Source organism: Eubalaena glacialis, chromosome 2 (genome assembly GCF_028564815.1).
Source record: "Eubalaena glacialis isolate mEubGla1 chromosome 2, mEubGla1.1.hap2.+ XY, whole genome shotgun sequence".
NCBI lineage: Eukaryota > Metazoa > Chordata > Mammalia > Artiodactyla > Balaenidae > Eubalaena > Eubalaena glacialis.
This window is the reverse complement of record NC_083717.1, coordinates 168,114,188-168,186,276: the sequence shown is the minus strand read 5'-3', so window position 1 is coordinate 168,186,276 and position 72,089 is coordinate 168,114,188. Positions and strand designations below refer to the sequence as shown.

Here is a 72,089-nt window from a genome sequence, read left to right as displayed (position 1 = left end):
CCGGCTTAGCAATGACAGGGGAAATTTTGTCCTGTGGCCATTATTTGCACCCTAAACCTTGTTCAGCTTCTCTCAAATGCACACTTTTTGCCGCAATGGGGTAATGGTGGGAGTCTCTACCCTATCTATTACCTTGCTACTCAAAGTGTGGTCCATGGACCAGCAGCATCAGCATCACCTGGAGTTTGTTAGAAATACAGAATCTCAGGCCCCACCCAGATATAAGAATCAGAATCTGCACTGTAACAGGATTTCCAGGTGATGAAGAAGCATGGCCATTCCGCAAATGTTTACTGAGAACCTACTCTATAAACGTGCTGGAGTCACAAAAGAAAAAGGGAAGCATATCTCACCATCATAGAACATACAACAACCTAGTAGGGATTTAAGACAAGCCAAATGGCAATTACAATGTCATATTTAAGCTGAGAGCTGAAAAATAAGAAGAGTTAGCCAGTTGAAAGGTACAGGGGGTGAGGGCAGAGGAAAATCAGATTAGGGGTGGAGGAACTCAGAGGCAGGAGAGACCATGGTGTCTCCTGGGAACTGCACATAGTGCAACATGGCTGGAGCACCAAATGCCAACACTGGGAATGTATAATGAGGATGATCCAGAGATTTCCTTCTCTCTGTATTCACCAGCATCATCAACAATATTATTGAGCACCAACTATGTGCTAGGCACTGTGCTAGGTGTTGGGCATATAGGTAATAAATATCATGGTCCCATTAGATATGGGACTCTAGTCCAGGTCAGTTAAATGTTGCAATTACCTAAACAACTGGAGGGAAAAAGGTGCACAGTACACCAGAGGCCTTGCAGGTACAGCTCAAGGATCCCCCAGATGGAACAGTCCAAGGGAGGCTAGACCTGCGTTCACATAGGGTCAGTAGAGTGTGACAAATATTGAGTGGGTAAGAAAAAGGGTCCCAACTAAATCATCCTATAATAAAAGGATGCATGAGGCCCATAGGGCCAGAAGGTGATGCCGAGGTCAACACTGGGCAGGGGACAGGGGGTGTATTCATTTTTTACTGCTGCATAACAAATCACCACAAACTTAGTGGCTCAAAATGAAACCCGTGTATTAGCTGACAGTTCTGTAGGTCAGAAGCCCAGCAGGCTTGGTTGGGCTCTCTGCTTAGGTTCTTGCAAGGCTGAGGTTAAGGTATCAACCAAGCTGGGCTCTTATCTGGAGGCCCTGGGGAGGAACCCACTTCCAAATTCATCCAGGTATTGGCAAAATCCAGTTCCTTGTGGCTGTAGAACTGAGGTCCCAGTTTCCTTGCTGGCTGCCAGCCAGGGTTGACCACTCTCTGCTCCTAGACTCCACCCACATTCTTTCTCAAGTGGCCCCTTATATCTTCAGCACCATCAACAGTGTATCAAATCTCCCTCATGCCCTGAATTTCCAACATCCTCTTCTGCTGCCAGCAGAGAAAACTCTCTGCTCCTAAGGGACCATGTGATTAGATCAGGCCCACCTGGATTATCTCCCTGTCTTAAGGTCAACTGTGCCATATAACATGCCATAATCACAGGAGTCATGTCTCATCATAGGCAGAGATTAGGCTCTCTGTGGGGGGTGGAGGTGGGGTCAGGGACCATTTTAGAAATTCTGTCTACTACAGGAGCTAGGAATCAGATGGAGTTTTGGAATCCTAACTGGCAGGTATTGGTTCCACATGAGGCTTATGGTGAGTGTGGAAGTGGAGTCTGCCTTCTGATGAGCTCCCGGGAGGTGTGCCCTTGCACCATTCTGATTGCACACAGTCAGCGATTGCACACACATAAACCCCATGGTTTATCTGATCTCTTGAAGGATTCTGGTGGTCATGGTTACTTCTGGGGCCAAGCTCCTCCTTCCCCTGAACTAAGTCAGTCTGTGAATCTTCTTGCCATCCCTGTGAAGGGTCTCTGTTCTGTTCCATGACAGCCCAGATCTGGAGCTCAGTCCCATTTCAGTCTTGGCCCAAAAAGCCACTCACTGTGGCCTTGGTGGGAGCAGGAGACCTTACCAAGGTTTGAGACATGCACCCTATCATCCCCCCAAGAGCACTAAGCATTTCTTTCCTTAGAGATCCTTCATGATGATTGGCTCTCTCTCCTCTCTCCAGCTTCCCATCGTGCACTACTTTACCTCTTCCTGCCTCTCAGAAGCCAACCCCATGTCTCCCTTTATCATATGCAGAGCAATTCCATTTTCAACAGCTCCAGGTTTTCTTTTGCACAGCTGATGATTTGGCTAAAGCTTTGGTGTCACCACTTGTAAGGATCTACCAGATTCAGTCCTTAACTCAAGACCACCCTCCTCCCAAGTCTTTTTCTTTCCAGGGCAGTGAAATGGGAGGTGGTTTCACATGCTGTGGGTGGATTTGCCAAGCATAGGGGGAGCACAGGGTTGCAGCACTTCCCCTAGTGGGTTACAGGGAGGGGAAGACCAGAAAGGGAGCCTAGGAGGGTGGAAATCAGGTCCCAACTGAGGGGAATAGTTTTTACTAAAGACGGAGCAGAGAGTGAGAGAGCAAAGCCTGTTTTAGAAAGCGAAGAAGCACAGAACTGGACCTTGAAGGAAGATTAAGATTCAGGTAAGTAGAGAAGAAGAAACTGCTTTCCAAGCAGAGCCCTGTTGACGGGAAAGGCAGGGAGGAGGACGGTTTGGGGCTTGTTGTCAATTACCAGACCTTTTCGACTAGAGTCGAGTCCTGTCTCAGAACATGCTGGGTGTCAAGGCCAACTGATAAAAGGCATAGAACAGGAGGCAATTACCGGACTTCCCTTCCACAGGCGGTGAGTAGCCATTGAGGTTTTCGGCATGGCATGTCAGTTTGTGCTACCAAGGTCACTTTTTATTGACTTAGCCAGTACGTTTGCAAATGTATACTTTCAGATTACACAAAACCCGCCTTTACACACACACACACACACACACACACAGAGACACCTCCAATTCACAAAAGAGCAACTGTTTATTAACAACCTACATTGATCTTGGTTTTTTTCCTTTGGCTCAGTGATTCCTTAGTTCACTGGGAATCAGCAACAGAGCTGCCACTGACAGGTAATGTATTAGGTGAGATTAATTGGCTTTCAGCATCCAGTTCCACTTTTTACTGGGTCTTCTTAACAGCGAGAGAGCTATAAACTTTGTTTCTCCGAATCCCTCGTGGCTAGGGTTCTGGAGGATGCACATTAGGCTCCATCCATTAAATACACTCATGAGAGATTTAAATGGCAGAAGAGAGTCAGGGGGCACCTTTCTGATGCTTTGGCTATGTCTGCTGAAGAGCAATGTCAAAGCCATGTGGACATCTACAGCAGCAGCAGTCCAGTGTTCAATTTCCAGATCCATGAGTGTCAAGTGGAACTTGGGGCAGAGGTGGCAGAGATGGTACCTGATCCCTGGATTACAGCCATGGTGGTGAATTCTTAAATCGAGCAGTCTCATTAGTAACCTTCTGGTTATGGAGGAGTCATGGTTCCCCTGGCAGGTCAGTTCTGCAGTGCTCTGGTTTTCATTCCAAGAGGGAACTCAGTCCTCCAACCCTTCAGAAAATTATAAAATTATTAATTTTCTTCTGGTTTAAAATACCTTGAGTGGCTTCTGTTTCTTGCTCTGAACCTTAACTTCTGCAGCAAGAGGATATAAAAGCATAGTTTTTCACTAAATAGACTCTCAAAAAATATTCTTAGGGTTGACGTCCAAACTGTGTTGAATTGAGGGGTCTGGAACTACATGCCTCTTAGCACATGGGCTTTTCTAGGATAAAGTTCCCAAGGGGTGATGCATATACCTCTAATGATACGTATACCTCCCTCTGTGGGAGGATTTTAGATAGTATATGAGTGAACATTTACACAGTTTTAATGGATGCATATTTATTTTAAAATGTTCTAGAAGAAAATGGACAGGTAGCATATCAAACCTGATTTCATGAATCAGTGACTTCATGAATATATTGCTTATGGGAAGGCTAGAGTGGATTGTGAGCACTCCAGCAAAATATGTTACTTAATTTAATGAAAAATAGGAAGGAAATAATAGATAGATGGCACACAGATTTGGCAAAAACCACGGAGATGGTATTCAAGCGACTGAGGTTTGGAAAACCCTTTCCTAGTAGCTCATTCTTGAGTCCCCTCACTGTATGAATGAGGGGAAGCAACTTGAGACCATAAATCCTGTGCTCCAACCTGTACCAGGCCCCTTCCCAAAGATCACCATTCTTTTTCACTCCAGATATGATGGAAAGTCTATATTCCTCTGGAACGTCACAGAGAGAACACCCAGAACCTTCGGGTTATCACACGTCAAGGCTGGATCAGCCCATCAGTGGAACCAAAGGGTGGGGTGGGGAGGAGAGATTGCAGAATGAGCCTGGCTCCAGGAACAGCATGTATTCAGCACAGAGCCGTAAGTTCAGAAATACCAGACTTGGGTGTGTTTGTTATGGAGACTTACTACAGTGAGAGGGAGGGTAAGAACCCAGGATTATTCTCAAAGGGAAAGCTGGCAAAGTCATCTCCCAAGAGTCCCTGTCAAAAGCCACAAACCCCAGACACACTAACAAAATAAGGGGACAGCCAGGAGCCACCCTACTTCTCTGTCCTTGTTTTCATCCCTCAGACCTCAGATACTGCAGATATGTATGACGCTAAATGTAATGAGTACAAATTGCAACTACTCAAAAGCTATACCTTGATAAAGCTTAACTGCAGTAGCAGAGAGATAAGACAAGAAACTGGATTACAGGACATTTAGAAAAAAGGGTCTAATAGGTCAGTGATTTCTAAATGCTGGTCTATAGACCAGTGTCCAGCTGGCTACAGAATAATCACCTAAATGGGGGATGGATGCGTGTTTCAAATATTTTTCCAGCTTTATTGAGATATAATTGACATATAACATTGTGTACGTTGAAGGTGTGCAACATGTTCATTTATATACTTACATATGGCAAAATGATAACCACCATAGGATAGGTGGGTGCTTGAAGATTGTAGATTCCCAGTCACCACCCAGAGAGCATCCTGGTTCAGGTCAGAGTTGGACTCTCGGGATTGGTGTTTTTAACAAGCTGCCCTGACAATTCCAATGTTCAGTCAACTTTTCAAACTGCTTTTTGAGACCTTGTGACTCTTGTCTCATTGCTTCCTTCCATTCCCCATGGGCCCAGCCTGGTTCATTTCTTCCATGTTGGTTGACACTGAAAGCTCGTTAACACATTTCGTGCCTCTCTCTTATCTTAAAACACTTTAGAGCCAAACCAATGACTCCAAAGGACAGGAAAATCATACAGTAAAGAGAAATAGGATTTAGTGTCCAAAAAGAGCTTTCCTTCTTGGGAAAAGTCATCATGTAACCTCTCAAAACTGCACTTTTCCTCATCTTTAAAAATAGGGGTTAATAAATGTGCCCACATTACTGGGTTGTTATAAGGATCAAACAAAACTATTGATTCAAACACCTAGTGACATGCAATCTAAGTTAATCACATTATTTCTGTGCTCAGAAGCACTCAATGGCTACTGGAGCCTACATGTCTTGTCTGGTCTGTCAGGCTGGCATCTCTTCCTTTGGCATCTCTTCCATCTCTCCCTTTCCCTGTTCTGCAGGATTCTGTAGGACAGTCAGTCCCAAAGCCTCTATGGTGAGCACATGACCCAAGCTAAGCCAATCAGACTCTGTCCTGGGAATTTAAACTTTGAGTGGGGATTCAGGGATAAGAGGTTTGAAGTTGAATCATAGATTCATCCTCTGGAGATCCCCTCTCACTTGGTCAGCTCTTCCTTCAATTCTGTAAACTCGCCAATGTCCTTCCAACAGATTGTCCTCTTTTTCATTTCAGCTAACCTAGTCTTCTGAAACTAAAGAGCCCTAAATGATACAGCTCCCCATCATCTACAGAATGAAGCAGGTTAACTTCTCATCCTGTGTTACAGATTCTCCACATTGTGTTTATATCTCACTTAATGGCCCTTCCCTAACTAAGCTTAAGCCCCTGTGTAACAACCCCCTGGGAGCTAGCTATGTGACTGTTGGCATTTTATGGGCAAGAACGAGGTCTAACTCATTTGTGTCCTATGCCAGATGGCTTGACGTATTTCGATCAGATTTAATTGAGAACTAGCTCTGACATTTAAAAGTAAGAAAAGGCATCCTGTGGCTCAGAGCAGAAATACTTCCCAGAGACTAAGATTACAGAGAATCTGGGTATCAACCAAGTTCTGGGGATATTTTTAAAAGTATATACTAAAGGACATATCCTATTCCTTTGGCTAGAAATTAGCTTTGGAAGTTTAAGATAGAGGGCCCAACTGATGCTCAATGAGGCCAAATGCTCCTGGATTTATATATTATAATCCTCTGAGTTATGCCTTTGGGTGTTCAGAAAGGTTATTTGTACCATCAAGACATCCTGATGACCCACGAAACCTTACTCATAAGTGCTCAGTTCTGGGAACTTAAATCAAGAAGTCTATAATTTTTTTTTAAACAAAAAATTCTTAACTGATCTTAACAAAAAATAACTTAACTGGTGGCAAGACTATCAGTAAATTCTCTTTCCCTTCCTTATCTGTCCTGCTCCCTCTGCTAACATTATTAGCTCCAGTCATCAACTAGCCATTGCTATCTGGGGCCACATTCACCAGAGATTTTATATTCCCTGATAGTGGAGAGAGGTAATGATTAAGGTAATTTCTCCTTCAAGAATGATGCAATGAACAAGACAACCTTGGAGTCCAATAAACTGGGGTTTATATCCTACTCTGGCACTTGTTAGTAGTTTAACTTCAAGCAAGTTATTTTCCCTCCCTTAGTCTCAGTTTCTTTATCTGTGGAATGGGGACAATAACACTGTCCCCCATCTCCAAGATTCTGATTCTGTTGGTCCGTGGTGGCTGTGGATCATTGGAATTTTGCTATGAGGATCAAATGTATGAAAAGCCAAGCCCAGTGCCTTGTTCTGAGTCTGTGCTCCGTAAATGTTCCTTTCCCTTCTCCTCCAATGTCCTCTTCCCTAGTAACATCTGTTAATTTCCACTCCAGACCTCTAATCACATTATATACTGGTACATGTACATAAAACCAAGTGATTTTAATATATAAACATATTCTATCTACATATTCATTCATTTGTTCAACAAATAGTTATTGAGAATCCATTTGCGCCAGGCACTGTGATTAAACCAGTTAGACAAGTTCACTTTTCTCATGGGTCCTACTTTCTAGTAGGGGAGTGATGTGACAGGGAGGCGTAGGTGTGGCAGAGGAGTGCCACGTGGACTGGGCAGGTGAGGGAAGACTTCTCTGAAGAGGGGGCCTGTGAGATCCAGAGGACAAGGAGGAGCCAACCTGAACCAGACCAGGGAAGAGCACCCCAGGCAGAGGGCAGAGATGTTGAAGTGGGAAAGGAATAGGATCCGATGTTATGTTTAAAAAGCATGCCTGCTGTGTCTCAGTGGATTACAAGAGGCCAGGATGGAAGCAAGTCCACGTGACTACAACACATCACCCCAGACACGTGGACTCCCAGAGTTAGAAAGGAGGGCAGAGGAGCTCTGGCCCAGAGATGCATATGCAGGAATGCCTGGGGGGGTCACCAGCCTGGGGAACACAGGTCCTCATCCCCACCTGCACAATCAGCTGGGGCATTACTAACAAAATTTCAAGGATCCACAGCCGCCACTACAGGCCAAGAGAATCAGAATCTCAAAGATGGGGCCAGGTTAATGGGATTTTTTTTTTTTTTTTTTTTTAACAAAACTCCCCGGGATATATTCAGAGTTGAGAATCATTGTGGCTGTGTGAACTCTCCAGGGCCCAAGCTCTCTCTGCTCCCTGAGACACCTTTCCAGTGTTGGACGTCCCATTACTATGATGTTCTTTTTCAGAGCGGGCTAAAAATCAGCCCCTGGGTAGCTTCCCTGTACATCCACTCTTGGGGGGCCAGTCAGCAACTCTCTTTCTTCTACCCAACCCCCACCTTCACCCGCATTGTTGCACGCCACACCCACCATCACCCAAGGCAAATTTTGGCATAGGGGAGTGAAGGAAATACGGAAACCTTGGATAGGAAAGAAGAAGTTGTCAGGCTTCTGGGCACCCTCCCTTCCCACCCCTGCAGGGCCCCATCTAACAGGCTCTTGCACCCAGGGACACTGTGTAGGCTGCTCAGAGCCCAGCTTTGTGGCAGCAGTGGCCAACACGTGACCAGGAGGTGAATTGATGACTGTCCTCTCCCACCCAGTCCACACGTGCTACCAGAGAATTTGAGAACTGGAAGGGGCTTTAGCATAAGTAGCTTAATTCTAACTTAACTACGGGTGGGCGGGGGGAGGGAGCCAGACACTAAATATAGTCAGTTTTGTATTTCTGGGGCATTCCTAGAAGCTTGAGAAGGGGGAAGGGAACTTGATCAACTACATTCTGGCAGGCTTGTGTTCTATAATTTACAGTCCTCACAAAAGCTCCATGGAACAGATGCTGTTCTTCTCATTGAGAGATTAGGCAACTGAGGTTCAAAGAGGTAAAGTAACTTGGCCAAGGTCACACGGCAGATCAGTGCCCAGGGCTCAGCCTTCATCTACCACTGTACCATGCTCCCTCTTGGTGCCCTTCTCTAGAATCTTCCTTCAGTAGAGGGATAATCAGCATCACCTTTTCCCCAAGTCACCCCATTTGAGGCCAGGAGCCAGCTCTCCAATTCCTGCTACCCATTGCCCATCACTCTGTGGCCTCTGCCCCCTGGGTGCCCTCTACCAGTGCCCAGCCTCTTCTGGCCTCTCTTTTCTCTTCCTCAACCGTATTTCCAGAGCACGAAGAAACCCTAAAGTATTCAGAAAAAAACCAAACATGGAGGTTGAAAGGTTGTCCATTTTGCTTACATGTTTTGATGCAAGGGCTTAGGGAGGGAACCGCTTTCACTCCTCTTTTGACATGTAGCCCATCGCTTTACCAGCATTGCTATGATTTTGCATGCTGACTCCTCAGCCGTGGGAAATTTCCCAGCTGCTCCAGGCCTCCGATGATCTCTCCTTTAAAGGCTCTGCCCACAGTATTAGCACTTACCTAGGAAATCAGCTTATCCTGTAATGTTCTCTTTCTTTTTTTTAATTTATTTATTTAATTTATTTATTTTTGGCTGCGTTGAGTCTTCGTTGCTGCGCGCTGGCTTTCTCTAGTTGCAGCGAGCGGAGGCTACTCTTTGTTGTGGTGCGCGGTCTTCTCATTGCGGTGGCTTCTCTTGTTGTGGAGCACGGGCTCTAGGCGTGTGAGCTTCAGTAGTTGTGGCATGCAGGCTCAGTAGTTGTGGCTCTTGGGCTCTAGAGCACAGGCTCAGTAGTTGTGGCTCTCGGGCTCTATAGCGCAGGCTCAGTAGTTGCGGCGCACGGGCTTTGTTGCTCCACAGCATGTGGGATCTTCCAGAACCAGGGCTCGAACCCGTGTCCCCTGCATTGGCAGGCGGATTTAACCACTGCGCCATCAGGGAAGCCCCTGTAATGTTCTCTTGTTGTTGCATATGGACATGTTATGAACAACCACTGCCACCAACTCATGTTAAACTGAGGGAGTACGTTCTATACCCCATCTGTGTTCCCCAACATCTGAGTTACTATTGAGTTCTTGTTGACTAACTGATTGGCTGATCTGTATGCCGGGACCACTCAACTGAAACCTGAAAGGTGGCACCACACCTATTCCTAGACCTCAAAAGAGCAGGGACTAGAGAAAGAAGCCGTTCTTTATGCTGTTTTGCTTTCAACGCAGAACTTAGTCCCTGGAGGAAGCCATTCCTATAACCACGATCCTCTCCCACCTGAAGCAAGCCTCCTCCAGCTCCTGGCAGAGCCTCGCCACCTCCCCCAGGAACTCAGGAGCTAACGTCATTAGCTCAGGGGCTCTGCCAGGCCCTTTACGAATCTTATCTTAGTTAAGTCCCACAGCCAACCTAGGCAGCATTATTCCCATTTCACAGCTAAGAAAACTCAGGTTCACAAAGGGTAAGTAACTTGCTCCAAGGTACGTAAGGACAGCTAGTCAAGAGCAGAAAAGGGATCAGAATCCAGGTGTGCTGGGCCACAAAGCATCAGGGCACCTGATGCTCCTGTGTGTGCTTCACCTTGACCAGATTCAAGGCTCTTCAAGGGGGAGACCAGGTTGGGGTTCCCCACAAGCCTTAGCGTAGAGCAGGGGCATAGTGAGTGTTTGCTCAGTAAATTGTCAGAGGAAGTTTACCCTGATTACCTATTGTGTGAGAAACAGTATTGGGGGAACGAGGAAGTGTTTGCGTAGTGATAAGGCCTGTGTGCCTGATGGTAGCCCCAGGCCCTGGGCCAGGGACAAGAAGTGGGCGGGTGGGCAGCAGACTGGAGCCTGGTGAGAGGCGCCTCCCTGACAGCGGCGGAAGGGAGTCCTGGGGGGGAGGCCTGAGACCAAGGATTTAGTGGAGGATGGGAGCAGATTGACTGGCTTTGCTTCCCTGGCATCCAGGCCTACAGGTTTCCACCACCCAAAGGGGCTACAGAGACAGGGAGGGAAGAGGGAGGCATGCTCTCAATGGACACCACGGCCACCTGGGGGTTGAGGGAGTGGCTGTGTGTGAGGCAAGGGATTTGGGTTTGGGAGCCCCTGGGGGCAGATATATGCTTTGAAGGTACTCCCCAGGAAGATGCAGGAGAAATATGGTTTGATTCAACACCTCTGAGGAGAAGACATTTTCTTGGAGGACCCCAGACCAAGGAGGCAAAGCATGGAAAACCATGGTTTGGAGGGATCAGAAAAGGCGGAGCTTGATGTGAGGAAGCTGGTTCCGAGAGACAGCTGGGCCTGATGAGGGCACAGGGCGTGCCTTCAGGGGGACCACAGAAGTAGGGGTGCAGGAGAGCAGAGGGAGTGGGGACCCAAGCGGATGCTGCACATCCTGGCCTCACCGTTCACTGACTGTGGCACTTCGGGCAAGTTACATAACCTGCCTGACCCTCAGTTTGCTTATCCATAAAATGGGAGATAATAGTACCATCTGCCTTATACCATTGTTGAGAGGGTAAAATGAGATAAAATATGTACTGAGCTTAGCACTGTGCCCAGAAAAGAAAAAGATTCAATAAATGTTAGCAGTAGTTGGTGATGGTGAGGTATGTTCCTGGGAGGGAGGGATCTAGGAATACAGTGAAAAAATAAGCCACTGCTAGCCTGTCCTGTTTCATGACAACTTAAATTTACTGAGTGCATACTATGTGCCAGAAACAATTCTCAATGCTGTAAATATTTTATTTCATTTAATCCTCATCACAGGCTTAGGAGATAGACACTACAATTTCCCTCATTTACATGAGGAAGCAGAAGCACAGAGAGTTTGGGTAACTAGACTGAAGTCACACAGTTAGTGGGTAACAGAACTCGGGAATTCTGATTCCAGGACCACACATTTACATCCTGCCTCTCATCTGCTTAAATAAATGTAAGACATCTAGAGATACAGCAGACAACTGGTCATGGAGTACACAGCATGGCATGGGGCTTCACAAACCTCTGCTGTGTCAGAATCTCCCAGGGAGGTGATCTAAAATGCGCACGCTGGGGCGCCATGCCCAGAAAACCTGACTCTGGCAGCAGTGAGAATGGTAGGGCTGGGGCAAGGGAGGACAGAAATTTGTATTTTTAATCAGCTCCGTAGGTGAGTCTGATGCAGGTGGTCTAGAGGTGGGAGGGGAACACACAGACAGTGCAGTGAGTGAAGTGGTGGCTTCACCTTTGCGAGCCTGCGATTTCTCCACTATGTTTTGGGTGCATGCTTATAAGAAGTCAAAGAAAGGCTCTGTTCTCAGTCTCTGGCTTCACATTTTACAAAGGATGAAGTCAACACCTAGATGGCGTAATTTCTAGCCCAAGGTCACCCAGTGAGTGGGTGGCAGGGCAGAGCCAGGACCCCTGTCTAGAGGTCCTTCCCACCTCCTGTGGGAAGCCCAGTTCATGGCTCTCAGTGTGGGCTTGCCAGGAAGCCCTGGTTATTGTAATGCTGGAATGTTGTTACTTTAATTTCACTCCAAAAGAGTCGATACTCTCTAATGATTTTGCTTGGTGGTCAGTCTCTTTGCCCCTGACCAACATGTGGGTAGTGGCTTTTGACCTCTGGCTTAGAGACTCTGATGGTTCCCTTCCACACAGCTGGGTCTTCTGCTTTAGGGATGCAAGTTGAGCTATCTTCGGAAGCCGCTATCTGAAATGCAGAAGTTGGACATCTGTAGAACTGACAGCACTGGCTGTGGTCTGTGAAACACCAAATCTTGGAGAAGTACCTCTTTAGAAAGGTTATTAATACTTCCTTTGCCCACGTGCCACAATGATTTTCTGCAAGAAAGAAAAAAAAAAAAGCCTCCCTCATGTGCCTGCGGAGAGAGCTTCCTCCTCATCTGAAGCCCTGGCTTCCCATTCCTCCCTCTTTGCTAACACTTGAGCTGGCAGAACGTGGCTGGCCCAGGAATGAACCTTGTCCCCAAGCTGGTGTTCCAGATTCTACTCTCCTTACCAGAGGTCTAATTTCGTGTCGTGTTCCAGGAGAAAAGGCAGCAGTGCTTGAGCAGGAGAAACAAGGATGTAAATCAGACTGAGAAATATTTATTGAGTGCATGCTGCTTGGAAGGTGTGGAAAGGTTAGGTATTGAAATAGGAATGGCCACGGGTTAGGTGGAGCATTAGTTTTCAACTCTGGATGCATGTTGGATCACAGGGAAGTTTTAAAAAATCCAAATGCTCAGGTTGCACCCATACCATTTACATCAGAATGTCTGGGGGGTGTAGTGGAAGTAGTCAGGCATCAGTATTTAATAAAGATCCCCAGATGGTCCAGTGTGCAGCAAAGTTAGGGAACCACTGAAATATGCTATTGCCCTGGACAAGACCCAGATATTCTGTTTTCAGTGGTCTGCATTGGGTCCTAGGTGGGTCCTAGGCACTGGCAGGCTTTAAAAAGCTGCCAGGTGACTTCAGTGTGCAAAGTTGATTCAAGTAAATAATAAAGGGAAAGGCATGTGGGCATTATCAAGATGCCCACAGCTGGTGGTCTTTTCCTATCTATATGGTCTGTATCGCTCACAAGATGGAGCTTTTGTGGAGGGAGAATGAGTTTTGGTGGATTTCAGAGACAGCTGGTGATGGTAGACACCAGATGCTGACCACTTAGTAGCCTATCAAGGAAAACGCGTTGGAGAGAAAACAAAACTTCCTTAGAACCAGGAGTGAAGGCCAAAAACGGTGTAATCCTCTGCTCTATGTCACCAAGCTTTAAGGTCTCAAAACAGTTTTAAAGTAATCCCAAGTGCTCTTAGGATCTGCATGTGTACAGGCTTCAGGTACGGCTGTTTCCAGGGGTTTGGGGGTAGATGCCATTTGGCTCTCTATTAATCCTCCTTTGGAGTGCCTCAACTCTGGGGCTACTTCCACAAAGCACTGAGCAATTTCCCCATTTCTTTCTTTCCTTCTCAATACTTTTATTTCTTCTCAGAAGCATAAGTGGCTACAGACATAAGGTAAACATGGGGTCCCTGCAGTTCCCATCTTACCTCCCTGACCCTACCTCCTTCCCCCACTAGAGTCTCATCTTCACAGCTCTTCTTTTTTTGTCCCTAGGTTCTTCCACTCCAACTGGTCCAGTGGATTTCTTTTCATCTCATTCTTGTCTTGGGATTCTGCCTTCCTGGCCTCCAGGACTTCATCTCTCTGCCCTGGGCTCTGGGGCTGGTATTCTCCATAAGCAAACAGTGCTGATGGCGCAGAGGCGACACCTCCCTTCTACTCCTGTTCTTTTCAGCTCTGGTTTGCTCTCAAGACATGTGGGTAGTGGTGACAGTTCATGTCATGGTTCTTATGTTTTCTGAAACTTCTTCTTTGGGGACATATTTTTTATCTTTTGCTTACATCATTTCTAAAGTTCTTCCTAGTAATTTTTTGTTAAATCCAGACTTAGTGTTCTCAGCTCATATATATCACTAGAAGAACTTTGATCCTGGCAATAAGGATTTACAGGCTGTGACTTAAAGGCTGGGTCCTGATAGTTTAACTCGACAATGTTCTAGAGACAACACTGATGAAGGGCATTAATTGTGATGGAGGGTTGGTGAGGAGGTCATGCTTCCTACTAGGAAGATAAAAATTCAGCATCATGGGAATCTGGAGAGGAAGATAAATCTTGTTTTTTCAAACAAAGTGAATTGAGGGGAGACGCTAATTGATGCTACAAGTTTTGCATTAACTATTAACATCTTTATGGATTTTCTGAAAGACTTAAATTTACTTAAACCCCACAAAAGTTGTATTTTGAATATAAGTGAGGGTAGAAAAAGAGAACCCAGAAGAATCTAAAACTTCTTAGTAGAGTGGGAACTAAATAATAAAGATCATGTTTTATCAAATGTAATTATGTCTGAAAACCAGTCTGCAGTTAGGAGCTCTCATTTCTATTCTCAGCTCTAACACTGACTCATCATATGGTTTGAAGCAAGTCACTAAACAACTTTGGACCTCAGCTTCTCCAGTTGAAAAAATGACAATTAAAATACTAGATAGAGGAACTAGCCTTTATGGAGCAACTGCTCTATGTCAATGTGCTAAGTGCTTTATATTATGTTGCAGTATTTCATTAAGCAAATATTTGTTCACCACCCAGTGTGTACAGGACATTGTGCCTGGCCTCAGGGAACAAAGCAAAGACCTTGCTCCCTTAGAGCTTAAGTTCCATTTGGGTTGGGTGATAATAAATGAAAAAGAAAGAAAGAAAGGAAGAAAGAAGGAAAGAAAGAAAGAAAGAAGGAAAGAAAGAAAGAAAGAAAGAAAAAGAAAGAAAGAAAGAAAGAGAAAAAGAAAGGAAGGACAAGATACTCTCAAATAGTCGCAAGTGCTATATAGATAATAACACCAGATCATGTGATAGAAAGTAACCTGGGGACAGGGTTACTTATGTAAGGTGGGAGGTGACATTGGAATTGGGACCTGAACAGCAGGAGCAGCTTACAGAGCCCAGAGTCCATGGGACAAGATGTGGAGAAGAGAGTTCCAGGTAGGCATTAAGTGCAAAGGCCCGATGCAGGTAGGAGCTTACATTGTTTGGAAGGCCAGGTGACTGTAGGAGAGTGAAAGGGTGGGTGGTAGGAAGAAGTGATCACTGGGTAAGATGAGATTAGAGAGGTAGGCAGGAGCCCGACTGCAGTGGCTTTGGGGCTGTGGAAAGGTATTTGAGCTTTATTCTGATTGGCCTGATTTATATTTTTTAAAGAAAATCACTTGAGGTGTATTAAGGAACATGATTGTAGTGGTGCAAGAATGGAAGCAGAGACAACAGTAGGGAGGCTGTTGTCTTATCTAGGTGAGAGAAGAAACTTGTCTGTAAAGGGTCAGATAGTAAATATGTTAAGCTCTCTTGCACACATTCTGTTTCTCCCCCTCACTCTCCTGATCCTCCGCCTCCTTCTTTTCTAACAACCCTCTACAAATGTAGAAACCATTCTTGGCTCTTGGGTGATACAAAAACAGGAGGTTGCCTGCTGGATTAGGCCTGACCAGCTGGGCAGGCGTATGCCGACCCCTAGCTTAGAGAGAAGTAGAAACTGATCAGCATTTATTTAGGACACAGAACTGGTAGGACTTGCTGATGAACTGGCTCTGTGCGGGGTAGGGTTAAGAGAAAGAGGAAACAAGGATGGCCTCAGTGAAGAAGTAGAAAGTGGTGTCATTTACTAAGATGGGGAAGCAGCAGATTTGGGAATAGGGAGAGAGGGGATATCAAGAGTTAAGTATGAGATGCCTATTAGTCATTCAAGTGGAGATGTCAAGTAGGGAGCCTGATATAGGCTCCGGAGTTTAGGGGAGAGGTCAGGGCTGGATATTCACATTTGGGAGTTATCAGTCTATGGATGCATTTAAAGTCATGGACTGGATGAGATCACACAGAGTGCAGTGCAGAGGTTCCAGGACCAGCTCCTGGGGGACTCTAGAACTTAGAGGACCCATAGAAAAGGTCCTTGGAATCACTCTCTGGGTCAAAGAGTATGACACATGACAAATTGTTTTCCAAAAGGGTCTTTTGCCTCTTCACAGAACGCATCTTGTTTTAGCTATTCAAATACACACTGTGAGTGGGACTGTACAAACGAATGGGCGGGGGCACTGGAGTTAGGAATCCTTGACAGCTTTTGCGTTGGAGCTGGGGATCCTCAAGCCACACCAGAGGATTAGGCTGGTTAAAGGAGGCATCAAAGGGCCATAGCTCTTCCAGGGACTTCCAACCACAGAACTGCCCAACAAGGTTATTACAAATGCAGATTTTTAATAAGAGCTTCTGATTCACTGTCTGGAGTGAGGTGTGTTTTAAACAAACTCCCTCTCATACAAACAAAAGTTTGCGAAACCTGTGGCTTAAGGATAGACTGGGTGGAGGGTGTGTCCTAGTGACATCTCTTCATCTCCAGAGTCTGGGGGGGTGGGGCGGTGGTGGTTCAGGAATCTTAGGTGAGACTGGCTGGGGAAGTTCCAGGATGATGGGATGGCAGAGGACTGTTAGGCCAGGAAAAAACAGTTTCTCTAGTTGTGGGACACTTTCCATTTGCTCTCCAATTCAGAATGAGGCCTTTTCCCCAAACAGATGTAAAATTGTACCTTGTTTAGTGCTGATGCAGAGTTCAAAAATTCTAGTTCCCGGGCTTCCCTGGTGGCGCAGTGGTTGAGAATCTGCCTGCTAATGCAGGGGACACGGGTTCGAGTCCTGGTCTGGGAAGATCCCACATGCCACGGAGCAACTAGGCCCGTGAGCCACAACTACTGAGCCTGTGCGTCTGGAGCCTGTGCTCCGCAACAAGAGAGGCCACGATAGTGAGAGAGAGGCCCGTGCACCGCAATGAAGAGTGGCCCCCGCTTGCCGCAACTAGAGGAAGCCCTCGCACAGAAACGAAGACCCAACGCAGCCAAATAAATAAAAAAAAAAAAAAAAAAAAAAATTCTAGTTCCCTAGGAATATCTACTCTGCCCTCTAGTTACACAGCACAGAGGGTAGATTTTTTTTTCCCTCTGTCCTTATATGGAAACAAGATCACATTTTTCAATTAAAAAAAAAAAGATATGCAGACGTCCCTGGTGGCACAGTGGTTAAGAATCTGCCTGCCAATGCAGGGGACACGGGTTCGAGCCCTAGTCCGGGAAGTTCCCACATGCCATGGAGCAACTAAGCCCGTGTGCCACAACTACTGAGCTTGCACTCTAGAACCCACGAGCCACAACTACTGAGCCCACGTGCTGCAACTACTGAAGCGCGTGTGCCTAGAGCCCTTGCTCCACAACAAAGAGAAGCCACCGCAACGAGAAGCCCGTGCACGGCAACAAAGAGTAGCCTCCGCTCGCCGCAACTAGAGAAAGCCCGCACGCAGCAATGAAGACCCAACGCAGCCAAAAATAAATAAAAATTTTAAAATTTATTTTAAAAAAAAGATATGCTCATTGTTGGTGAAACTGAAATAGTACCTACATTTTGGATACATTATGGATTAAATAAATTTGTTTGAAAACAGCTAAGGAATAATGGAAGAAATTTGCTGTTAGACCTTCTGCTAGGAGCTAAGGAATTAATCTTGCATTCATTGAACCATTATTTATTGTGCCTTCTAAGTGCCAGGCACTATTTTAGATTCAGGAAATAAAGCAATGAATAAAATAGACAAAAATTCCTGCCCCTGACAAAACAGATATCCTAGTTAGAGAGACAGATCAATAAGTGTGATAAATAAGTAAAATGTATGCAGAAACTAGATAGTGATGAGTACTAAGGAGAAAAATATAAAGGAGGGAATGGGGAACAGGAAAGAGCTGGGGGCCAGGATAAGCGAGAATATAGAACAGGAAAGGACTTAAGAGCTGTGACTGAGGAAAGTAACTCAATTTCCCTAAGTCTCAGTTTCTTCACCTGTAAAATAATATGTAATAGCACCTTTCTGAAGATGGTTCAGGCCCTCAGACTGACTTTGTCACTTTTAAACTATGGGACTTTGGGTACAAAAATTCTCTGGCTTCTCAGAACCTCAGTTTCCTCATCTGTAAAATCAACAGATTTCCCCAGCCTATGTCCCATGGGTTTTGAAAATGCCAAATGAGATCATTAATATTTGTGAAAATATTTTAAAACATATAAGCTATTATTTAAATGTAAGAAATTTAAAGAAAACACACACATAGGTACTTTATGGGTTGCAGATCTCTTGCTGATAGTCAGCAGAGCCTCAGGACTGAGAGTAAACAATGAATTAGATAACGGCTTGGTTCTGATTCCCTGCACTGGCAGGGAAAAGGCCAGTGCAGATTATCAGGATGTAGTGAGTAGATGAGCAATCATATCTTAGATCAGGGATAAAATAATCAAATTAAATGTTCCTAAGTAGACACCTCATAAAGTAATTATTATATGACATTTGTCAAATCTTAAAATGCTTTACAGCTCCTTTATGTTTGTTCTTGTTTTGTTTGTGGGACTTCAGTTCCAGGAAAAGACTGGAAGAAGTTATAAATACAGAACAATTATTTAATTTACTAAGAGCAGACAGTCCATCTTCTGGGTATTTCTGTAGATGCTCAATAAACAGGAATCGAAGTAGATAATTCTAAACATAGGCTGTGGAGTACTCCTTTTTCATCTTCCTATTTTCTTCAGCCCTGAATATTTGATAGCATCCCCATAATGGTTTGTTAAATCAATAAACATGTCGGTATGCATGCATGCTATAGTGTCTGGCACACAGTAGGTAGTCAGTAAATATGTGTTAAATGAAAGCATGAATGATTACCATGTAAATTTTCCTACTATAGACTAGCCAATTTGATTCCTAACGTAATTTAAACATTTAAAACACACCAATACTTGCTTCCCCTGTATAACGCTTACCTGGTAAACTGCATTAGGTTCATCTCCCACAGTGGGCTAAAACAAGGTTTTATTCAATTTAAATACAGAATCCAAATTTAGCTTGAATAGTACCTAGCAGAGTAGGTGCTCAATGTTTGCTAACTAAGATGCACATTCAGAAATCAGTTATGCCAGCCCAAATACCCGGCTCAGGAGCATGAACTGGACACCTCCAGCTCACATTCACCAGGTGATCTCTACCCCTTCTCTGAGGTTCTGGCCCCCGCTCGCCTAATAGCCAAATAAGAATCTTTTCTCAGCCTCTCGAAGTCTTCCTCTCAAGTGCTCAATGTCCCAATTGTCACCAAGGCGCTGGGACAGCGCACCCTCCGCCTCTGCCGCACGTCCGGTGCGCCTGGGAGGTTGGTGGGCGGGCCCAGCGATGGGCTTTGTGGCTGTTTCCTATTGGGGCTTGGTTGCTATGGTATCACCGACCTTAAAACTCGCGGGCGCTACTTCCGGATGTTCAAGGAGAATTGCTTCCTGGGCTGCCCGTACTTGCTATGGTCGACTGAGCGGTCACAGAGCTTAACAAAAATGAAACTTTTTCCGGAAGCTTCTCGAAAACCTCACTTAACCACTTTAACTTGAAGGCATTACGTGGTATCATATGCCTTCTTCCCTTTAAAAAAATTCACTATACATTTTTCATCTATTTGCCAGCCTCCAAAATGGCGCCGGCGGCATTGGAAGGTCAGAGGTGAGCTACGTGATCCCTCCCGGTTCCGGCGCGATAGAGGCCCAGGGAGGTGAACAGTCTCCGGCACGATGTCTGGTTTCTGTGGCCCGCAGGCCCAGCGTGGCCCTTGCCCGTTAGCGTTGCTGCTTTTACTCCTGCTTGGCCCCACCTCGGTCCTCGCCATCTCCTTCCATCTGCCCGTTAACTCCCGCAAGTGCCTCCGCGAAGAGATCCACAAGGACCTGCTGGTGACGGGCGCGTACGAGATCACCGACCAGTCTGGGGGCGCCGGCGGCCTACGCACCCATCTTAAGGTGAGGTACTGGCTGGGGCGGGGAGAGAAGACCGAAGGCGTCGGCGAGGTAGCTGAGGATCCGAGAGTCCGGCGGGCGGAGGCCTGGAGGGCGGCCTGGCCTCCCGGAGCGCGAAGGGCGAGCCGTCGAGACCGCCCCCTCACCCCGCTCGTTGGCTGTCGCGGGGCGGGGCTGGGCGCCAAAGCCGGGAACCCATTGAAGGGCCTCCCGGCCTTGGCGGATGTGGTGACAGCTGAGCGGCGACGGCCTTGACTTTGGGTCCTTGTCGCGGTCCTATACCTGTTTTGATCTTAGGTACCTTGAACTGTAACTAGGGTCTCCAGAGAAGTCTTTGAATGCTGATTATGTGTAGGGACCGGCATCTTAAGACACATCGATACCTGCAGGAAAACGACGGAAGCACTGAAGCTTACTGTGAATAACAAAAAGCTGTTATTTCTTGAGCATCAGCTGTGTGTCAGGTCCTGTGCTACTGTACACGTATTACCATTTAGTTCGTACACTACCTTACGAAGTAGGTACTGTTAGCCTCATTATACACATGAGGAAACTGAGCCTCAGAGAGGTAGTAGAACATACTGGTGTCAGAGCTGGAACTGATTTTTAGTTTGGGAGTTAAGTAAGGTGACAGAAAAGTGCTGCAATCTTATTCTCGTCTTGTTTTTTATTTGTAATTCCTATGATTGATTAAAGTCGATTATTGGTCACAAGACGGTTTCAGTCTCTAGACCTTTCCTTTCTGGTACCCCAGAGTCTGGACTTGGCCAAGTTTTCAGTAAATTTCGGTGATACTCTTGGATGGTGACAACTACTACTATAGTGCCGTTTGGTCCCATATTACATTTAGGATGACCGGGCCTGATCTTTGAAACGTTAATATAATTTGATATCTGTCAAGATTCGATTGTATTTTAGGTAAATTTATTCATTCACTATAAGCACGTGGTTTTTGTTTTTAACAGAATGGGTCTTGAACTAAACAGGAAGAAACATTTTTACATTTTAATAGAGCTTCAGGTATAAGAAGACCATAATTTATTTTTAAAGTATTGGAACCCAGTAGTGGTAACAGATGCAGTTTATATAAACTTTATTTGAGAGATATAAATTATTTTCAGTGCTGTTGCACAATGAGCCAGCCTTTTGTTATTCTTGTCAGGTACCAAACTCCTTTGGCCAAGGAAGAGATGATGGCATAATTTTATATGCTTAGACACAACATTTTGGGGGTCGTGCTTCTGGCTCTTCAAAGGATGTGTAGTGCATAGAGTCAGAGAATTTGAGCAATGAGAGTTTACTCTCATCTTTAGTGTTGCCCCCTCTGATTTGTACTTAGGTTTTAAAACCCTCCCGTGGCTCACTATTCTTCATCTGGTAAAGTGTAAATTTCCCAGCATACTCTGTAGCATTCTTCATGACCTGTTCCTGAAGCTTTATATGCTTTGTCACTCCCCACTTTGCATTTTACATATGAACCACCCTGAACAGTACCCTAAACTCACTTATTTTCATCTTATATTGTAATTACTTATATTTATAGCTTGTCTTCCTCATTAGACTGTTAGTATCCTGAGGGCAGGAATTATTTTCATGTTTGTATTTTCCAGAATGTCAAGCATACTGCCTTGCTTCTAGTAAGCACTGAATACAGGAAGCGTATAGTGTAGCATAGTCTTATGGGAATTACATCTGTATCCAAGGCTGCTGAAGGGACCTCAACAGCAGGAGTCTGTGCATCTACACACTAGCATTTTACCATCACACAGTTGCTCTCCCCATGTCTGCTCTGTTCTCTTGCTACTAGCCAGCTTAATCGGACTACTCCTGGGGTCCTTAACCTAAACACCAAGTAGGTAATGTAAATGAATGAATTGGGCCAGCTATAAGAAAAACAGCAGTGATGTTAAATGGGAGATAATTGGGAGTAGTGGAAACTGTCAGTATGGAGTAGCCAGTACTCATCTCTTGATGTGGGCCTGTTGCCACATCTGATTTTTCAAATGAAGTCAGAAATCCAGATTTGCATGTGAAAGCTCCTGATTTTAAAATGTCACCAATTAATTCAAATCAGTTTTGGCATTTGTTTATTTTCAGTTTTATAGAGAAGAGTACAGTTAGTCCACTATGTACACATTACCCAGATTCAACAGTTATCAGGATCTTGTCACACTTGTTTCATCTTAACTGTTTCTCTCTTCTCATTTTATGCTGAACTGTTTTAAAGTAAATCCTAGATATCATGGTATTTCAGTCCTTCATACTTCAGGATGAATCTCTTAAAAATTATGAACTTAATCACAATATTATGCGGCTATAATCATACCTCGCAAAGTTAACAATAATTCCATAATGCTATCTAATAATACCCAATTCATATTCAAATTTCTCCACTTGTCTCAAAAATATCTATTTAAAATTAATTTGTTGTATCACTCAAGTCTCTTTAATCTATAGCAGTCCACTCTCCCTCCCTGCCCCCGCCTTTTTTATATGCTTGAAATTGTATTGTTGGAGTCAGAGATCCGTAAATCACGTCCTACATTTTGGATTTGTCTCTGCTTTCTTGAGGTGTCACTTAACGAGTTCTTTCCCCCATATTTCTTGTAAAAGGAATCAGCTGTAAAGATGTACCTAGATTCAGGTTTATCTTTTGGTGAGGTTACTTTAAGGGTGGTATTGTGTACCTCATGTGGCATCATGGCAGAGCACACAGTACTTTTTGTGCCCCTTAGTGCTGCTAAGATAGATCAGTGGGTTCAGTTGGGTGTATTAGTGTCCAACTGCTGCTATAACAAATTACCATGAACTTAGTGGCTCACAACACACATTTATCTTACAGTTCTAGAGGTCAAAAGTCCTAAAATCAAGGTGTCAGCAAGACTGTGTTCCTCCTGAAGGTTCTAGGGGAGAATCCATTTACTTGCCTTTTCCAACTTCTAGAGACCACCTGCATTCTTTGGCTGGTGACCCCTTCTTCCGTCTTGAAAGCCAGCAGCATAGTATCTCCAAAACTTTCTCTCTCTTCCTTTCTCCCACCCAAACCTGTCTCCCTCCTCAGCTTCCATCATCTCATCTCCTCTGACTCTACTGCTTCCCTCTTTCCCTTATAAGGACCCCTAATTTAATCCACATCTGCAAAACCCCTTTTGCCACGTAGGATAACATATTCACAGGTTCTGGAAATTAGGCTATGGACATCTCTTGGGGGGTGGGGACATTATCCTGCCTACCAAGGTGGTAACAGCCCGGAGCCTCCAATGTAAAACTTCCAATTAATCTTTCACTTAGGAAGCCATTGATGACTTATGTAAATTAATTGTTTCATTAAGGTTGTGAAATGATGATTTTCTAATTGTTGTTCCTTTCATATTTATTAGCTGGAATTATTAAAGAATTCATCACTTGAGGCCATTTGGTTACCCTAAAATTTATAATTCAGGAAGGAAAGTCGGGGTAAGTGCAGAGTTTATTCCTTTTTATTGACAGTTTTCAGAGTAAGGAAGTTGCCCTTGTCATTTCCAGTGTAGTCTGAAGAAGGTTGTTGTTGTTGTTTTAAGTATTATACTGAGATCATTTTTTATTGTTGTTTATTTCGATTTTTGGAGTCATTGTTTTAGTCAGTTGCATTCGTTCTCTATGCTCACTTGTCTCTTTGGCTCCTGTATCCTTTTGACACAATCCTATTAGACTTTGATAGCTGCCCTGTTGTGTGGAACAACTAGGTGCCCTAGGCTCATCTTTTGTATGTCAAACCCCTGACCTGGATGCAGCTATTCCTCCAAGAAGTTGTGGTTCCTTTTTGTGAGAAATGGTATTTTAGAGACCGTAAGTTGGGTGTCATTTTTAACAGTTTAATATATTGTGCAGGCCACAGAACCTACCTGTGGTTTGATCCCACTCCTTAGCACAGTTTGCAACATTTTTCATAGCCTCTGTCCACTTAGTTCTGCTTTGTCTTAAATTTTGACCACTCGTGGCCCAGACTCTGCCTCAAGGATTCTCTCTATGCATCATTTCAGCTTCTGAGGTGTGACTCCAGAGTGCAAGGATCTGATTGGTTCAGCTCCTTTTTTATATCTAAGTCTCTGAACAGCCTGTTGATTATCTTCCCTTTGGTCATATATCCACCCCTGGTTTAAGCAGCCATGGTTTGGGTTGAGGTTTGGAGAACTGGATGCTTTCTGAAGTGCAAAACTTGGCCAACTGGGCTTGGCATTTAGTTATTGCTCTAATTGAGGCAGTCTCTCTTAGAAGGATCTTTGTGAATGTAGTGCCTTGATAGACCTGTCTCGTTCATCATCTTCCTGTCAAGGAGCACCTTAATGTCCAATGAATACATCAGTGTTATCATGTATCACTCTGTGTTGTAGTTTTGTGTTTACCCATCTCCTCAGGTAGACTTTAAGCTCCTTGAGCAGAGGCTGTGTCTCAATCATCATTGAAATGCCTGTGTCTAATACAGTGCCTGGTACATAGTAGGACTTCAACTTAAGGAATGAATGAACAAATGAATTGGCACTGTCCTAGCCTCATCTCTGATCGTTACCTCTTCCTTCCTCTTCACCTCGCTCTTCCTACTCCTGACTCTAGCTGTTCTGAATACCTTGCAGTTCTTTGAACACAGTGTTCTCTTAACCTGGACCAGTCTTTGCCTGTATACCCCTCTTGTGTGCTTCCATTACATCCTGTTTGACACGGCTTACTTTGTGACCTCCTTGCTGTCTTATTCATCTTTGTGTCTTCGGTTTAGTATACTACGTAGGCATTGTTGTACAACTGAGTTAAATATCTTAGTCTTATTGAGCCTGGATCTGGAGTCAGACAGATTTGGGTTCAGATCCCATCAGCTCCACCATTTAAAGGGTGTATGGTCTTAGGGGAATTACTTAACCTTTCTCTTTGGGTCTCTTATATGTAAGATGGGGATGATAGACTAAATAGAATTGTTAGAAGGGCTAATGGAGATGGTTTCTTTAATTGTTCAGGGCCCATTGTGGTGGGCCATAGATGTTGGTACTCTTCTTTCCTGTCTAGTGAATGAAAATTGAATTGCTTATCTGACTCCCCCGCCCTATGTCATTGCAGTGACCAGATAAAGAATATTTTAATGAGAGGAATTCTGAGTTTTTGTGATTCTCCCATTCATTCAATAAATATTTATTTAATACTTAGTATATGCCAGACATAGCTGGGGTTATAGGAATGAATTGCAGACAAGGTCCTTGAGCTCTAGTGGAGAACAAAGACAAAATACAAGTTAAAAAAAATACACACAATGTCAGGTGGTGGTAAGTACTATAATGAAAAATCAAGCAGTAGGTGGTAAGGCGTGATTAATGGGGTAGAGTATTTAAGTGGCCAGCAAAGGCCTTTCTGAATAGAGAGAGAAGTGGATTGAAATGATGGGTGGGACTCTTTTGCAAAGATTTGTCCTTCAGGCCCATGTTGGGATGTGTTTTGTGTTAAGATTTCCGATTGAGGTTATCCCTTCCCTACTCATTTCATAAAATGAGGCTAAACCAGGCTAAATAGTTTCAGATTTAAAGACTGCTGCACAGAATTGAAGCAGGAAGTACCAACTCATCATTCATAGTGAATGTAGAAGTTTCCTCATTACTTCAGGTCCATAATAAAAGCCCGTTGTAGGGACTCAGAATCTGTGAATTGAAAACCACATTTTCATAAAGACTAGATGATACCATAATAATTTAATAGGTTCCAGTACCATTTATTATTTAGAATCCTTGTTAATGGTGAAAATTGGAGGATGAATTAATTTTAGGGGATGAGATGAGTTAGTTATTGCCTAAGTGTGATTTATATTTTGGAAATACAGAAAGAGAGAAAGCAATTGTGAGGAGATGTCATAATCATCACTGGAAAGAAAGAAGAGCTTACTGGTAATTTAGATCACTTATACTTTTTTTAACCTCTTCCAAATAATCTAATTGGTCTAAGGTTTTTTTTCATTGTCATTCTTCAAGAGTGCTGTTGCTATTAATAATTCATTTTGCTAAATGAGATTATCTTTTATTTGGATATTACACTCAGTTATGGTCCCAGTGTTTCCCAACTAGCTTACAGATGAGAAAGCCACACAAGATCATTTGGAGAGTTCAGCCTAGGCTTATCACAATTTAAGCATAAAAATGATCAAGAAGCATCTTGGCAGTTGGGAAACCATTGGCTTATAACATTTTTTCCCACTAAAAGCTGTATGAAAAGAGTGTGTGTGTGTGTGTGTATGCTATAGCTTTTTTTAAAATATAAATTTATTTATTTATTTACTTATTTTTGGCTGCATTGGGTCTTTGTTGCTGCACGCAGGATTTCTTTAGTTGCGGCGAGCGGGCTTCTCATTGTGGTAGCTTCTCTTGTTGTGGAGCACGGCCTCTAGGCGCATGGGCTTCAGTAGTTGTGGCACGCGGGCTCAGTAGTTGTGGCTTGCGGGCTCTAGAGCGCAGGCTTAGTAGTTGTGGCACACGGGCTTAGTTGTTCTGTGGCATGTGGGATCTTCCCGGACCAGGGATTGAACCTGTGTCCCCTGCATTGGCAGGCGAATTCTTAATCACTGCGCCACCAGGGAAGTCCCTATGCTATAGCTTTAATTGATTTTATTTGGAACAGTTAGACTTCAGCTCATGATTACTGTTGTCTGTACTGAGGGCTGATCTTTTTCTGTTGGGAAAAATATGTCTTTTTCAAATTTACGTTTGATGTGACTGTTGTCCAGTGGGTTAGAAACAGGTCAATAAATAGATGGTTTAGTACAGAAGGCTAATTGGTACACTAAAATTTAATAATATTAAAATCTAGTTTATTTTTGTATTATATACAGCTTTCTAGCTTTAAATTAAAACCTGACGCTGTGTTTCCTTCTCCATAAAAGTTAAACAATGTGTTACTTTATTTATTTATTTATTTAGTACAAAAAGCTTCAGCTTTTTTTTTTCTTTTAATCAGTCATCAGTTTTATACACATCAGTGTATACATGTCAATCCCAATCGCCCAATTCAGCACACCACCATCCCCACCCCACCGCGGTTTTCCCCCCTTGGTGTCCATACGTTTGTTCTCTACATCTGTGTCTCAACTTCTGCCCTGCAAACTGGTTCATCTGTACCATTTTTCTAGGTTCCACATACATGTGTTAATATACGATATTTGTTTTTCACTTTCTGACTTACTTCACTCTGTATGACAGTCTCTGGATCCATCCACGTCTCAACAAATGACTCAATTTCGTTCCTTTTTATGGCTGTGTAATATTCCATTGTATGTATGTACCACAACTTCTTTATCCATTCGTCTGTCAATGGGCATTTAGGTTGCTTCCATAACCTGGCTATTGTAAATAGTGCTGCAATGAACATTGGGGTGCATGTGTCTTTTTGAATTACAGTTTTCTCTGGGTATGTGCCCAGTAGTGGGATTGCTGGGTCATATGGTAATTCTATTTTTAGTTTTTTAAGGAACCTCCATATTGTTCTCCATAGTGGCTGTATCAATTTACATTCCCACCAACAGTGCAAGAGGGTTCCCTTTTCTCCACACCCTCTCCAGCATTTGTTGTTTGTAGATTTTCTGATGATGTCCATTCTAACTGGTGTGAGGTGATACCTCATTGTAGTTTTGATTTGCATTTCTCTAATAATTAGTGATGTTAAGCGTCTTTTCATGTGCTTCTTGGCCATCTGTATGTCTTCTTTGGAGAAATGTCTATTTAGGTCTTCTGCCCATTCTTGGATTGGGGTGTTTGTTTCTTTAATATTGAGCTGAATGAGCTGTTTATATATTTTGGAGATTAATCCTTTGTCCATTGATTCGTTTGCAAATACTTTCTCCCATTCTGAGGTTTGTCTTTCATCTTGTTTATGGTTTCCTTTGCTGTGCAAAAGCTTTGAAGTTTCATTAGGTCCCATTTGTTTATTTTTGTTTTTATTTCCATTACTCTAAGAGGTGGATCAAAAAAGATCTTGCTGTGATTTATGTCAAAGAGTTTTCTTCCTATGTTTTCCTCTAAGAGTTTTATAGTGTCCGGTCTTACATTTAGGTCTCGAATCCATTTTGAGTTTATTTTTGTGTATGGTGTTAGGGAGTATTCTAATTTCATTGTTTTACATGTAGCTGTCCAGTTTTCCCAGCACCACTTATTGAAGAGACTGTCTTTTCTCCATTGTATATCTTTGCCTCCTTTGTCATAGATCAGTTGACCATAGGTGCGTGGGTTTATCTCTGGGCTTTCTATCTTGTTCCATTGATCTATGTTTCTGTTTTTGTGCCTGTACCATATTGTCTTGATTAATGTAGCTTTGTAGTATAGTCTGAAGTCAGGGAGTCTGATTCCTCCAGCTCCGTTTTTTTCCCTCAAGACTGCTTTGGCTATTCGGGGTCTTTTGTGTCTCCATACAAATTTTAAGGTGATTTGTTCTAGTTCCGTAAAAAATGCTGTTGGTAGTTTGATAGGGATTGCATTGAATCTGTAGATTGCTTTGGGTAGTATAGTCATTTTCACAATATTGATTCTTCCAATCCAAGAACATGGTATATCTCTCCATCTGTTGGTATCATCTTTAATTTCTTTCATCAGTATCTTATAGTTTTCTGCATACAGGTCTTTTGTCTCCTTAGGTAGGTTTATTCCTAGGTATTTTATTCTTTTTGTTGCAATGGTAAATGGTAGTGTTTCCACTACCATGTCATCTGCAAACAGTGACAGTTTTACTTCTTCTTTTCCAATCTGTATTCCTTTTATATCTTTTTCTTCTCTGATTGCCGTGGCTAGGACTTCCAAAACTATGTTGAATAATAGTGGTGAGAGTGGACATCCTTGTCTCGTTCCTGATCTTAGAGGAAATGCTTTCAGTTTTTCACCATTGAGTATGGTGTTTGCTGTAGGTTTGTCGTATATGGCCTTTATTATGTTGAGGTGGTTTCCCTCTATGCCCACTTTCTGGAGAGTTTTTTATCATAAATGGGTGTTGAAATTTGTCAAAAGCTTTTTCTGCATCTATTGAGATGATCATATGGTGTTTATTCTTCAGTTTGTTAATATGGTGTATCACATTGATTTGCGTATATTGAAGAATCCTTGCATCCCTGGGATAAATCCCACTTGATCGTGGTGTATGATCCTTTTAATGTGTTGTTGGATTCTGTTTGCTAGTATTTTGTTGAGGATTTTTGCATCTATATTCATCAGTGGTATTGGTCTGTAATTTTCTTTTTTTGTAGTATGTTTGTTTGGTTTCGGTATCAGGGTGATGGTGGCCTCGTAGAATGAGTTTGGGAGTGTTCCTTCCTCTGCAATTTTTGGAAGAGTTTGGGAAGGATGGGTGTTAGCTCGTCTCTAAATGTTTCATAGGATTCACCTGTGAAGCCATCTGGTCCTGGACTTTTGTTTGTTGGAAGATTTTTAATCACAGTTTCAATTTCATTACTTGTGATTGGTCTGTTCATATTTTCTGTTTCTTCCTGGTTCAGTCTTGGAAGGTTATACCTTTCTAAGAATTTGTCCATTTCTTCCAGGTTGTCCATTTTATTGGCATAGAGTTGCTTGTAGTAGTCTCTTAGGATGCTTTGTATTTCTGCAGTGTCTGTTGTAACTTCTCCTTTTTCATTTCTAATTTTATTGATTTGAGTCCTCTCCCTCTTTTTCTTGATGAGTCTGGCTAATGGCTTATCAATTTTGTTTATCTTCTCAAAGAACCAGCTTTTAGTTTTATTGATCTTTGCTATTGTTTTCTTTGTTTCAATTTCATTTATTTCCGCTCTGCTCTTTATGATTTCTTTCCTTCTGCTAACTTTGGGTTTTGTTTGTTCTTCTTTCTCTAGATCCTTTAGGTATAAGGTTAGATTGTTTACTTGAGATTTTTCTTGTTATTTTAGATAGGCTTGTATAGCTGTAAACTTCTCTCTTAGAACTGCTTTTGCTGCATCCCATAGGTTTTGTATCGTCGTGTTTTCATTGTCATTTGTCTCTAGGTATTTTTTGATTTCCTCTTTGATTTCTTCAGTGATCTCTTGGTTATTTAGTAACGTATTGTTTAGCCTCCGTGTGTTTGTGTTTTTTACGTTTTTTTCCCTGTAATTCATTTCTAATCTCATAGCGTTGTGGTCAGACTAGATGCTTGATATGATTTCAGTTTTCTTAAATTTACTGAGGCTTGATTTGTGACCCAAGATGTGATCTATCCTGGAGAATGTTCCGTGTGCACTTGAGAAGAAAGTGTAATGTGCTGTTTTTGGATGGAATGTCCTATAAATATCAATTAAATCTATCTGGTCTATTGTGTCATTTAAAGCTTCTGTTTCCTTATTTATTTTCATTTTGGATAATCTGTCCATTGGTGTAAGTGAGGTGTTAAAGTCCCCCACTATGATTGTGTTACTGTCGATTTCCTCTTTCATAGCTGTTAGCAGTTGCCTTATGTATTGAGGTGCTCCTATGTTGGGTGCATATATATTTATAATTGTTATATCTTCTTTTTGGATTGATCCCTTGATCATTATGTAGTGTCCTTCCTTGTCTCTTGTAACATTCTTTATTTTAAAGTCTATTTTATCTGATATGAGTATAGCTACTCCAGCTTTCTTTTGCTTTCAATTTGCATGGAATATCTTTTTCCATCCCCTCACTTTCAGTCTGTATGTGTCCCTCGGTCTGAAGTGGGTCTCTTGTAGACAGCATATATATGGGTCTTGTTTTTGTATCCATTCAGCAAGCCTGTGTCTTTTGGTTGGAGCATTTAATCCATTCACGTTTAAGGTAATTATCGATGTGTATGTTCCTATGACCATTTTCTTAATTATTTTGGGTTTGTTTTTGTAGGTCCTTTTCTTCTCTTGTGTTTCCCACTTAGAGAAGTTCCTTTAGCATTTGTTGTAGAGCTGGTTTGGTGGTGCTGAATTCTCTTAGCTTTTTCTTGTCTGTAAAGCTTTTGATTTCTCCATCAAATCTAAATGAGATCCTTGCCGGGTAGAGTAATCTTGGTTGTAGGTTCTTCCCTTTCATCACTTTAAGTATATCATGCCACTCCCTTCTGGCTTGCAGAGTTTGCTGAGAAATCAGCTGTTAACCTTATGGGAGTTCCCTTGTATGTTAATTGTCATTTTTCTCTTGCTGCTTTCAATAATTTTTCTTTGTCTTTAATTTTTGCCACTTTGATTACTATGTGTCTCGGCATGTTTCTCCTTGGGTTTATCCTGTATGGCACTCTCTGCGCTTCCTGGACTTGGGTGGCTATTTCCTTTCCCATGTTAGGGAAGTTTTCGACTATAATCTGTTCAAATATTTTCTCTGGTCCTTCCTCTCTCTCTTCTCCTTCTGGGACCCCTATAAGGCGAATGTTGTTGCGTTTAATGTTGTCCCAGAGGTCTCTTAGGCTGTCTTCATTTCTTTTCATTCTTTTTTCTTTAGTCTGTTCCACAGCAGTGAATTCCACCATTCTGTCTTCCAGGTCACTTATCCATTCTTCTGCCTCAGTTATTCTGCTGTTGATTCCTTCTTGTGTAGTTTTCATTTCAGTTATTGTATTGGTCATCTCTGTTTGTTTGTTCTTTAATTCTTCTAGATCTTTGTTAAACATTTCTTGCATCTTCTCGATCTTTGCCTCCATTCTTATTCCGAGGTCCTGGATCATCTTCACTATCATTATTCTGAATTCTTTTTGTGGAAGGTTGCCTATCTCCACTTCATTTAGTTGTTTTTCTGGGGTTTTATCTTGTTCCTTCATCTGTTATATAGCCCTCTGCCTTTTCATCTTGTCTATCTTTCTCTGAATGTGGTTTTTGTTCCACAGGCTGCAGGATTGTAGTTTTTCTTGCTTCTGCTGTCTGCCCTCTGGTGGTTGAGGCTATCTAAGAGGCTTGATGGGAGGCTTTGATGGTGGGTAGAGCTGACTGTTGCTGTGGTGGTCAGAGCTCAGTAAAACTTTAATCCACTTGACTGTTGAGGGGTGGGGCTGGGTTTCCTCCCTGTTGGTTGTTTTGCCTGAGGCAACCCAACACTGGAGCCTACCTGGGCTCTTTGGTGGGGCTAATGACAGACTCTGAGGGGGCTCACGCCAAGGAGTACTTCCCAGAACTTCTGCTGCCAGTGTCCTTGTCCCCACGGTGAAACAGAGCCACCCCCCGCCTCTGCAGGAGACCTTCCAACACTAGCAGATAGGTCTAGTTCAGTCTCCCCCAGGGTCACTGCTCCTTCCCCTGGGTCCCGATGCACACACTATTTTGTGTGTGCCCTCCAAGAGTGGGGTCTCTGTTTCCCCCAGTCCTGTCGAAGTCCTGCAGTCAATTCCAACTAGGCTTCAAAGTCTGATTCTCTATGAATTCCTTCTCCCATTGCCGGACCCCCAGGTTGGGAAGCCTGACGTGGGGCTCAGAACCTTCACTCCAGTGGGTGGACTTCTGTGGTGTAAGTGTTCGCCAGTCTGTGAGTCACCCACCCACCAGTTATGGGATTTGATTTTACTCTGATTGCACTCCTCCTACCGTCTCATTGTGGCTTCTTCTTTGTCTTTGGATGTGGGGTATCTTTTTTGGTGAGTTCCAGTGTCTTCCTGTCGATGATTGTCCAGCAGCTAGTTGTGATTCTGGTGTTCTCGCAAGAGGGAGTGAGAGCACGTCCTTCTACTCCGCCATCTTGGTTCCTCTCTCAGTTTCAGCGTTTATTAAATAAAGAGGAGGTAGAAGATAGATGTGGGAACAGGCCGGGATCCCCTCCTCCTAACTACACATATGCAGACATACAGACACAACTGAGAAAATGACAGGGACAATTCAGGGGACAGACTGAAGGGCAGAGGGAAACAGCACCCTCCGAGGGTGGGCCCGGACCCAAGGGTGGGCTGAGACCTGGGCCAGCAGTAGGCGTTCTGAGGGGTTATGCTTGAGCAGCTTGGAGATGAGCTCCTGGGCTCCTGCGGGCATGGAAGGAGGGAACCTCAGGTCCACCTTGACGATGCACCGTTGCGTCTTGTTTTGGGAAGCACTCTCGAAGGGGGGGGTTTCCCACCAGCAGCTCGTAGCAGAGCACTCTGATGCACTACAGATCCGCCTTCTCGTTGTGCATGCGCCCCTCAATCATCTCTGGGGGCATGTAGTCCAGAGTGCCACACATTGTCTTCCTTCTCAGGGAGGGGACGTGCACAGACCAGCCGAAGTCGGCAATCTTCAGCTCTTCCTGGAGCCCCAAGAGCAGATTCTCTGGCTTTACGTCTCTGTGAATCACCTTCTTCCCGTGGCAGTATATCAGAGCATCTGCCAGCTCCTCCATGATCGTGGCTGTTCGCTTCTCGTCAAAAGTGCGGCTCTTCTGCAGGTTCTTGTAGAGCTCCCACCGGGAGGGCATACTCCAGAATCAAGTAGATCCTTTGCCGGTCATAGAAGTAGCTGTAGAGACGCAAGATGTTGGGATGCTGCAGATGGGCCTGGGTTTCAGTCTCCCTGTGCAGCTGGTGCTCCACACCCTCCTTCTCTATCTGAGACTTGAAGAGGACTTGGAGCGCCACGATGAAATGGCTTTTCTTCTCCCAAGCCCAGTACACGTTTCCAAACTTGCCTTTGCCCAGAGGATGCCCAATCTCAAAGTCGTCAATTGGGAAGGAACACATTGAGAAGCTGGGGGTCCCACTGCTGTTCTCCACCACCTTCTGGACAGGGGCACTGTGGGCTGGGCATTGGAGCGGCTCATGAGGACAAGTGCAGATGGGGTGACAGGCTCCTTCCGGAGGACTCTCTGGGGCAGGGTGTTGAGGCCAGACTGAGCCATCTGCTGGCCGTAGGGCCATGCATAGACAGGCTCCTTATGGATCCTTAGAGGGAAAGGGGGAGGGAACTGGAGCCCATGGCACAGCCCACCCCCCTGGCCACTGGCAAACGACTGAACCTGCCTCTGTTACTTCATTTAAATTTCTCTTGTTCAACAGTTGTCCCCAGCCTTCTCTCTTTTCAACTGGTCTAGAGAAGGGGGCTGCTTAGAATTTGAAATTGCTATACCATATCTTTATGATGACTTCTGAAGACTGAGCCTAGTTTCTAGGAAAAGGGAACAGATTTATAAAGGTAATCTAGTGAGGTGCAGTGACTTCTGTGTTGTTTCTTGTGTGAATTGCTAACTGGTGGTTGATCCTGAGCCATGGCCCCCAAATGCATACGCAGCCTGGCATCCTGGACAGTAGAGCCCTCTGTGAAATCAGCCAGCTGGCCACAGACCAGAATTTGGGCTCCGAAACAAGCCTCCGACTTGAGGGAGATTGATGTCATCTGCTTTATCCTGTGCCCCCAACCTCATTGTTCAACACAACGTGTGGGAAATCAAGGGACTAGTTGTTAAGAAAGAACAAGGCTTTGTTTGTGCCTGAAAGGGTCACGCTGGAGGTTTTTACCGTAAATAACTTTGGAACAGTATGAAAAAAAACATTTGATCTGGCTTCACCCCCGCAGCAGTATTGTTAGGGCAGCAACTGGTCTTTCCTCTCATTCCCCTCCCTTCCTCCCTCTCTTTCTCCAGCTTTCTCCCCCCGCCCACCCCCGCAACCCCCCAATTCCCACCCCCCTAGGCAAGTATGACGTATTGCCTATGTTGAGTTAATGTCGTAAATGCTGATAGAAGCAGGAGAGCATCTATCCATTATCATACCAGTGCCTGGAAATTTTCCATGTCTAGTTTTCAGTACTTCTATAAGCCTTCTTAAACTACTTCTGTGCTGTGCTCTGCCATTGCTGAATCGTGTTGGAAATTTGAAAGAATTTAGTGTTGCTAAATGCTGCTTATGGCCTTTCTAAGTTTGACTTTGTTCTGGGTAAAATCTAGATGTGATCCTTTGATTTCAGGGATGCTGTTGGTAGACTTGGTACTTGCTCTTGTTTGAAAGATCAGAGTAAATTTGTTTTCTGCCCATTAAATATAGCTTCTGGGCTGACAGAGTCGTCCATGTTCTTAGTGTGTAGTACTTGTGGTAGTCTCTTGAAAGTATTTCTGATACTATTTTTCTAGTGTAAAACTACAGCATCTTCAGTGATTTGGTGTTCTTTCTGATTGGAGTAATAGACCCCACAGTTTAAGATTCATCGTGAACTCTTAGCAAATGAAGCGTATAGACCCACAACCCCTGATCAGTATATATGCACCCACAGTCCTCTCTTCTCCTCTCCCCACATTTAATGTTATTGGGTCCTTCATGTAGTTTATTACTTATTGGGTAAAACACTTGCAGGAATTGCTGAAGTCATCTGGTATTTCTTTCTATCCCCTGTTAGCAGCTAAAATGATTCGTTCAATACCTGCTTTGTTAAGCATTTTGTATCTCTTCAGTTTCTAAATCTTACTGCTGCTTCCTTGAGGTTTACCTGTCTGTCTTTTCCTATCTCCATGCAACAACCATTTAGGCCCTAGTCATCCCTGGGTTTAGTCGATGCAGACTCCTTTATATAGTTTGCCATCCATTAGCACTTTTAGATTGAAAGTATGGTTAGTGACCTAATTGTTTGTGGAGTTCTGAGTTATCACTAACAAGCAGTTACCATAATAGCAAAAATGCTAACAGTAACAACGGCAATGATAATAATAACACTTACTGAGTGCTTGCCAGCTGCCAAACACTGTTCTAGGCACTTTACCTATATTAAATTTAATTTTCACAGTAACCTCGTAAAGTACATACTCTTGTTCTTACTTTACATATGAGGCACAGAGAGGTTAAGGAACATATCAAAGACCTTACAGCTAGTAAGTGGCACAACTGTGATTTGAACACCAACCTGAGGCCTGACTCTAGAACCTTCAGTCTAACTACTATGCTGTACTGTCTCTCAAAAGGAGAAAAGGGTAGGTGTTTCTGTTTTGGCTCATTTTTGTTCAATGTATAGAGCTTCTCCAAGGGACTTGGCTGTTTCTGAATTCCTGAGTTAGTCATTCAGGAGCTACAAGGTTGATGGTTAGCCTTAAAATAATATGTACACATTGTATACTCAGTATTATACCCCAGACTGGTCATAAACCTGAGGAAGACAGAGTGCAGGTAGGAGCCTATGTGAAGGAAATTACATCTTCAGAGTTTCACCAACTACACTAAAGCTGCAAGCTGATTGACCTCTGCTGCTGTGGTAGCACGCCCGGAAAGACGTGGATTTGGCTTTTGGTTTTTAACATATTCTTGGACTGGTGGGGTATGGAGCTGATTCAGCAAATGAAAGCAATGTGTGACCTGTGCCATTAGAAAGACACAGACTTGCCACCTCCCCCATACATCATATGTCATTTTACAAGGGTAAGTATAGACTTGTCCAAATTAACTATTTGTATTTACAACATAAAAAGTATATGAAAATGTTTGTTTACTTGCTTGGCTTTGATTATAAATTTCTTGAGAATCTGGAGGTGTATGTGTATATGTGTGTGTGTGTATGTGTGTGTGTATGTATGTGTATGTATGTGTTTGACTTCATCTTTCTGAATAGTAATTTTTTTACATAAGCTTTTTATCTTAGAACAGTTTTAGATTTACAGAAGAACAGTGAAGATAATACAGTTCCCATATACCCCACACCCAGTTTCCCCTCTTGTTAATATCTTATGTTAGTACGATACATTTTGTCTGTCACAATGAACAAGTATTTATACATTATTATTAACTAAATTCTATACTTTATTCAGATTTCCTTAGTTTTTACCTAATGTCCTTTTTTCCTGTCCCAGGATCCCATCCTGGATATATTACATTTAGTCGTATTTCTTTGGGCTCCTCTAGATTATGACAGTTTCTCAGATTTTCCCTGTTTTTGACAGCCGTTTGAGTTTTGAGGAGTACTGGTCAAGTATTTTGTAGGATATCCCTCTATTGGGATTCATCTGATGTTTTCCTCATGATGAAACTGGTATTAAGGGTTTTGGGGAGGAAGACCACAAAGGTAAAGGGTCATTTTCATCATATATCAAGGGAGCATATTGTCAACATGAATTATCACTGTCATATTGACCTTGATCATCTGGCAGAGGTAGTGTTTGTCAGGTGTCTCCGCTGTAAAGTTACTTCCCCCCGCCCCCCCCTTTCTGTGCTGTGCTCTTTGGAAGGAAGTCACTATGTGCAGCCCACACTTGAGTGGGGAGTTATGCTTGACCTCCTTGAGGGTGCTGTTTCTACATAAATTATCTGAGAGTGTTCTGCATGGGAGATTTTTCTCTTCTCCCCAGCTTGCTTGTTTGTTTGCTTGTTTACTCATTTATATCATTATGGATTCCTGGGTGTTTATTTTATATTTTGGATTACAGTCCAATACTCCTTTATTTTGTTGCTCAAATCGTTACAGCTTTGGCTGTTGGGAGCTCTTTCATTTGGCTCCTGTGTCCCTTTGACAAACCCCTGTTGTTTTTTGTCTTGTTTTGTTTTCGAGCGCTTCTTTACTTTCTGGCACTACAAGATGCTCCAGGCTGATCTTGTGTATTTCTTGTCCCAGTCCTGGGGTCAGCCATTTCTCCAAGGAGCCCTGGTTCCCTTTTATTGGAGAATGGTATTAGAAACCAAGATCTGGATGGGTAGTAGTATTTTTAAGGTATCTTTTCCTGACACTTTTTTTTTTTTTCCAAACACGCTTGTGGTAGCAGCAAGTGGCCAAAAGTAGTCCCAGCCTTCTTGCAACTTTAGAGTAAGGCTGAGAATTCCCTGAGCAGCAAGAGGAGCTAGGATGGGGAGAGAGGTGGTGGTGCTAAAGAGCAGAGGCCCGGGGTTCGCGAGCATTCATCCAGTTCCTTCAGGTCCCACCTCTGCATTAGGTCAGGCAGATTGTTATGGAGGGTCACTAAAAGCATCCATCTGAATTGTATTTCTGTCTTTAGCAAGGTCGTGGTTGAAAGTGGAGAGTCTAATATTGGTCACAGTCCTTTCGCAAGAACCTTCCTGATAAATTGTTCTTGTTTAGTTCCAGGAAAATTATCTCTGAAGATAAATTTGTGAGCTTTCATCAGAAAACAAATGATGTGTAACCCAACTTGTTTCTCTCTTAATCTTGGCTTCCAGAAAACTGAGAGCCAGATTTATTATGCAGATACCATTTGCTTAGTTCAGGTTCTTGATAGTGCCTATTAGTTTCTTCCTCCAGGTGAACTCTATTCCTTAATTCCTATTGCTTTATTTGCCTAGTGTTTGGACCTAAGCTACTTAAAGATCCTTTTGAAGTAGGCAGGGTATTATCTTGAATGTGTGGTCAAGGAAGGGGGGCAGGCTTCAGGAGCAGAAGAACTGCTCAAGAACCTGTTTTCTCTGGCCACTGCCTAGAATCGTCCAAGAAAATCCAATTCTAAATGAGTCTGTTTTCCCAGTGGACCTGTATTCTCACTTATTTGATGGTTTTGGTGTGAGTATTCACATATTCTTGACATCAGCTACTGTGCATATACAGTTAACACTTTCTTCCCTACTTTATAAGTTGTGAACTTTGGTTTGCTTTTCTTCAGAAGGTATTATCTAGAAACAAATCTTTATGACTTCCCATTCCTTGATGTCATATGGGCAAATTTTATGCCTTGATATTACCTTTGTTTAAGAACTTTACAGTAAATTTTATGTGTTTTTTATTGTTAAGGGGGAATCCTTTAAGGGTTTGCTGTTATAGTAGGTGAAAGTGGCAGTCATCATATTCCCAAGGTGGTTCTCTAGTAGAAGTTAAGAAGAAAAAATAAAATCTCTCAATTTTTGAGAAACCAGATGATCTTTTAAAGTGGTCTGTAATCAGGACATTTTAATTAAAGAAATTTAAAACCATCATTTCAGCCTATTAGACTTTGCCGGCTCTGGCTAGTCACTGAGATTTGCCCAGTTTTCTATTCCCTGATTTTAGCTACCTGCTGATTTATGTAATTATGCTGGGGTTAGGGCATGTGATTTTTTTCTTTCTTTTTTTAGGTCAGTGGCTTGGCCCCTTAATAGCTGCAAAGTTATGAACTACGTGGGAAACCTACTGATTTTCAGAAAAATTCTGCGATCTGTTAGAATCCCCAACAGTCTATAAGAGCCTAACATGAAGGTTAAATTATCAAGTTGCCTGTCTGGATTTCCAAATATCTGGATAGATACCCTTATATAGTTGTGTCAACTGAAGGTCGTAGGGAGTATAGAAATGTGGAGACACTGATGGAAATGTGATCATTATCACACACTCTTTCCAGGAGGTAAATTTCATGCTGATAAATGGTATAGGCAATGGTGGGTGCTTTGCCTTCAGCCTCTTGTAAAATATTTGCGTCTTTAGTATATTTTCAGATGTCATAGAAAGAACCAACAATGCAAGTGGTTCTACCATGATTGTAGTTCCTCAGTACAGTGTAGAAGAAGACAATTTAAACAATTTTTACCCCTTCCGAGAACCAGTTGGAAGTGTGGATTGTATTCGAGTCTTTCAGAAGAACATGGCAGACTTCTTAATTCATTTTGCAAAGTACTCAATGAAGGATTTTTGCCACTGCTTAATAAGAGTTTTCTGACCTGTACCTAGGATCCTTTGTCATCTAAAGAGGCTCCTGTCCTTAAATAATCTTTTTTTGTTTTTTTAATTATTTTTTATTTATTTATTTTTTTGACTGTGTTGGGTCTTCGTTTCTGTGCGAGGGCTTTCTCCAGTTGCGGCGAGCGGGGGCCACTCTTCATCGCGGTGCGCGGGCCTCTCACTGTTGCGGCCTCTCTTGTCGTGGAGCACAGGCTCCAGATGCGCAGGCTCAGTAGTTGTGGCTCACGGGCCCAGTTGCTCCGCGGCATGTGGGATCTTCCCAGACCAGGGCTCGAACCCGCGTCCCCTGCATTGGCAGGCAGATTCTTAACCACTGCGCCACCAGGGAAGCCTAAATAATCTTTTTTGAAGAACCCTTTTAAAATCTTAGGAGAATGCAAAGAGATCATAAGCTATTCTTCTAGGAAATAACCTGGTTGGGCAAATTTATGCCGAGTCTCGTAAGTCTGATTAAGTTGAATTGTCCTTTGTTTGGCTTTTTCTTTTAGTTGATAATTCAGGAAAAGTATCCCATGAACAAGAGGCCTTTAGGAATTTTCAGGGCTAAATATTCCCATGCAGATTGTTTATTTATTGCTGACTTCAAGGCCTCTACCTTGTGGCCGCCTGCTAATCCCTCTAAGGTGGAGAATGCAGACTGAACAGTGCCATGTCCCACTCAAGAGGACTCTCAGACTCTCTGACTTGCACCAACCCAAAGAATCCATCAGATTCTGTTAGTCTTTCTTGGCTTCTGTGCATTCCACTTCTTTCAGCCATTCCTGCTGTGGGGCTGCAACATGGAATTTGGAAAGAGCATAGGTTTTAGACCCTGTCTTCAAATCTACATACACATTTTATTAGCTCTGTGATAATGAACAAGTTACTAAGTTTCTGCCTCAGTAAAATGGGGATAATAAGACTGGCCTCTCTGGGATTGGTGTGAGGATTAAAGACTATGTAGGTAAAGTTTATAACGTAATTCCTTTATCCCCTCATCCTTCCAGACCACTCAATTGTAGACCCCAGACCTAAATCATACAATACTTTTCTTTGCTCCTGCATCCTGGCTGCTAGGTGCGGCCACTAGAAATCCATGGTCCCTGATCTCAGCTCTCACCTCAGTGCTGCCCAACAGTTCTTTCGTGTGATTTTATCCAGCTTTCTTCCTGTCCTATGCAGAGGTCAGATATTGGTGGCCCAGAAGTTGGTTCTATAGACATTTTTTGTTTGGCCTTGAGATAGTTTTTCAAATGTTGGGATTGGTTGTGAGGATTTAAAAACTAGGAGATTTCAAATAGCAGTTAAAATGTTTAGGTTCTTTTGGAGAATTAGATTGTCTGAAAAGCTGGCGTGCCATGGTAGTAATTGGTTTCTCCCTTGAGACAGGCCTGTCTCCTGTTTGCCACATTGTTCACCACACCCCGTGGACTTGTGCTGGCCCATTAGACTCAGTTTATGCTGCTTGCTTGGTCTTTGTGGGCATTCACTTTTTGGTCTTGTCCTGTGGGCTCTCCGGTTTTTTTGTTTGTTTGTTTTTAAATATTTATTTATTTATGTAGCTTGCGCCGGGTCTTAGTCGAGGTGTGCGGGATCTTCGTTGCGGCATGCTTGCGGGATCTAGTTCCCCGACCAGGGATCAAACCCGGGCCCCCTGCATTAGGGGCACAGAGTCTTACCCACTGGATCACCAAGGAAGTCCCCGGGCTCTCCGTTTTTATTTTATTTATTTATTTATTTTGATTTATTTATTTTTTCTCCATTTTTAAAATTCCTCAAATGTGGCCCCTTCTCTCCATAAACAAAGTCTTCATCATCTCTAACCTGGAGTACTGGGTTAGTGTCCTAACACATCTTCTTATCTCTAGTATTGTCCCTCTTGAGTCTGTCTTCACAGTGTTATCAGATTTATCTTTATAAACTGCAAGTTGAATCACATCACTCTGGTTTCAAATTCTTCATTGCCTTTCCACTTTGTGCGCAATAAACTCCTTAGCATGATGTTGTAGTTCTACATGATCTGGCTAGTATCTCTCCAGCCACTTAACCTCTCTGTGCCTCAGTTTCCTCCTGTGGAACATGGGAGAAAAAATACTTCTTACCTGTAGGGTTATAGTGAAGATCAAGTAAAAAATGCATATAAAGCCCTTGGCACAGTACTCAGCATTTAGTAAGTGCTTAATAAATATTAGCTATTAGTGTTATGATGATACCATGTTTTTGTTCTGTTTTGTTTTTCTGGACCTAAGCCTTCATATTTGCTGTCTCTTCTACCCTGAATGTCTTTACTCCTATTCTTCCCTTGATTGCAACTCATCCTTCATGACTCAGCTCCTGTGTCACCTCCTCCACGATACACTCTGTGACCCTCCATAATCCCATGGCACAGACGTGCTCTCCACACTGCAGTGAAGTTGTCTCATTTCTTATTCTTCTCCTATTTATACTCTTAAGCCCTTCAAAGATGGGAACCATCTTCCACATCCTATTTCTCCAGTGACCAGTGCAGATCCAGGCATCTTAAATGTTTGACAAATTAATGAATGATCAACATCATTCATGGCAGAAGATACTTGGTTAATATTACTGCTGTTACTCTTAGGGAATTTAGATGTGCCATAAAACCTTTTTTATTAACCCATCATTTCAAATTTGTCTAGCAGTGATAACTATTCTTTCATTATGTTTTTCTTCCCAAAACTGAAATAACTTTATTTCTGACCATAAGTGATACATACCTTTGTAGAAAAAAAATTATAAAGAAATCTCACTACTCAGAAATAACTAGTGTTATTAAAGTGCTTTAAATATATAGGTTTATATGTATACTACTCAATTTTTGTGTTTAAAATCTCATCTATAATTGAGTCCTGTTTTACAAACAGCATTAGAACATCAAGTTTAATATAATGAATCCACTATTTTTGTGTTCTACATTTCAAGTAGCTTCCTGTCTTAGGTCATGAAATGTGCCTTCTGCCAAGACAACCATGTGCTCTAGAAAAGAAGCCTGAGACCCAGTCTGTCATATTACTGTGTCAAGGCCTTGCTTTATATGCGACCGTTCACTTACCAATATATGCCGCTTTGTCTGTGCTTACAGGCCATTCTGTAGGAATGGAGCGGTTTAAGTTTGGAAAACTAGAGCCAACAACCTGGAAGACAGGAATTATCATTTGTAGAAGCCAAAGATGTCTTTTTTAGGAGTAACTTCTTGTTTATCCCCCTGCCTTCCCCCACCCCTTGTAGCCATTGACATAATCCACATAAAATCTGCAGGAATAGCTCTCCCAGATTTTTCCTCCAAGCATGCCTTCTTTTCCTTCACTCCTTGTGTCAGGTGCTCCATTTCCACTCTCCACCCACCCCCCCACTCCCGCCCCGCGTGTCAAGATTTGTTTTATACAGGAAATGTGTTCTTACATATCTTTCTCCTTTTTGTAGTATATTCTTTCGGTAATTGTCCACTTCCATTTTCCCTTTCTAGGAAATGATACTGGTCTACGTTCTGTAAAGTGAACTTTTGCTAATAAACCCACTTTATATCAACTATATCAACTGTGTGAAATTTGCTGTATTTGGGTTTCACCTTCTAATCCAATTCCTGTCTTTGGGAATGGTTGGACCATAGTGATCATAACAGACTGTCTTTTTTTTTTTTTTTGATACATTTATTTATTTTATTTATTTATTTTTGGCTGCGTTGGGTCTTTGTTGCTGCGTGCGGGCTTTCTCTGGTTGTGGCGAACGGGGGCTACTCTTCTTCGTGGTGCGTGGGCTTCTCATTGTCATGGTTTCTCTTGTTGCAGAGCACGAGCTCTAGGTGCGCGGGCTTCAGTAGTTGTGGCATGCGGGCTTCAGTAGTTGTGGCTCGCGGGCTCTAGAGCGCAGGCTCAGTAGTTGTGGCGCACGGGCTTATTTGCTCCGTGGCATGTGGGAGCTTCCCGGACCAGGGCTCGAACCCGTGTCTCCTGCATTGGCAGGCGGATTCTTAACCACTGCGCCACCAGGGAAGCCCTAGACTGTCTTTTATAGACAGTGTTACTTTCCATTTCTCCAGTTTCTATAAGTTTTCTTCCCGAGTATTATTTGCTGCCTGTTCTTACTTACTCTTTACTTTTAGATTACAGATTCTGCTGGCCATATTCTGTACTCCAAGGAGGATGCAACCAAGGGGAAATTTGCCTTTACCACTGAAGATTATGACATGTTTGAAGTGTGTTTTGAGAGCAAGGGTGAGTAAATCAGAGTATTTTCCCTGAATTAAGCATCATCTTCTAAGCAAGTTAGAGCATGAACTTTCTCTCTTGGTCTGGGCAGGAAGAGGAAATGAAAACTACATTTGCTGGAGTGCACACACATATAAGTGAAAGTTGGCAAATTGGTAGAGTTCTTCATGTGCAGGAGTAGGCATTTCTTGAATGCTGTGATACACTTGGCTTGAATGATAGAGTTGAATTTGGTATAGATGCTAGAAAATAGTGCATTTATATGCTAGTGACATGTTTTCTTTGGGATTAGAAGTAGGGTCTGTCTGACAAATAATGTATCGTCAGAAGCAGTTTCAATCTCCAGGGCACTTGCTATTTCCTAGTCCTGATAACTTGCTGTGGCTTCTTCTGTGCATCTCAAGGCCAAGAGTCCTTAGTAACTTTTAGGCTGATTGATTACCTGATGGCTTCTGTGCTCAGTGGTTGGGGAAAAAGCAGATGCCTTTTCACTCCCTATTCTTCAGCTTCAAGGACACCAGACTCTAAAAGCTGTATGCATTTATACCTGTTATATTACTTGGGACCCTTTGGGGCTGCAGGACACAAAAACATAACTCAAACTGGCTTAAAGAGGAAGAAGAGAAAGACCATGTGACTCTCTGAACCGGGAAGTCTACAGTGTGGTACTGACTTCAGGCAGGGCTGTATCTTGGGGTTTTAACGGTATCATTGGAGCCTTACATTGTTTTTAGTGCTTCCTCTTTTTGCCTCCATTTGACTTTATTCTCGGGCTTTCTCCGTATGGTAGCAAAAGGACTCCTGGCAATTTTACATTTATAGAATGTTCAGAACATACGATCCTAGAAGAAAAGCAAGCACCTTTGCCAACACCTCCAACATATTCCCAGGAATAGCAAAAGAACCAGCTGCTTTCAACAGTTAACCAGAAATTGACCCCAGATCTAAAGTGGGTCAATTTAGCCTAAAAGCTAAGGGAGTTTGCCTGAAGTAAATGGAATAATAGATTAAGAATAGAAAATTAAAAGACTGTAATAGTGATTTCATGACTGATACCCTTCTCCCTGCCCCCACCCCTGCCAGTTCCAGGATGTCTCAACAGTATTCTAGACATTTCCACATGGTTGTGCTATTCTTACCTCAAAACTCAGACATCTAAGACTGTATTCATGACCTACTCTTTCAAATTAGTTCCCCTCACTCATCAGTATTAACACCATCCTTCCAGTTACTTGGGCTCACATATTTGAAATTACATACTTTTGTCTTTTCCAGTCTGTCATCAAGTTATGCTGATACTTCTTTCAAAATACCTCCTGTATCTGCCACCACACAGATCTGAACTCTAATCTTTCAAATCATGGATTATGTCATTAGCCTTCTAACTGATATCCCTGCTTTTAATATATCCAAATACTGCCACCAGATTTATCTCCTAAAACACATCTTTCATTATGTCAGTCCTTTTTCAAAAGCTTTCCCTTCTTTGTAGTGGCAGTAATATTCCTGTTCTATAGAATGAAACACAGAATCATGAAATTTTCAAGCTAGAAGGGATTTTAGGCATCATGGCTTTTAATAGTCTTTATACTCTTGCTCCATCCAACCTTATCTTCCTCTGCCCATCAGGCCCCAGTCATTCTGGTTTGCTGTGCCTTCTAAACATGTCACATTTATTCATTTGTTGGAATGCTCTCTTCCCATATGAACATAGGTTTACCTTTAGTTTTGGGGTTTTTTTGTTTTTCTTTTTTAATATTTATTTATTTGTTTGTTTCGGCTGTGCCAAGTCTTAGTTGCCCCACGCGGGATCTTTGTTGCGGCGTGTTTAGTTGTGGCATGCAGACTTCTTAGTTGCAGCATGCAGACTCTTAGTTGAGGCATGCATGTGGGACCTAGTTCCCCTACCAGGGATCGAACCCGGGCCCCCTGCACTGGGAGCGTGGAGTCTTACCCACTGGACCAAAGGGAAGTCCCTACCTTTAGTTCTTTTAGAATGCATCCCTCAGCCGTTCTAGTCTGCTTGATGTCTCAATCAGTTGATTGATTCATCCATCACTGTTCTAGGTGTTGGGGATATAGCAGTGACTAAAACAGAAGTCTCTGTTCTCAGTGGAGCTTACATTTTCATTGGAGCAAGCAGACAATAGACAGATATAAGTCAAATGGGGGCTTCCCTGGTGGTGCAGTGGTTAAGAATCCACCTGCCAATCCGGGAGACACAGGTTCGAGCCCTGGTCCAGGAAGCTCCCACATGCCGCGGAGCAACTAAGCCCCCGTGCCACAACTACTGAGCCTGCGCTCTAGAGCCCGCGAGCCACAACTACTGAAGCCTGTGCACCTAGAGCACATGCTCTGCAATAAGAGAAGCCTGTGCACCACAACAAAGAGTAGCCCTTGCTTGCCTCAACTAGAGAAAAGCCCGCGTGCAGCAACGAAGACCCAGTGCAGCCGTAAATAAATAGATTTATTTATTTATTTATTTATTATTTTTTTTAAAAAGTCAGATGGTAATGAGGGCTTTGGAGAAAAAGCAAACACCTTAAGATGCTGAGCATGTCTCAGAAACAGCAAGGAGGTCAGTGTGGCTTCCTCTGAATAGTGCATCACTTACTGATTGGATTGTTTATTTAAGTATTTGAATATATATATCTCTCACACACACAGCCTTGTGTTGTTTAAATGTCTCATGTGTATATCTTACATTCCCAATTTTGAACTCTTTGAAGGCAGAGATTATCTTTTGTTCTGAATTTCTTATATGCTGATGCTGTGCATGTAAATGCCTAGGAACTAGTTCAAAAATGTGTGTGTATATATGTATAAATGTATGTGTACACACACACGTTATAGCCAGCACTCAATTTCTAGTTTCATTTGTGTTTATTCAGCTGTTTATTCTGTTATGAAGACCTGATACCTTGTAGTCTTTGGAGCACCTTTTAAAAGATTGTCTATTTGTCAGGCAAATGCAGAGAGAAATTTCAAAGGGTCTTTTTACAAAGGAGACCCTTTATGGTCATGATGTCAGCTAAGGGGATAGGCTGGCTGTTCTGTGCAAGAAATTGTATGGTCTGGACTCAGATGGTCTGTGGTTTTGTGGTTTCATTCGTGTTTGAATAATGCTAAAGCTGTGCTGTGGCAAACAGAGATAGTAGGAAGAGTCTGTTAGGAAGAGAATATCTTGATCATTCGGACCAGGCGGAGCTGTGAGCTGCTTGGATTTCACAGCTTTTTAAGTGAGGAAGGAGAAACAAATATTTGCATTGAATCTCTTATGGGCAGTGCTGTGAGCAGGATTGCACATTGGATTTGGGAGAAGAGACCTCTCTGGGGGTCACTTTTTGTTTTGCTTTCTTTTGTTTTGGAAACCTAATTGGTTTAATGCTCAGAAGGTATCTGTGACTTGGCTTAGTTTCTTTCTTTTTCTTTTTCTTTTTTTTAAATAAATGTATGTATTTATTTATTTATTTTTGGCTGCGTTGGGTTTCCATTGCTGCATGCGGGCTTTCTCTAGTTGCAGCAGGCGGGGGCTGCCCTTTGTTGCGTGTGCAGGCTTCTCATTGTGGTGGCTTCTCTTTGTTGCGGAGCACGGGCTCTAGGCACGCGGGCTTCAGTAGTTGGGGTTCACGGGCTTAGTTGCTCCGCGGCATGTGGGATCTTCCCGGACCAGGGCTCGAACCGGTGTCCCCTGCATTGGCAGGCGGATGCTTAACCACTGCGCCACCAGGGAAGTCCTTGGCTTAGTTTCTTGATCCTACCTATTCAGTCTTATTTTATTGCTTTCAAATTGATCTTTCTAGTCTATCCAAAAGAACTTCTTTACTGTCTTTTAAACATGCCACAATCCTTTCAATAGCTGAGTCTTTGTTCATGTGTTCCCTTCTGTCCAGATACTTTGTCTGCCGTCAGGTGCTACCTCTCAAGTGAAGTCTGTCCACAACTAATCTCTTCCCTCTTCTAACCTTTGCTCCATAGCTGGGATTGCCTGAACCATTTTTGTTTTTTCCTTAAAGTTTTATATGCTTTGCATTTTCACTGTAGCTGGTATGCATATTTATGTCTTAGATGCCCATAGAATTATTTGAAGGCAGAGATTGCAATCTCCAGCACGGTTCTAGCACCTTGTGAGTTCTCAATGAGTAGTTTTTGAATTGACATTTCAGAAAATCTCCAGTGTTTCTCAGGGTACAGTACCATTCTCTATGGCTTATGGTCTCAGGAACCACGATGCTTAACTGGCAGTATTTCCCAAAACTCCTTATTTCATGCAGGCAGTTTTTAATTATACAAGTAATCAGGTGAATTCCAGGAGATTGAGACTGAGCAGTTTTCTGGGCCTCTTTTGAATCTTTCCCTTTCTCCTACTTGGATGATTTAAGAATAGAATTCCTTTTGATCAAGCTGAGTCAGATTATCTTTTCTAATATGAACATTGCTCTGTTGGTCCTACTATCCCAAATAGACTTTTCTGTTTGTAAGAAGTATCCCTGAGAATTTTACTCTTACTGTTAAGTTTCTTCTTGGGCTCTTCTAAAGGCTTTGTGGGAATAGTCCCATAACACTTTATTTACCTATCGAAATGGCCTTACATTGACCAAAATGTTTGAAATAAGTGGAATAGTAGACAAATCCTGTGTACTTTTCAGTACTCATATTTGTATTAAGTAAATTCAAGCTTAGCATATACCCAGTAATCCTTCTCTCAAAATTTCACAGGTCAACCTTTTCAGATGTGGAAATGTGCCTTTTCAGCCTAAGTTGGTGCCCACTACCTATTGGTCTATAGGCCACTCAGTTGTATGCTGTTGTGACTTTTATTTCCTAATCCAGTGAGCCTGTGTGTTTTCTCTTCCCCTGTTCTGTTCCTCTGTAGTACCAGCTGCAGTATCTTGTGTCCTGCTCCCTCAGAGATGTTTGCCAGCAGCATGTTCTTCTCACTTTCTGGCACCCCACACAGATAGAGGCTTTGTCTGGAATGCTTGTGATTTTTAGCCGGAGCCAGGAATTTTCTGCAGCTGAGTAGGGGGAGGAGTTGCCGCTGTTTCCCTCTATTGAGAGGGTAGGGCTTAGGGAGAGGGAGGGTGGGTGGGTGATTTCCCGGAATTTTAAATATTCCGCACAATGAATCCTTTGATTTCTTTCTCAGGAACAGGGCGGATACCTGACCAACTCGTGATCCTAGACATGAAGCATGGAGTGGAGGCGAAAAATTACGAAGAGGTACGTCCTGCTGTAACAGCCAGTAGAGGCAGTAGCTTGCTGTTCTGTGAGGTTTCTGTGACCTAGTCAGGCCAACAGGCTGTGCTTTGCCCAGAAGGCTGTGGTTTTCTCAGCAGTCATGTGATAACCAGCTTGATATAAAAAGTTGTGTTAACAGCCTTGAACAATAATTCTGGCTGTGCTGTCAACCAAATGACTGGAGCAACTGTCCCATAGAAATGTTGGTGTGATAAAACTCAAGGCTATGCCATTAGTGCTCTTGAGGTGTCTGAAACCAGATATATATTTATAATTTTTAAAAGCTGGAATTCATTTATGATAATGTTCAAGGTTAAGAAAAATGATTTTTAAAAAAATTCCTATGGCTTTTATTCCCAGACTGACAGCTATATATATAGCTAGGGCATAGATTCAGTGCTGTTTTAGACTTGAACAGTTGTGCTGTCTTTGAGAAACGCAATAATCAAAAGTAGCTTTTAGTTAAAATAATTTCAAGTTTTTCAAAGAGAGAGCAAGATGGAAGAAAAAACTGCAAGAGACTAGGAGTTTTGCTGACAGGAAGTATTGTAGAGAATAAAAATAGGCATTTATTTGGGTGGTAGGGAGGTGGAAGTGTGCATAGAATTAGGGGAAGGGAGACCAAGCCCTTTTAATCTCAATTATTGTGAGAGCCTCTGGGGGCAGCACAAAATGGTTCTTCAAATGAAGAGCACCTTTGAAAAACCACAAGAACTATTTAAGACTGGAGGATTGATCTTTACAGAAAGATAAGAGTGTTTGTACCGAGATCAGTCTTTTTACAGCAGTACCTGAAGGCATGAAGAAGAGGTGGGGTACAGGAAATGTAAATGGCTTTTGAAGAATGTAAACTGAATAAACAAAGGAAAGTTGTTTTAAGTGATTTAAGAGAATTTTCTAGGAATGATGAAACAGGAGAAGTTATTCTATCTTTGGTCAGAACTTGGAAGGGAAATATCCTAAAATGGAAGATTGGAAGCGACTGGCTGGTTCTACAACAGGAAGTAGTACTACAATGATTGCAGCTTTCCAGGTCTTTCCTCTTTTTTCCTAGTTCATATGTGTGTTCAATTGAACAAAACTAGACTGAGTTATTTGTAGGGAATAAACAGGAGCAAGTGATGCAGTTGTGAATGGAAGACAATTCCTAGTGAGACTTTGATTTGCTTGTTTCTGTCTCCAGGCTAGTTTAAGTAAAAGAAATAAAGCAAGAGCTTCTTTGTTTGATGAACTTAAGAGTAAACTGAAAAATCCAAGAATCCTAATTATATCTAAATAAGATCATGTAAGTTAAAGCACTGTTGTACGGTATAAAACACTAAGAAAAATGTTGTATTATCATGCGGTAGAAGAATAGGTAAAATGATTTTCAGTTTTTGAGTACTGCTGCTATATTCTCAACCTCAGATTGGATATTAGACATAGCTTGTTTTTCTCTAAAACAGATGGTATTATTGTGAGTTTACATATAGAATGATGTGGACGTCACTATCGTATGGCATTCTTTTAAATTATTTTTTTAATATATCTTTATTGGAGTATAGCTGCTTGACAATACTGCACTAGCCTCTGTCGCACAACAAAGTGAATCAGCCACATGCACACATACATCCCCATGTCCCCACCCTCTTGAGCCTCCCTCCCACCCTCCCTATCCCGCCCCTCTAGGTCATTGCAAAACTGAGATGATCTCCCTGTGCTATGCAACTAACTGCTTCCCACTAGCTATTTTACATTCGGTAGTGTATATAAGTCGATGCTACTCTCACTTCGCCCCAGCTTCCCCCTCCACCCCGTGTCCTCAAGTCCATTCTTTATGTCTACGTCTTTATTCCTGCCCTGCCACTAGGTTCATTAGTACCATTTTTTTTTAGATTCCGTATATATGCGTTAGCATACGGTATTTGTTTTTCTCTTTCTGACTTACTTCACTCTGTATGACAGACTCTAGGTCCATCCACCTCACTACAAATAACTCAGTTTCATTTCTTTTTATGGCTGGGTAATATTCCATTGTATATATGTGCCACATCTTCTTTATCCATTCATCTGTCGATGCACATTTAGGTTGCTTCCACATCCTGGCTATTGTAAATAGTGCTGCAACGAACATTGTGGTACATGTCTTTTTTTGAATTATGGTTTTCTTAGGGTATATGCCCAGTAGTGGGATTGCTGGGTCATATGGTAGTTCTATTTTTAGTTTTTTAAAAAACCTCCATACTGTTCGCCATAGTGGTTGTATCAATTTACATTCCCACCAACAGTGCAGGAGGGTTCCCTTTTTACCACACCCTTTCCAGCATTTATTGTTTGTAGGTTTTTTTGATGCTGGCCGTTCTGACCGTTGTGAGGTGATACCTCATTGTAGTTTTGATTTGCATTTCTCTAATAATTAGTGATGTTGAGCATCTTTTCATGTGCCTCTTGGCCATCTGTATGTCTTCTTTGGTGAAATGTCTATTTAGGTCTTCCACCCATTTTTTAATTGGATTGTTTGTTTTTTTGATATTGAGCTCCATGAGCTGTTTGTATATTTTGGAGATTAATCCTTTGTCCGTTGTTTCATTTGCACATATTTTCTGCCATTCTGAGGGTTGTCTTTTCATCTTGTTTATGGTTTCCTTTGCTGTGCAAAAGCTTTTAAGTTTCATTAGGTCCCATTTGTTTATTTTTGTTTTTATTTGCATTACTCTAGGAGGTGGGTCAAAAAAGACCTTGCTGTGGTTTATGTCAAAGAGTGTTTTTCCTATGTTTTCCTCTAAAAGTTTTATAGTGTCTGGTCTAACATTTAGGTCTTTAATCCATTTTGAGTTTATTTTTGTGTATGGTGTTAGGTAGTGTTCTAAATTCATTCTTTTACATGTAGCTGTCCAGTTTTCCCAGCACCAGTTATCGAAGAGGCTGTCTTTTCTCCATTGTATGTTCTTGCCTCCTTTGTCGTAAATTAGGTGGCCATATGTGCGTGGGTTTATCTCTGGGCTTTCTATCTTGTACCATTGATCTATATTTCTGTTTTCGTGCCTGTACCATACTTTTTTTTTAATTTTTTTATACAGCAGATTCTTATTAGTTATCCATTTTATACATATTAGTGTATATATGTCAATCCCAGTCTCCCAATTCATCACACCACCACCACCACCACACCCGCCACTTTCCCCCCTTGGTGTACATACGTTTGTTCTCTATATCTGTGTCTCTATTTCTGCCCTGCAAACCGGTTCATACTGTCTTGAATACTGTAGCTTTGTAGTATAGTTTGAAGTTGGGGAGCCTGATTCCTCCAGCTCCATTTTTCTTTCTCAAGATTGCTTTAGCTATTCGGGGTCTTGTGTGTTTCCATATGAATTGTAAAATTTTTTTTCTAATTCTGTGAAGAATGCCACTGGTAATTTGATAGGGATTGCATTGAATCTGTAGGTTGCTTTGGGTAGTATAGTCATTTCCACAATATTGAGTCTTCCAATCCAGGAACATTGTATATCTCTTCATCTGTTTATGTCATCTTTGATTTCTTTCATCAGTGTTTTATAGTTTTCTGACTACACGTCTTTCACCTCCTTAGATAGGTTTATTCCTAGGTATTTTATTCTTTTTGTTGTGATGGTAAATGGGATTGTTTCCTTAATTTCTCTTTCTGATTTTTTGTTGTTAGTGTATAGGAATGCAAGAGATTTCTGTGCATTAATTTTGTATCCTGCAACCTTACCAAATTCATTGATTAGTTCTAGTAGTTTTCTGGTGGCATCTTTAGGATTTTCTATGTATAGTATCATGTCATCTGCAAATAGTGACAGTTTTACTTCTTCTTTTCCAATCTGTATTCCTTTTATTTCTTTTTCTTCTATGATTGCTGTGGCTAGGATTTCCAAAACTATGTTGAGTAAGAGTGGCGAGAGTGGGCACCCTTGTCTAGTTCCTGATCTTAGTGGAAATGCTTTCAGTTTTTCACCATTGAGTATGATGTTTGCTGTGGATTTGTCATATAAGGGCTTTATTATGTTGAGGTAGGTTCCCTCTATGCCCATTTTCTGGAGAGTTTTTATCATAAATGGGTGTTGAATTTTGTCAAAAGCTTTTTCTGCATCTATTGAGATGATCATATGGTTTTTATTCCTTCATTTGTTAATGTGGTGTATCACATTGATTTGCGTATATTGAAGAATCCTTGCATCCCTGGGATAAATCCCACTCGATCATGGTGTATGATCCATTTGATATGTTGTTGGATTCTGTTTGCTAGTATTTTGTTCAGGAATTTTGCATCTCTGTTCATCAGTGATATTGGTCTCCAATTTTCTTTTTTTGTGATATCTTTTTCTGGTCTTGGTATCAGGGTGATGGTGGCTTCGTAGAATGGATTTGGGAGTGTTCCTCCCTCTGCAATTTTTTGGAAGAGTTTGAGAAGGATCGGTGTTAGCTCTTCTCTAAATGTTTGATAGAATTTGCCTGTGAAGGCATCTGGTCCTGGACTTTTGTTTGTTGGAAGATTTTTAATTACAGTTTCAATTGGGAGATTGGGATTGACATGTATACACTGATGTGTATAAAATGGATGACTAATAAGAAAAAATAAATAAATAAACAACAAAAAAAAATTACAGTTTCAATTTCATTGCTTGTGATAAGTCTGTTTATATTTTCTAATTCTTCCTGGTTCAGTCTTGGAAAATTGCACCTTTCCAAGAATTTGTCCATTTCTTCGTAGTTGTCCATTTTATTGGCATATAGTTGTTTGTAGTAGTCTCTTATAATCCTTTGTATTTCTGCAGTGTCGGTTGTGATTTCTCCTTTTTCATTTCTAATTTTATTGATTTATGTCCTCTCCCTTTTTTTCTTGATGAGTCTGGCTAAGGGTTTATCCATTTTGCTTATCTTCTCAAAGAACCAGCTTTTAGTTTTATTGATCTTTGCTATTGTTTTCTTCGTTTCTATTTTATTTATTTCTGCTCTGATCTTTATGATTTCTTTCCTTCTACTGACTTTGGGTTTTCTTTGTTCTTCTTTCTCTAGTTGCTTTAGGTGTAGGGTTAGATTGTTTATTTGCGATTTCTCTTGTTTCTTGAGGTGAGATTGAGTTGGCTATAAACTTCCCTTTTAGAACTGCTTTTGCTGCATCCCATAGGTTTTGGGTTGTTGTGTTTTCATTGTCATTTGTTTCTAGGTATTTTTTTATTTCTTCTTTGATTTCTTCTGTGATCTCTTGGTTGTTTAGTAGTGCACTGTATAGCCTCCATGTATTTGTGGGTTTTTTTTTTTTTTTTTGGTCTGCATTGGGTCTTTGTTGCTGTGTGCAGGCTTTCTCTAGTTGCAGTGAGCAGGGGCTACTCTTCGTTGCAGTGTGCGGGCTTCTCATTGTGGTGGCTTCTCTTATTGCGGAGCACGGGCAGGCTTCAGTAGTTGTGGCACGAGGGCTCAGTAGTTGTGGCTCACGGGCTCTAGAGCACAGGCTCAGTAGTTGTGGCACACGGGCTTAATTGCTCCACGGCATGTGGGATCTTCCTGGACCAGGGCTCGAACCCGTGTCCCCTGCATTGGCAGGCAGATTCTTAACCACTGCGCCACCAGGAAATCCCTGTATTTGTGTTTTTTACAGTTTTTTTCCTGTAATTGATTTCCAATCTCATGGCATTGTGGTCAGAAAAGATGCTTGATACGATTTCAGTTTTCTTAAATTTTCCGAGGCTTGATTTGTGACCCAAGATGTGATCTATCCTGCAGAATAATCTGTGTGCACTTGAGAAGAAAGTGTATTCTGCCACTTTCGGGTGGAATGTTCTATAAATATCAATTAAATCTATCTGGTCTGTTGTGTCATTTAAAGCTTGTGTTTCCTTATTTATTTTCTGTTTGGATGATCTGTCCATTGGTATAAGTGGGGTGTTAAAGTCCCCTGCTATTACTGTGTTACTGTCAGTTTCCCCTTTCATGGTTGTTAGCATTTGCCTTATATATTGAGGTGCTCCTATGTTGGGTGCATAAACATTTATAATTGTTATATCTTCTTCTTGGATTGATCCCTTGATCATTATGTAGTGTCCTTCCTTATCTCTTGTAACAGTCTTTATTTTAAAGTCTATTTTATCTGATACGAGTATTGCTACTCCAGCTTCCTTTTGATTTCCATTTGCATGGAATATCTTTTTCCACCCCTTCATTTTCAGTCTGTATGTGTCCCTTGGTCTGAAGTGGGTCTCTTGTTGACAGCATATATATGGGTCTTGTTTTTGTATCCATTCGGCCAGTTTGTGTCTTTTGGTTGAGGCATTTAATCCATTTTACATTCAAGGTTATTATTGATATGTATGTTCCTATTACCATTTTCCTAATTGTTTTGGGTTTGTTTGGTTTGTTCTTGTGGATCTTTTTCTTCTCTGTGTTTCCCACCTAGAGAAGTTTCTTTAGCATTTGTTGTAAAGCTGGTTTGGTGATGCTGAATTCTCTTAGCTTTTGCTTGTCTGAAAAGCTTTTGATTTCTCCGTAGACTCTGAATGAGATCCTTGCTAGGTAGAGTAATCTTGGTTGTAGGTTTTTCTCTTTCATCACTTTAAGTATATCCTGCCACTCCCTTCTGGCCTGCAGAGTTTCTGCTGAAAAGTCAGCTGATAACCTTATGGGGTGTCCTTTGTATGTTATTTTTTGTTTTCCCCTCGCTGCTTTTAACATTTTTTCTTTGAATTTAATTTTTGTTAGTTTGATTAATATGTGTCTTGGTCTGTTTCTCCTGGGGTTTATCCTGGATGGGACTCTCTGTGCTTCCTGGACTTGGTGACTATTTCCTTTCCCATGTTAGGGAAGTTTTCCACTGTAATCTCTTCAGATATTTTCTCAGACCCTTTCTTTTTCTCTTCTTCTTCTGGGACCCCTATAATTTGAATGTTGTTGCATTTAGTGTTGTCCCAGAGGTCTCTGAGATTGTCTTCAGTTCTTTTCATTCTTTTTTCTTTATTCTGCCCCTCGGCAGTTATTTCCACGATTATGTCTTCCAGCTCACTTATTCGTTCTTCTGCCTCAGTTATTCTGTTATTGATTCCTTCTACTGTATTTTTCATTTCAGTTATTGTGTTGTTCAACTCTGTTTGTTCTTTAGTTCTTCTAGGTCTTTGTTAAACATTTCTTGTATTTTCTCAATCTGTGCTTCCATCCTATTTCCAAGATTCTGGATCATCTTTACTATCATTACTCTGAATTCTTTTTCAGATAGATTGCCTATTTCCTCTTCATTTATTTGATCTTTTAGGCTTCTACCTTGATCATTCATCTGTGACATATTTTTTTGCTGTTTCCTTCTTTTTTTTTTTTGATGAGTGGGATTGTGTTCCTGTCTTACTGGTTGTTTGGCTTGAGGCTTTCAGCACTGGAGTTTGTACACTGTTGGGTAGAGTTGGGTCTTGGTGCTGAGATGAGGACCTCTGGGAGACCTCACTCCGATGAATATTCCCTGGAGTCTGAGGTTCTCTGTTAGTTTGGTGGTTCGGACTTGGAGTTCCCACCACAGGAGCTTTGGCCTGACCCTTGGCTCGTGAACCAAGATACTGCAAGCCACGTGGAGCGGCAAAAAAATGGGGGAGAGGGCGAACGATAACAAAGAAAAAAACAAAATTAGACTAGGAAACTAGCAGATATGTTAGAAAGAATATAAAAATAAAAATATAGATGAAACAACAACCAGAAGGTAAAACAGAACCACAGTAGTAAGAAAGAGGAGGAGAGGGAAAAAAATAGAAGGTGGAAAAGGCCTTGGCTGTGGAGGGCGGGACCTAAGCAGGGGCGGGGTTTGGGTGGTGGGCGGGACCTATGCTTAGGACTTATGCTTAGGGCTGGAAAAGGCCCTGGGGGGTGGGGGGTGGGGCTTAGGCTCAAGGAACAGAAGGGGCTCAGAGGGTGGGGACCCCACCTGGGAGCTCAGCAGGTCTCCGGGCTCAAGTGGGCAGGGCCATCCCAGAGGGCCCCCTCCCACCCGCCTCTCCTGATCTCCCTGGCCTCCCTCCTATGCCCCCAGGACCCACGCGGCCCCAAGGGGGCCTCTGAGGGCGTAGGACCCAGCCCGAGAGCCAGGCAGACTTCTCCAGCCGAATGGGCAGGGGATAGCATGCTCCCCCCTGATCCGAGCCCCCAAGGGTCCCTGCAGGCATGGGAAACCCTCCCACCCTCAGCTACCCCTCAGGAGCGCTGGTCCTATCTGGCCTCCACTTCTCCTCCCCTCTCAGTCCCCCCACATCCTACCAGTTAACTTGGGGTTTCCTCCCGTCACCTTGGGCATGGAGGTCCCCCACCAGCATCCTGCAGGCGCCCTAGTTGTGGGGAGACGCAGACTCCACGTCTTCCCACACTGCCATCTTGACTCCGCCCCCCCCATGTGGCATTTTAGAATCCCCATACCTCCTGGAATTTCCATCATCCTTGGACTTTGTTGACACTGGGAAAGGGCCTTTATCTTTCCTGACCTTTTACTTAACCCAAGAGGGGAATCCCTAGCAGAAAGGAAACCACAGTGTTTCCTTTGCCTGCTTCCTGCTTCGGAAGTCTGGCATGTCCTAAGCCTTTCTTTACGCACATGGTTGCAACACAACTCTAAATTCTCTTTCTTAACCAAGAAACTCCTCCCACTGCTTTCTTCGGTGGTCTACCTCCCCACTCCCCCACCCCCCAAAAAGCAGATTAGACTGAGACAGAGGAGGACAAGTGGTTATTACACAGGCCAAAGACTAGCCCTTTTCTCAGTCTGTGGCTAGGCTGCCTTAAACCTTGCTCAGAAATAGCTATTAGTTGTCTCTGGGCTAATGCCTGTGACAAGAACATAGATAGTAGAAGCACTTGTTGAGTGGTTAATTACGAGAGAGCAGTGAGCGTATGTAGAGGTTTTGAGGCATTTAATTTTCAGGCCCTTGAGGCAGGGGAGAGACTTTAATCTCCAGAGGACTGTGGCCCTTCAGCATCAGTATTTAGATTCAGGAAGGTGGCACATTTCTTTTAATGTTTTTTTCACATCACAGCTCTCCCTCACATTTGCAGACTTCGTAATTCTGAAATCCCATGTGGTCCTGTAAGATTCAGTAGTAATCGCTGTCTAAATAGCTGGACAGAGTACCACACTACCTACTAAATTGTTATGGAGGATTAGTTAATGCATGTGAATTGCTATGTAAATATGATACAAATGTAAGGTGACATTATTTGAAGGCAGAATGGTTGCCATTTTGTAAAGAAGCATAGTCTTGTAGTTTGAATTCTTTAAAGAGAAAGAATGTGTATTTCCTCAGAAATAAAGCACTTTTGATTCCCTCCGTTGTATTTTAAGGACCTCTCACCACTATCAGAGGGTGGCATTTGCCCCTCAGAGGGTGGCATTTTTGTAGAATCAGTATGTGAATTGAGCCATTTCTTTTTAGTTTGTGGTCTGTGAACTAGAACAGCGGTTTGGAGGGACTTACTGTCTAATCTTACAGTTGTGGGAATGAAGGCAATTATCCCACCAAGAAGGAGCTGTCTGACATATCCTCTAACGCTTGGGCTGTGTATGTCCCCTCTTGCTTGGATGTCAGCATTTTCAACTCAACTAAAGTCATGTTTTGCCTAGGGGTTCTATTAGTATGCCATTTGCTACCAACAAATACACCAAAAACACAGTTGCAGTTGTTGGAGCAACAGCTGAAGGCTTTCCAAAGGTTCTGTTTCTCTGAATGCCCTCATGAAGGAGGAACTCTGGTTTTATATACCTGATCCAAAATCCCTTTCTTGACATAAGTTAAATGAAATAACATGGGAGGCACCTGACACATAGGTGATCAGTTCAGTAGATTTTAGTTCCCTTCTCCTACCCTTTCTAGAAACTGCCAAATGGCTATGACAGAGTAAATAGGATCTTTCTAAATTTCATTCGTTTAGCCCTAAGGTTGGCAGTATTAGCTGGACTTATTTTGGCACATTGTTGACCTTTTGACCATCATTGAAGAAGCCTGTGATTCACATGCCCCCATGCATAAGTAGACTTGCCTTTGGGTGTACAACTGTCTTCATTATCTTGATTGTGTTAGACTGGATGGTCTCCACTTTTATTGCTATGCTTCTAAAATTTGCAGGGGCTGTGGAGTGGGGTGTGGAGATAACAGAGTCATTTGTCTGAATCTGGCTCTCCTCAAGAAGCTTCTCTCTTGAGTTTCTCAGTGTTCCACCAAGGGAAAGAATCTAGTGATTCTCTAGAGGCTGGTTTCACATGTGTGTTTTAAGAAGCAGTCTTTCAGATTTAATACCTTTCCTTGGTACAATTACATAGAACTCTGAACTCTTTAGATTCACATCATCATTAGAGGAATGGAAGATTTGGATATGGTTTAAGAAGAGTAATTTTACAGTTATTTTGGAGGTGTCGTAGATACATAGGGAAAGCTTTTCCAAACAGTACCTACCATTACAGATGAAGAGTGAAAGCTTTTCCAAACAGTACCTACCATTACAGATGAAGAGTGATAGATATTGTGGTAGAGAGAACTTTTTCCTAGGCAGTGGGCCTGGTGAAGATGAATGCTGAGTGAAAGTAAATGCAGAGTGCTCTTAACATACAGGGAGTGTGTGCTTCAGGGGACCAGCAGCACATATCTGCTATGAGAAAGTTGGCTCCTTAAAGAAGGCATAGAATGGACCTAATGGGTTAGCTACAAGTGTGTACCATGTATCAGGCATGTGGGACTACACAAAGTATATATCGTTCTAATTCTGTTGAGTTCAAGATCCAAACTAGTGTGGGGGAAAAGGATAAAAAGCAAAAACAATGTGAATATGACAATATATGATTGAGTGTTAATTGTGTGACACAGTCTAAGTGTTGTAGGGCATTAGGGAAGAGGGAATCAGTGTTAACAGTAGTGGTTAAAGGAGGCTTCATGGTTAAGGCTGGAAAGATAGGTACGATTTGGATACACTGAGTGTGTATGCTTTTGGAAGTCAGGGATTCATTTTTGCTTACATTTTACAGCAGAGCTTTGCAGTTGTTTTTTTGTTGTTGTTTTTTAAAATTAATTTATTAATTTATTTGTTTTTGGCTGTGTTGGATCTTCGTTTCTGTGCAAGGGCTTTCTCTAGTTGGGGCAAGCGGGGGCCACTCTTCATCGCGGTGCGCGGGCCTCTCACTATCGCGGCCTCTCTTGTTGCGGAGCACAGACTCCAGACGCGCAGCCTCAGTAGTTGTGGCGCACGGGCTTAGTTGCTCCGCGGCATGTGGGATCTTCCCAGACCAGGGCTCAAACCCGTGTCCCCTGCATTGGCAGGCAGATTCTCAACCGCTGCGCCACCAGGGAAGCCCGCTTTGCAGTTTTGATGCTAAATAAATGCTTTGGTGACCCTGGGTAGGGAGTCAAGAGACCGTGGTACTGCTAGTCTTGGTCTTCCCCTCAAAGGACTGAATAACTTTATGGAATCATGAGTTTTCTCATTTGTAAAATGAAGTCTCTTGTAGCTCTGATATTTTTGATTATTTAATGGTTAAATGCAGTCTACAAGGGGAATGCTACCTCCTAGTGGAGAACCTATGGTACACATTGTCAAATAGGGTTTGCTTTTATCAGACTGTTGGCAAAACACACATCATCCTTCCAACCGTGGAAGAGAAAAGCAGACTAGAATAATGGCCTGCCTTCGTGAAATGTATAATTTCACATTCTTACAGACGCTTTGAACATTGAATCAGATGTTTTGAATAGCAGAACAACAGTCAGTGGGGATATTGATAGAGGTTTTCTTGTTAGCTTTTTGTACTGACTGATATAAAGTCTTGATGATACTCTTCTTTTCTTCTTCTTCTTATTAATTATTTATTTGGCTGCATTGGGTCTTAGTTGCAGCACATGGGATCTTCATTGTGACGCTCAGGCTTCTCTCTAGTTGTGTGCAGGCTCCAGAGTGCGTGGGCTCGGTAGTTGCAGCACGTGGGCTCTCTAGTTGTGGCATGCAGGCTCAGTAGTTGTGGTGCACGGGCTTAGTTGCCCTGCAGCGTGTGGGATCTTAGTTCCCCGACCAGGGATCGAACCCGTGTCCCCTGCATTGGAAGGCGCATTCTTAACCACTGGACCACCAGGGAAGTCCCTTGATGATACTCTTTGAATGCTTAGTCCTGGGCAAGCGAAGAGGGTCTACTTTAAAATACTTAGGATAATTTGTTTTAAAATTTTATTCTATTAGTTATAAAAATTAGAGTAATGCAGTATGAAACCTATGAAGTTTGACTGATAACCTGGACAACTTACCCAGATCTCTGTGGCCTACTATAGCTCATTCACTTCACTTTTGATCCAGATAAAACTTAGTCTAGTCATCTGGTTTTCTTCACCAAATTTTTGTACCTACAGAATAAAATATAAACTCAGACTTGGATTGCAATTCTAGCTCAACCAAGCTCTGAGACCTTGGGCAAGTTATTTAACACTCTGAGCCTTAATTTCCTCATCTGAGAAATTTAGGAATAATAATATTCACCATATATAGGATTATATTATGAGGATTAAGTGAGAGTATAAGATATAAAATACGGATCACATTCTGGGTATATAGTAATAGGTCTAATTCATTATATTACCTTCTTCATCCTCATCCTCAATTTAGCTCCAGCCTAACTTTTGAGCCTTATATTTGCTATTACCCACCACCCACCCCCAAGCACGTGTGCGCGCACACACGTGCACATCTGCCTACTTATAACTAGGCTACTCATGGCCTCCTAAGCAGGGCCTGCACTTTCTTCCCTACATGTTTTGGTTTGCAGGTTCCCCTCAGCCTTAAATATCTGTCTCTCCCATCTCTTAAAATCCTGTACAACTTGTATGACCCAACTCCCCCACTTCCTGTTAAGCTTTCCTTTATTCTTCCAATTGTAATTAAGTTCGTGCTACTTTCTTTCCATTCCACTTTTAATGTGTACCTTTGTTGTAGAAGTTAATACATAGTGCTCTATATTATGGTTGTAGCTTTTTAGGTGAGCCTCTCCACGAGACTGAGCTTCTTAGGAGCAGAGATCATAATTTATCTTGGTGCCTTGCACATAATAAGCACTCAAAAAAACATTGTTAGGGTATTAAAATGTTAAAAAACAAAACAGAAAAACCTTTTTACATTTGTTTTGATTTCTAGGTTTAGATTAAATGTAGAAATATATTCATTATTTTTGTTATTTCCGCTGAGTATCCATGATGTGTTTAGATGGTTGAAATAGCAAGTTGGTTTTCAATATTGTTTTAGTCTTTTGGCAATTCTTTAAGTTTGCTAGATTTTAAACTAATATCAAGAATAAAGGTAGTTATCAGGCAGAGATGTTTTTTAGGGAAAGAGACCTTCATCCCACTCAAGAAGTCTGCAAATAATTTACTGAATTAAGGACAGGATTGAGTAGGGATTTCATTGAGAAAATGAAATCGACTTGGATGATATGTTATGAATAGAAGTATAGAGTCTAGAGTAGGTCCTATACTAGAAAAGGGGTTAGGAAATTGAATGATTAAGTAAACAGTGGCCCATATGCCATATGGAATACTATGTAGCAGTTAAGAAGTATGAGGTGAATCTACAAGCACTGAAGTTTTTGGAAAGATTTTATTAAATAAAAAGAAGGAAGCCATAGAACAACATATACATTATGATCACATTTATAAGTATGTTTTTAATTATATTTTCCTATGTACATTTATATACATACAAAGGCGTAAATAGTGTGTTATCTTCTGACAAGGTCTAGAAAGATGTACACCAAGTTCATAACCACCTCTGGGAAGGAATGTGTGGATGTGGGGATCGAGGAGCTATGAAGATGGGCCTTTTGTTTTTGTTTCCTTTGCTTCTGAATAATTTAAATTCTTTAGTAAGGGGACATATTTATATATTTCTTGTACAGCTAAAAAATAAATGAAACACCGGAAAGGAAAAGGATTGGGAACAGGTTTGGGGGACTATATTCTACAAAGGCTATTCTCAGTACCAAATTTATTTTCATTCCAAGCTCCTTTTTGGGGTTTTAGGCCTTTGGGCTATTGTCATTTAACCAAAAAAAGGGTGGGGAGTTAGAAGTAGTCTTCAAAGTAATTTTTAAGAATATTATTTTCAGCTGGCAGAGAGAGGTACAGCCATAGTTTCACTTCCAGTTCCTTTTATAAGTTTCTATTTAAGGAGCCTTAAAGCACTTATCTCTAAAGATGTATCATGCTGTTGCCTTCATACTATCTCATTCAAGACGCTTTGGAGGGGAAAGCATATACCAGGAGGGGAAATGTTAAACAGCCTAAGGTTCAGCTTATCATATATGTCTTGTATCTTTTTCCTGGGGGGATTTCTATGCTCTGCACCTCTATATGAAATCAATTAACAGATATATATTGTAGGTTAATGGCAAAACCTGGTGTTTGGGTATTCAGCTAAGAGTGTTAGCTCAGTGTATTAACTAACCATTGTAAACCTTATACCCAGTTAGCTTTATTCTGTTCTGTAGCTAGCTGTCAGTCAAGCTATTAACTGTATCCAACATTTTACAATTGTAAGAAAATGTACATCCAGTGAAAGAAAACTTAGGTGGATCATTACAAATCCATCACCATATTTTAGGTACCTTAAATATAAACTCAATTTTTATATCCCTATCTTAACAGCAGTTTTTAGTTTTCTTTTATTTTAAATAACTTTGTCTTGTTCTTCACAGGTTCAATGAAGAATATAGTTTAGTGAAGAGAACACAAGAACACCCTCAAACTATTCCCATTCATCCCACATTAACTGCTAGTAACATTTAACAGAGAAAAAGAACAAGGAAGGTGAATTGGACAGAAGAGAAGAAAAAGTAGGGAGTTATATAGAGAATGTATAGGGAGTAAAGAAGCAGATGTAGAAATATTTTTTGAAGAGTTCTCTGTGGAAAAAAATTTAAGAGCAACTGGTATATGAGTTTTAAGATCTGGAAAACTCTGGTGTTATATCCCCATTTTAATACAAATCATAATCCAAGATTGGTAAAGAAAAAACAAATAGAATAATGAAATCCTCTCTCTGATCATATATGCCTTTAGTTACTAGATACTCTTGGAGGTTTAACAGTGGTCTGGGGTGAAAAAGGAAGACAGTTTATTTCTCATACCCTTCATTCCTTAGCACACAGCGATGTCCTTGGAGATTTATTTTGATAACTGGCTATGTAATTTGAAAACACGTGGGGATATGGGGATATATGCATACATATAGCTGATTCACTTTGTTGTACAGCAGAAGCTAACACAACATTGTAAAGCAATTATATTCCAATAAAGATGTTAAAAAACAAAAACAAAAAAACACGCAGTGCGATTTTTTTTTTTTTTTTTTAAGCAGAGAGCTAGGATTCATCTGGGTTCTAGAGCTCTGTTACAAACCTTAAAGCTGTTGTGGGATTTAAATGAGCAAACCAGAATTCTCTAATTTTGCATCTTGAGTTACTATCTTAATGTTATAGTTATATGTACTCTCTCATTCCTGTGCATTCCCTGTTGGGAATTTGGTGTGTTTTCTTCTCAAAACCACATTTGACTAATACTATGGCGCTCACACTTATGCTAATAATATTGCTTATTTCTTAGACAAAAGTGGAAAGGCAAAGTAAAATGCTTTATTAAAGTCAGAAATCTTGGAAAAATAATATATCTTATTTTATAGGCTACCATATTATAGGACTACTAAGGAGGTTTTAATCAAAATTAAAGTATAAAAAAAGTCTGAGATGGAAACATATAGACAGTAGGGAAGGGAAGAAGCCCAAATTTTAAAATGTGTTAGAATGATGACAGAAGAAATTTTAAGTTTGGCGAAACTTTTAAAAAGACTCCTCTGTTATGTTGTGTTCTTGACTGGAGCAGCTTTTTCAGGGAGTGTGTTCATAATTCCTTTCTTTTCCAGATTGCAAAAGTTGAGAAGCTCAAACCTTTGGAGGTAGAGCTACGACGCCTAGAAGACCTTTCAGAATCCATTGTTAATGATTTTGCCTATATGAAGAAGCGAGAGGAAGAGATGCGTGATACCAATGGTGAGGGGAGGGAAGCTCTTGTTTCTCAGTACGTGCACCGTAAAGGAGATAGATCCCCAAACTTTAAATTCTGGTGTACCTTTTTCTCAGTTTTGCCAAAGGGAGTTGTGTGGAAGGATAATTGCTTACTTCGGTATTGTTGCTCTACAGGTAAATGAGCCTTGTTAGATTTTCAAGGGAATAGCAGTTTTTTCTGTGATAAGCAGTTGACCATATTCTCAGTCAGCTTATAGTGTATCAAACTAATAGTACTAATCTTTGTAATTTTTAACATTTATGTATAGGATAATGAAAATTTAAGAAAAAAACTTATCTGAAATCCTACTGTAAGGCCTAGGGGCAGAGTGAAGCTAATTAATTGCCTTTTCCCCCTGGCCGTTTTAGCCTACTGAGCCTCACTTCATTACATTTACACTGCTTTTGTTTTTTTTTTAGAGTCCACAAACACTCGGGTCCTGTACTTCAGCATCTTTTCAATGTTCTGCCTCATTGGTCTAGCCACCTGGCAGGTCTTCTACCTGCGTCGCTTCTTCAAGGCCAAGAAGTTGATTGAGTAATAAAGCCCAGTCTCCTCCCACCTTGTATCTTAGCCAGCAGAACATCGCTGGGATGTGCGTGGCCTAAGGCATCCTACCAGCAGCACCATCAAGGCACGTTGGAGCTTTCTTGCTAGAACTGATGTCTTTTGGTGTGGGAGGACGTGGGTTACCACCTACACCCAATAAGTCAAAGAGGGACTTCTTTTTAACTTGGTAGGATTTGGACTGGTTTTGCAACAATAAGACTATTATTAGAGTCACCTATGACAAAAAATAGGGGTTACCTAGATAATGCCAAAGCCAGCATTTGTACTGGGTTTCCTCGTATGATCTGTTTGAACCATGTTTTCTTTCCTTCTCCAACTTGCTCACCAGCTTGGGCTTCCACTCTAGTTCTTTTACCAACATTTGTATGACCATGTTGAACTTGTTTCATTCTGATTGTCCTCTTTGGATTTCTGTGTGACAACACTATTAACTTTCTCTTGACCCTTAGCTGAAATGTTTAGATAGCTTCTGGTGATACCCTTTCATAATTTTATGTCTCTTGAAAGTGTAATGGATGTGACACCTCATAGAACTGAGCTTTGAACTGTAGATTACTCTTAAAGAAAATTTCATTTTAGAGAATTAAAATACTTGTGCTCAGCCGCTTGAACTTTTTCTTTTTGTGTATTTATGTGTGTTTAGTTCCATGCAGTTTTATCACATGTATGGATGTGTGACCACCACCACAAGATGCAGAACCGTTTCATCACATGGATCCCTTGGGGTACCCTTTTATAGCCACAGTCACCTCCTTCCTTAACCCCAAGCCCCAACGTCTGGCACCACTAATCTGTTCTCCATCTCTCTAATTTTGTCATTTCAAGAATGTTATATAAATGGAATCACATAGTATATAACCTTTTGAGATTGACTTTTTTCACTCAGCATAGTGCCCTTGAAATCCATCCAAGTTGTTGCATATATCTCTAGTTTGTTCCTCTTTATTGTTCATTAGCATTTCATGGTGTGGATGTACCACAGTTTAACCAGTCACCCACTGAAGGACATCGCTGTTGTTTTCAGTTTTGGGCCATTACTAATAAAGCTGCTGTGAACATTCATGTACAGGTTTTTATGTGAACATAAATTTTCATTTCTCTGGGATAAGTGCCCAAAAGAGCAGTTGCTGGGTTATATGGTAAACACATGTTTATTTTTGTAAGAAACTGTCCTGCTCTTTTTTCGGAATGACTGTGTCATTTTACGTTCCCACTAGCAATGTATGACCAATCCAGTTTCTCCACATCCTCACCAGTATTTGCTATTTTTTTTTAAATTTTTTTAGTCATTCTGAGAGGCATGTGTAATGATATTCATTGTGGTTTTAATTTGCATTTTCCTATTAGTAAATGGTGTTGAACATCCTTTCATGTGTTTATTTGCCATCTGTATATCTTCCTCGGTGAAATATCTGTTCCTTTGCCCATTTTATGATTAGATTGTGTGTTCTTTTTACTACTGAGATTTTTTTTTTTAATTGAAGTATAGTTGATTTATACTATTGAGTTTGAGGAGTCCTTATATATCCTAGATACAAGTCCTTTGTCAGTTATGTGGTTGCTTAAATTTTTAACATAACTTCTACAAAGGAAAAAAATAAGTAAAATTTACAAAGTCTTCTTACATGGCAAGTCACTGACTTAATTTCTGTTCTTATGTATTCCATCTAGAGAATTAAGACATATGAAGTATTAAATGTAACACATCTGGAAGGATCATGAATCGAGTAAATACCTGAAAATGTATGTTATAAAAGCAAATCCAATAATCACTTTGGGAATATGAGGTGCCTAAAGGCCAATACTAAGGTAAATAAGAGAAAGTGTAGACACGAATGACCATGTTCATAAACAACAGTGAAAAATAACATCACTTGATATTTTCCCCACTTCTCCCAATAAAGTGGGTGGGAGTTTGTCCTTTCTGTAATCTCTTTTTTTTTAACCCTGCTGACTGTTACAGGGCTTGTCCCATCGCAGTGACAAGCATTACAGGACTTAGGGCTCTGCAGCTTGCAGTTAAGAAGCAGCATGTTGGAATTAACAGAGAACGGTGCTGTCATGACCTGGATAAAGTACAAAGGGGAAAGAGGGAGTGAGTTATGTTGTTAAACTCTCAGGCTGTTCTGTAAATGTTCCAGCTATTGTGAACCCAAAAGCCTTTTTTCCCCCTCTTTTGACTCCCTGTATGCATTCCTCTGGTGTGGCATAAAAGTAGTTCTTTCATTAATTTGTGCAACATTGCCATCTGCTGTTAAGAATTGATAGATACTGTTTCTGAGAACCTGGCAGCCAAATCTCACCATAAGGGCAGCAGATGTTGAGAAAGTCTATCTGTGGTATTACATATACTAAACAACAGAGGATACATCCAAGCAGGGAAGAGAATAACCAAATTTGTGAGTTAAGATCCATCCTTAGACGTTTAAAGGTGAAATACTGTTCTGTACCATTAGCCTAACAAGAAACTCTTTCATATTTCTGACTGGTGCCTTTCCCCTTTTTAGAAACAATGAAAGCTACTCAGTTGGTTATAGTCTTCTGTTCTGACAAAATGTCAAAGAAGAAGATAGGAGAGGAAAGTATTTTATTTTGCTGATGTTTTGTTCCCAAATGTGACTTTGTGAAACTGAAATTCTTTCCTGTCCTTTCCTTTTACTCATGCCAAGACTACAAACTTGGAATTTGTGCTTTTGGTTTAAAGTTCATTGATATCACAGTTTGATTTTATCTAAAAAGTAAAATTATTTGCCTTTGATAAAAGACTAGTGCAAGAGCAAATCAGCTTTAAAAACGAAGATGTTATCTGCTTTCCTCCGTTTTTGAACCTGTTATTCAACAAAGCCTGTAAATTATTGATGAAAATGATAGTTTTAAGTAAGCTTTGTTATACCATTGTCATAAACCCCTGTCACAAGCTGTTTTTCTGTTTGTTTAATGGAAAGAGGCATGTGGGATTTATGGATTTATACAGATTCACTTGTAAGTGTTGGATTGGGGATTTTTGTGTAAATTTTCTCAAATAAAGGCTAGCAGAAATTATTTTAGGTGTATTTTTCTGTTACTCTTGAGTATCTCTTTGTCTGGATTGGCAATAATTCCTCCATATTCCTCAGTATTAAAGTATGGCAAATTATATGTGATGAATTAGAGAAAAAATGTTTGTAATTTACTCCAGATGGATGAAGTTTATGTGAGCTAGTAAAAGTTTATTATACTTTATATATAAATGTATAAACTGTATATAATATCTATATTAAAATAATAATACTTAATTATACATGTTCAGAAAGACCAAATAGGGTTCTGTAAGCCAGGAATTCTCTGTAGCTTCTCTGTTTTAGAAACTGCTAGTGGAATTATTCCTACAGAGGGTCTTCTCCCTTTCCCTCAATTCTTAAAATACCCCTCCCAATTTAGAACCCCCCCAGGACTTGCTTTTTTGACCCATCACATCTATGCAAAACCCCACTCCAGCAGGTAAAGGCCATTTTCTCCATTCCTTTTACTTGCAGTTGAATCTTTTCCATAAAGCTTCTTTTTTTTTTTAATTTTTAATTTTATTTTTATTTTTGGCTGCGTTGGGTCTTCGTTGCTGCGCGCAGCCTTTCTCTATTTGTGGCGAGAGGGGGCTACTCTTGGTTGCGGTTCATGGGCTTCTCATGGTGGCTTCTCTTGTTGCGGAGCACAGGCTCTAGGCACGCGGGCTTCAGTAGTTGCGGCACACAGGCTCAGTAGTTGTGGCTTGCGGGCTCTAGAGCGCAGGCTCAGTAGTTGTGGCACACGGGCTTAGTTGCTCCGCGGCATGTGGGATCTTCCCGGACCAGGGCTCGAACCCGTGTGCCCTGCATTGGCAGGCAGGTTCTTAACCACTGCGCCACCAAGGAAGCCCCATAAAGCTTCTTTTTAAGAGTCAACCTGAAGTGATTTACACATTGACTATCTGGCCTCTTATTTACCCTCTACCTCCATTCCCCCAAAAAACAGTTAATAAATTATGTCAGTGAATCTGTAGTTTATAAAGTAGTGGTTCCCAACATTTAAGTGTAAATACTTTAACATCAAAAATGTCTTATTTCTTACTGATATTTTAGAGAACATAAATAATGAATGAATTCAGCAAAATGTGTAAGTGAATGTAAATTTAATTGTCTCAACAGTATATATGTTAAATGGTTGTACATGTTCTACAAATTATTAGCTATTCAGTCTGCTACAATGGTATCTCATATAGCATGAGCCCCATGAATAATATGAATTTTTCTAGTACCACATTTAAAAAGTAAAAAAAAACAGTTGAAATTTATTTTCTTTTATTTTTTTAATAATTTTTATTGGAGTATAGTTGATTTACAATATTGTGTTTTTCTGCTGTACAACAAAGTTAATCAGTTATACCCATACATATATCCATTCTTTTTTAGCTTCTATTCCCATGTAGGTCATTACAGAGTATTGAGTAGAGTTCCCTGTGCTATACAGTAGGTTCTCATTAGTTATATATTGATATTTTATATATAGTAGTGTATACATGTCAATCCCAATCTCCCAATTTATCCCTTTCTCCTTGGTAACCATAAGTTTGTTTTCTACATCTGTGACTCTATTTCCGTTTTGTAAATAGGTTCATTTGTACCTTTTTTTTTTTAGATGCCACATATAAGCGATATCATATGATATTTATCTTTCTCTGTCTGACTTACTTCACTCAGTATGACAATCTCAGGACTTCCCTGGTGGGTAAGACTCTGCTCCCAATGCAGGGGGCCCGGGTTCGATCCCTGGTCAGGGAACTAGATCCCACATGCATGCTGCAACTAAGAGTCCACATGCCGCAACTAAGACCTGGCGTGGCCTAAATAAATAAATAAATATTTTTTTAAGTATGACAATCTCTAGGTCCATCCATGTCACTGCAAATGGCATTATTTCGTTCTTTTTGATGGCTGAGTAATATTCCATTGTATATATGGTACCACATCTTCTTCATCCATTCATCTGTTGATGGACATTTAGGTTGCTTCCATGTCCTGGTTATTGTAAATATTGTGAAATTAATTTTAATAATACATTAAGTTTAATATATCCAAAATAGAATGTCAACAATGTCAATATAAAAATGTAAAAATGACTGAGATATCTAACAATCTTTGTTCCATATAAATTCTTTGAAATCTGGTGTGCATCTTACAGCTACAACACATCTTACTTCAGACTAGCCACAATTCAAGTGCTCAGTAGTTTCGTGTAGCTAGTGGCTACCACATTGGACAGTGAAGCTATAGACTTTGCTAAGTACTTTGGTAGTTTCTTTAATATTACCAGTAACTCTATGGCCCCTGGAAATCATCCATTCACAAGTGAGAACTTCTGCTATATAGCATCCTGACTATTCACTTGTTAAAATATAAAATGGAAATACTGTTTTTTACCAGAAGCACTTTAAAATCAGTTATACCTTTAAAATGGTGAGTATTTCTGGACTTACGAATATTCAAAAGTCAGATATTTAGTTTCATTTGTATCTAGTACAATTAAGTGCTGAACTTGAGTTTCTGTTTTGTATTCTTTAAGGTGGAACAGGACATTTGTTAAGCTTTTTATCTATGCATTATAACTAGAACATAATATCAGGCTAAACAAGTTATAGAAAACTGTCTAGTTCCATATTGCAAAGATGCCAGAAAAGTGAATTTTTAAGCTTTGGCTGAAACCTACTCAGCTTCTCTGAATGAAAGTCAGCACTTCTAGCTATAAGTAATTGTTTTTTCCATTCAACTCAAAAATCATTTATTGATCATCTGTTCTATTTAATGTGCTGAACTAAACTCTGGAGTAGACCCAGATAGATAAGCAATACCTATCCTCACTCAAAGTGCCTTCTAATTAATAGGAGGAGGTAGATGGAATGTCCTCTCTCCAGCATGATCTCCCTACTTTCTTTAGCCACCACTGACTTAACATTTTGGACATTCCTCCAGGAAGCCTTCACTAACCCAGCTAGTTTGGCTTGGAAGGGTGCCCCTCCTAAATGCCTTTCTAGAAGATTGTACTTTCCTTATAATAGCACTTATATACGGTTGTAATTGCCTGTTTATTTGTCTGTTATATGGATTGTAAGCTCCAGGAGAGTAGGAACCATGTTTATTTTGTTCTCTTGTAACCCAGCACCTGGCACAAGTTGGTACTCAGTGTTTGTTGGATGAATGAATTGAAAGTTGAAAACTATCTGTACAATCTAAGAACCCCGGAATGAAACCAACAAAAATTTTAACAGGGGTTATCAGTCAGTCAGTCTTGCATTTTGGTTTAAAAAATGTTATATATGTATGAAATAATAACGACCTGATATTCTTTCAACAAATAATTTTTAGGCCTATAATATCAAGCACTTTTCTAGGCACTGATGATACATAGTTGTGAACAAGAGGGCAAAATCCAGGCTCTCCTGGAGCTTATATTCCAATGAATGGAGATAATCAATAAAGTAAACAAACAAGACATCAATTTTATAGATAAACATTGTGAAGCAAATAAGGAGTGATGTGATCTAGTGGGAGAGCTGTGTTACTTTGCATCAGA

At 41.5% G+C, this 72,089-nt stretch overlaps 1 protein-coding gene and 1 pseudogene across 1 annotated transcript; one reads left to right on the top strand and one right to left on the bottom strand.

Annotated features, from left to right (window-relative positions):
• Positions 1 to 19,611: 19,611 nt before the first annotated feature.
• On the top strand, positions 19,612 to 68,549 carry TMED10 (transmembrane p24 trafficking protein 10). Its single transcript, XM_061181080.1, has 5 exons — positions 19,612 to 19,938; positions 43,545 to 43,656; positions 48,800 to 48,873; positions 64,795 to 64,921; positions 65,357 to 68,549. Exons 1-5 carry the CDS (start codon positions 19,714 to 19,716, stop codon positions 65,476 to 65,478), a joined length of 660 nt encoding a protein of 219 aa, XP_061037063.1. The 5' UTR covers positions 19,612 to 19,713; the 3' UTR covers positions 65,479 to 68,549.
• On the bottom strand, positions 32,720 to 33,767 carry LOC133084447 (aurora kinase B-like; annotated as a pseudogene).
• Positions 68,550 to 72,089: the final 3,540 nt, after the last annotated feature.

Bases quoted from the DNA above. Each gene is read 5' to 3' on its own strand.
- TMED10 (XM_061181080.1), top strand. From the start codon at position 19,714: ATGTCTGGTTTCTGTGGCCCGCAGGCCCAGCGTGGCCCTTGCCCGTTA. The intron at 19,939-43,544 runs GTGAGGTACTGG...CTTTACTTTTAG, and splicing joins GCCTACGCACCCATCTTAAG to ATTACAGATTCTGCTGGCCA. The intron at 43,657-48,799 runs GTGAGTAAATCA...TTTCTTTCTCAG, and splicing joins AGTGTGTTTTGAGAGCAAGG to GAACAGGGCGGATACCTGAC.